The following is a 72,089-nucleotide window of genomic DNA, read 5'->3' as shown; positions in this document are numbered from 1 at the left end:
AACAATTCAGGCATGAGATTAACATGGTTTTTGACAGAATACTAACAGAACTGCATACAAGACTTGAAAACACCAAAAGACTAAACACAGGTTTTTCTTTTCTTGGTGGTGCAAAATTGATGAAAATGGGTAGCTCAGACTTAACGGTGGCTGCAGAACATTTGGCAAAAAAATATTCAGAGGACTTAAATGTTGACGGATTTAAATGTGAACTTGAAACATTCAGAGATCAAACTCATAATTTTTCTAAAAATACAGAACAAATGAGCTGCCTAGATCTATTATCTGTGATTTACACAAATGATTTACAGGATGCATTTCCTAATTTGTGTATAGTGTTAAGAATGTAAGCCACTCTACTAACAACATCAGCATCCTGTAAGAGAAGTTTTAGCAAAATGAAGCTTATAAAAACCTATCTCAGGTCAGCAATGTATCAGGAGCGTTTATCAAGCCCGGCTATATTGTCTGTTGAAAGAGATGTGGCAAATACCATAAATTATGATGATACAGTGAGAAGTTTTGCAGGAAAAAAAGCCAGAAAAGTTCACTTTTAGGTGAAGTGAACTAGTTATCTGCCTTTTCTCCTAAGGACATGATGCTCTAGCAAGAGAATTTACTTTTCATATATCTCTGCTTTGCATCTGCTGAGGATTCTTTTGGGTGTCAGAAACTTGCCTTGGCTAACCAATAAATGTTATTTTTCGAGAATAAAGAATTTGAATCTATTTTCTTTATTTTGGTAGTGGGCTTCCATTGTTGGAGTTTAAATTTCCTCCATCATTGTGAGTTCCCTACCATATTTGTCTTACCGGAATATTGACAGCTTGAGCTTGCAATAGCTCTTGTTTTAGGAGAGCCCACCCTTCACTTGCTCCTCTCCCTTCCAGTATTTTTTTGCTATTAAATGACTCTCATCATGCCTCTGAGTTCCTTAAACTCTGTCTTCCTAATATCTAACATGCATGTCTGCCTATGAACTCCCTTAGCTCCTTACAACAAAAGGAATTCTAGGAGGAATGCTTAGCTAATGATGGATAAGATAATGTAAAAGTGTTATTATTAACAATTCATAGAAGTCAACACAATTTATTCTGTTAAAAGAGTTGTTTATTATATATCTATATTAAAAACATTGATCATATATGTATATATAAAGAAAAAATATAAGGGGTGCCATTTTTCACTTCCCCCCCCCTCAAAAAATATGTAGATCCGGCCCTGCCATCACCTCACGTGATCTGGGCACTATACTTCTGTTGACACAGCTTAAAATTGCATTTGCCTTCTTAGCTACAGCATCATGTTGCTGACTCATGTTCAGCATATGATTTACTAAGACCCCTAGATCCTTTTCACATGTACTACTGCCAAGACAAGTCTCCCTCATCCTGTAAGTGTGCCTTTGATTTTTCCTACCTAACTGCAGAACTTTAGATTTATCTCTGCTGAAACTCATTTTGTTATAGACCAGTTTTCCAGCCTGTCAAGATCATCTTGAATCTTGATTCTGTCTTATACTGTTTTTGCAACCCCTCTCAATTTAGTATCAACTGCAAATTTATTCTTTCACCGAAGTCATTTATAAAGATGTTGAACAACACAGGGCCCAGGACAGATTCCTGAGGCACTTCACTTGTCACTCCTTTCCAAGAAGATGAGGAACCATTCATAAGCATTCTTTGGGCGTGATCTGTCAACCAGTTACAAATCCACCTAATAGTAGTAGGATCCAAATCACATTTGATCAACTTGTCAACAAGACAACCCTGACTTCGGTCACCAGCCTCCACGCTGATTCAGCTCCTAAAAAATCTCTGTGGCAAATCATTTTCCTGATCATTCTGTTCTGTACCCAAAATTCTGTTCTGTAACCCAAAATTAAGGAAATCAAAATAATAATTAATTCCAATCTACAAAATGACAATGACAATGATGGTGGTGGTGTGTGGAGGCTATGCATAGTAGTTCCTCTCTTAATAAAAAACAAAGTATCTTTAGTAATTGAACCTGAGTTGTGTTATATCCAACACAAATGAAAGGAAGTTCCGGCAAGAAATTACTTTAAAGAGAGGACAATATTGGTGTCAAAAGAACAATGGCCACAGATTCCTTATTCTGAAAGAAGGCGTCCAGTGGGAGGAATGTAGTTCAAGACATAAATCACTATCTCAGGTCTTGCCAGATATGTAATGAGTTCAGTGCACAAAAGCCTTATACCCCGGCTAAAAGAAAAGGAGCTTTTTAGTCTGGTCAACACAAAAATCCATTTGGCTTGGTACCAGTTCCATCAAGCCATTCAGCTTAGATTAATCATATTTGCCCGTAGACTCAAAGACAAAATGAAAACGAGAATTTTGTGTTGTGATGACATTTGTTTTGCACTGTGGATTCCAGTTGTTTAATGTTGTGCTTTTCAAAATATGAGATGGGGTCTCCCTACAGAAATCTGAATGTTTATCAGGGAGGTACTAGGAGCGTGTGTAGGTTTTTTTCTTCAATTTTAGCTTTCATTAACAACATTAATTCATATTTCATTCTTTTGGATGGAATTGTGTTTTATTTTTTGTGCATATTATTTTAAAGAGAAACACAGCCAGGGTGTAACTTTTTTGTGGGGGAGGGATATAATATTAATAATATTAACAAGAACAACAACAACAATAATAATCTGGCTAGAAAGAACTCCTTCCACATAGCATGTTATTTTCATCAACATTGTGGAAGGTCAGTTTGCTCTCTTCATGTGTCCTTGTGCCAATTACTTCTCTGTCCCTGTGAGTTGTTGGCTCTGAAAACAAAGCCCCAACACACACAGTGAACAGTTCCTTTCAAGATTGTCCATCAGCATGCTCACTGCAAGTCATGCTGATTTGTGAGTTGGTGGAGGGAGGCTGGTGGCAGCATCTGTTCTGACTTACAGCATGTTCTAAAATGCCCAAGAACTGGATGGCTTTAAGTCCTTTGCTTGTCGGCATTAATCAAGCATAAAAGCAAGTGACAAGCAGATTTTGCTGATTTAATGAATAATTCCAGCTCATTTGGTCCATCTAATTCAAACTATTACAATGGAATTGGAACTGACTGCTGACTGTCCCTGCTTATCTTTGTCAATATCTTTAGATACAGGTCAATGCAGGTAATCAGGATGCAGGGAAGTTCAACACCTAGTGGAGTCTTTCATATTCTATCTCTATATCCATTTCACTTACCAAGCACCTTTTGCCCTTGTCATTACCAAGTATGAAGCAATTAGCTGCAAAAAAACAAACCTCTCAACAATGTGGTTCATAAAATTATCCCTTTGGATTTTTTTCCTACCACCTTCTGTAGAAGATGACAACTCCATGGATCTATGGTGGCCAAGCCACTAAGTGTTTGTTGCTGAGAATTAATCTACAATGAACTAGGCCAACAAGCAAAATGAACAAGCTAGAGACATATTGATCTGGTTGGAAATAGCCTTGTGATTGATCCTGATCAATGTGGTTATTTCCTGATAGCTAGAAAATGATTAGCAAATGCCTTCAAAAGCAATAGAGAGATGAGCTGCTAAGCTCCAGGAAGGCTGCATGGAATCGTGGTGTGTGTGTGTTTTAAAACAAACATTAAACTTCAAGGATAGAAGGGTAAATTTATAGACCCAAGGCAAAGCACTTAATTTATCAACTAAAAGGCACTTTGTGGTTATCAGTCTTTCCCTGCATCAAAAGAGAAATACGATTGTCCCTGAAAAATTAAACACTTAGGACAATCCAGCACGGATTGTGACAGGGAAGGAGGAAAGGCTAGAAACTGGTTTTCCAGCTACAGTGAGGGCATTCCTTTTCACTTGATGTGTTCTCCACTACAAGAAACACATTCTATAAGATACAGCCTTGGCTTTTGACACTTATCTGGAGTGGTTACCAATGTTTGTTCATAAAAACAGCTCTCCACTACAAGCATAAATTTGTCTTGATAGAATATACTTCCTACAAGGACAGAACCAGTTGAGATGGAAAGATCATTTGTGTGTCTGCTTCACTCACACATAAAGCATTGAGTAAGTAGGAGGCCTTTAGCAATATAAAAGCCACAGACAGATGTTTGGGGGGAGAGGGCATTCTGTATCTCTACCAGGTTTTCCAATGGAAAAAATGGAAATGTAGGGAGCAGTGAAAAAAACTTCTATGAATGTTTTCTCTTTTTGGACCATGTGAAGTTCTTTTAAAAATAAGTGTGAAAATAGGTAGTAGTAGTAGTAGTAGTAGTAGTAGTAGTAGTAGTAGTAGTAACTGCACTTATATACCACTCTTCTAGACAGATTAGTGCCTCACCCAGAGCAGTTAACAAGTTGGTGTTATTATTATCCCTACAATACAGTCGGGGAGTTGAGGCTGAGAGGACAGGCTTACCCAAGGCCACTTACTGAGTTCATGGCAGTAGAATGCAGATTCACAGACAACCACTTAACCACTGAGCTACAGCAGCACAGCAGGTATTACAAAGGTTTTTATGTCAGACAATCCACAGCAGTAGAGAAGTATAATTCTGTGTATATTGTAGACACATACAATATATCTGGTGGTGGTAGAAAGTGCCATCAAATCATAGCTGATTTATGGCAACCTCTAGAGGGTTTTTCAAGCCAAGAGACTAACAGAGGCAGCTTGCCATTGCCTGCCTCTGCATAGCAACCCTAATCTTTGGAGGTATCCCATCCAATTACTAACGAAAGCCAACCCTGCTTAGCTTCCAAGATCGAGCAAGATTGGGCTACCCTGGACTATCCAGGTCAGGATACAATATTTCTAAGAATATGGTTATTGTTTAAGTGTGATGAATGATTAGACATGTGGGTATGAACAGCATTACGAATGGAAAAAAACGACGAACAGCCTGTTCGTCTGTTCACGAACAAGCCATTTGCGAGGTTCCATTGTAAACGAATAAGTGGTCATTGCAAGCCTTGTTCATTGCCTTCGCCAGCTGTTGGTCAAGCCAGACAGTCTGGGGGCTTTCAGTTAATTCCCCTGGCAACGGCAGGGACTGAACTCTGTCTGAACTCCTTCTGGCTTTCCTTCTGGCTTTAACCCTTCAAAGTACTTCCAGCAGAGAGCCCTGTTTTTGGCACTGTGAAGAGAAAATGACAACAAAGGGAATGACCCATGGATCATGCCTTTCCTGGGGTGCAATCTCTCTGAAACTTGGGGGGTCTTCAGAGGACACTGAGGACTATGTCCCCTGCAAATTTGGTGGGTATTGGACATTGAGAAGTTCAGTTTGTAACCCCTCAAAGTAGCTTCCACCAGAGAGTCCCAGTTTTCCCACTGTGAAGGGAAAATGACAGCAAAGATGGGGGGGACACATGGATCATGCCTTTTCTGGGGTGCAATCTCTCTGAAACTTGGGGACGGGGGTCTTCGGAGGACAGTGAGGACTATGTCTCCTGCAAATTCGGTGGGTATTGGACATTGGGAAGGTCAGTTTGTGGGGTGTTTAAAGGGCCCTGCCCCTTACACGTGGCAGGAAAGTCAATAATAATCTCGCGAGGCAGCTGACGCTTCGTTGCATATTTTGAAGATGTCCGACGGACTTCCAGAATATCGCTTTTTAACTCTTCTTTAGTTGCCTTTGCGAATGACGCCAAAAGTTCCAACACCAGATCCTTTAAATTTTCACTTTCCTCCTCCTCCACATTCTGTAAACACAATACCGTCTGAGCACGATCCACTTGTAGTCCTATCAGTTGATTCTCCAAAAGCTTTACTTCTTTGTTTGTAGCTCTCATGAGTGTTGCATTTTCACGAGTAGATTTCTCTGCCTCGAGCGCTACATCTTTAGTGGTTTTCACTTCATTTTCAACTGAACCAACCCTTTGTCCAATTTCATTTAGCCTATCAACAAAGGGCTTCATAGCTTCAACGACCGACCGTTTAACCACCTCTTCAAGAGTCTCTCCCTTCCCCTGCAACGCAGCCGAAACCGATTTGCCCACAGCAGGGCTCTTTAACTCCCACCAATCCTTCGCATACGCTTAAAGTAACAGAAGGGATCCGCTTAATTACAGGTTTTCACCTTAAATCTGCTTGTTGCCGTTCTCCATGGCCCGGCAGCACGCGATGTGCTGCGCAAGTCTGCTGGCCTCCATAGGAGCAGATGGGCTATTTACCCCCTGGATCAACTTCAGGGGGCTCTTCCCGCAGCGCTCCGGACCCTGACCCCCTCACTGGGAGTCCTGGGGGTTAACCCTCGCAGGTCAACCACCCGGTCAGGCTGCTCGGCCGCTTCCTCCCGGACCTGCGGAGAGGAGCGTCTGACATGGCCGGGAAAACGAAACCGAATCAGTTTATATTACTTTCAATGTTACAAATGTTAACTCTTGTGTCCAAACATGCTGCTTGACCCTCCCCACCGCAATTATGTGTTTTGTTCTGAGGCCAAAAATAGAGAAATCATGGCTTCAAAAAGTCCACAGTTTAAAAAATACTTATTCAACAGTAAAAGGAACATATGGTAGAGGGGTATGAATCTTTCCTTTTCCAGTTCCTATCTTTACCTACTTGCAGTTGATTGCTCCGATATTGTTCTACATTCCCAATTCTGATGCCAGAAATGAAGAAAGGGACAAATGAAACTCCCCTATACTCAGACTATTGGTCTATGAGGATCAGTATTGTCTATTCTTTTTTTAATAATATATTTTTTATTTTTAAAAAAGAACTAATAATAGGAGGGGATACAGAAAGGAAAAAAGGGATTTTATTTTATTTTTATTTACATCATTTATAGTCCACCTTTCTCAGTGAGACTCAAGCATAATTGTGAAAAATCAGAAATAATTATAAATAACAGAATAAGTAAAATACAAAGTTATTTCTCACCAACATTCCCTTCATCAATTTTTAAGACACTATTTATGAGTTACAATTATACTTACTTATATTAGGGTACATTTATATTCAATATTTTAAGTTACAAATTTCATAACTAATCAGTTTTACAACTACATCATTAGTTTCATCATTGCTACATATTCAATATTATATAGTTTCACTTCTACTTAGCCAATATAACTTTTAACAAAAGGATAATATATATACATAAGGATAATATATACTATATATATACATAAGGGAAGTCTATTATAAAAAAAATAATGTTTCTGTTCAAAAACCTACTTTTTACCAACAACAACAACATTTCTATTCAAGATTTTTCATTTGGGACTAATTCTCATTCTGTTTTTACATTGCTGAGATTTGTCTCCTGCTTGCATATGCACATTCCATCTCTCCTCTTCTTATACAAGATCCCGTTTCAGTTCAACAGGATCTTGTATAAGGACCGGTCCACCCGTTAGATGGCTTTGCTCTACCTGGACTCCTCCTTCCCTTCATTACACCCTCAAGCAGATTGCAACAACGGACTGACCATGGACTAAATATTCTTATGAATGATATTCATTGCTTGTATGAGTGAATAGCCTTTGCGCTTGGGCTGCTTATGCACACAGCACTTTAGAGAATCACTGCAATATTGACTAATTGGTAATGTATATCGTCCATGGGAGGTTTGTATTGTTATATGAATTGTATCAGTTATTTATGCTGCTTTGGATGGGTTGTTGCGTGTCTCATTGCAAGAAGAACACACAAAAATTCTTTATAAATTGTATTTAATGGTATACTACAATTTTTGTGAGTAGTAATTTTCTAGACTTTGTAGTTAGTTTTCACGCATTTTTGGTGATAACTCTGCTTTATCGTGATACTCTCGGTTTGGGTATACTATTAAATAACAAGCTGGAGTAGGTTTGAACTCTGTTTGTGTAGTACAGATGGGAAAATATATACTAGTTAGGCTCAATAATTATATTAATTTCTATTTTAATATTGACAAAGGTTATGTTTTTTGCGCTCTGTATTTTAACAACCCTTGTAACACAAAGTTTTATATTTGTCTTGATTTTCCCCCTTCTTCCCCTTTTTTCTTTCTGTACTCCTTTTTTGCTTTAATAAAATAAAAATTATTTTAAAAAAGAGGTGGTTTGCCATTGCCTGCCCTTGCAACCCTGGTCTTTCCTGGAGATCTCCCATCCAATTATTAAGCAAGGCCAACCTTGCTTAGCTTTTGAGATCTGACATGATCAGGCTTGCCTTGAATATACTAATGTGCAGAGTTTTTTTTCTGGGAAAAGAGGTGGTGGAACTCAGTGGGTTGCCAGCACAGAAGGTAACTCTTGGTGGGAGGTAGTGCCCCTGGTACCACATGTGTGTGTGTGCGCACATGTGCGCACGCTCCCAGGGCTGCACAATGACATCACTTTGGGTCAGCTGGAACAAGGGAGGAGTTTTTTAAAGTTTAAATGACCCTCAGTGAAAATGGTCACATGGCTGGTGGCCCCACCACCTGATCTCCAGACAGAGGGGAGTTTAGATTGCCCTCTGCGCCACAGTGGCACAGAGGGCAATCTAAACTCCCCTCTGTCTGGAGATCAGGGGGCGGGGCCACCAGCCATGTGACCATTTTCAAGAGGTGCCGAAACTCCGTTCCACCGCATTCCCCCTGAAAAGAAAGCCCTGCTAATGTGCAAATTACACTGAAAAAATAAATAGATTTTTATGGGGAAAATGCAATGCAAGAAACAGAAAATAGCACCACACGGTTTCCGTTTGTACAAGGGACAAACAAAAAGGGGGGGATGAAACATCAGAAATAAGAAATTCAAAATCCTCCCTAGCTAGGGGGATCTAGCCTACTTAAAGCCTAAGGATTCCCCATTGCTTTCCTCTCCAATCAACTGCCCCAACCCTTGCACTCACAAGTGTCACTTTTCCACTAACGTGCTTCTTGCACATTTTAATAGCCAATTTGAATTCTGCAATCATGGTGTTGTTTAAAATTCCAGTTTCTTCCAGGTATTGAGCTGTAACAATTAATGCCACAAATTGATGGGCATAATCTAGCAACCCCATTCTGAAAGCCTCTGCACCATCAAAGTAAGTGTCAGGGCTGGCACTTATTCTTCTGCCGTTTTATGAGAGTAACCCAAAAATCTTTATCAATAATAGATTCAGTGATGTTTCAACATCAATGGTATATAGATAGGCATAGTTTGCTTCATATTTCTGGAACTCCCTTCCCCTGAAGGTCTGGTAAATTTTTGCTTGAATACATTTTTGAAGTAATATAAGATCTTTCTATATTAACAGGTACTTGGTTATGGTAGTAGTTGGTCATAGGACCGTGCACTTAAAAGCATGGTGGGTTTTTCATTTTTGCTGTTATCATATTGTGGTTCCATATCATGATCCTCTAAAATAAAGCAAGAGTTAAGTTCAAATACTCATGTTTCAATTCAGTTCAACTCAAATAAACACATATATAAATAACAGGGTTGCAACTGATAAGATACCCAGCAGGACCAATTTACACATCTTGTTCTCTCAGCTGGTGCATTTTAGGTAATGGAACTAGGTCAGATAAACATCAGTACTTCTTTTATCTTACACCTTCAGACTCAATTCTAATAACATCTACTGCATGAATATTATATGTTTCCCAATTAGTAAGAGAGTAGAGCCAGTAGGAACCAATCAGTTCCTATGTCCTCTATGATAATATTTTAAATTATTTTGGTGCTATTAGCTGCACTGGGTCAGGGAAATAGCTAAATAGAATAAATGAATGAATGAATAAATAAACAAACAATTAGTGGGCCACCAAGACATATTGGATAGCCATTTCCTGAAAAAAAATTCTTGTTTCTGCTGTTATTAAAATGGTACGTTAAGTGTCTTAGGCAGGAATTGTCCATATCTTCTGCTGGTTACATTTTCTTTGATGAATTATTGTAACCTGAGGACATAGACATGGGCCTGAAAAGGTCATCCAGTCTCTCTTGCATTCAGCTCTTGCCCTTGTAAATCTGATTGAGATAATCCACTGAGTGGAGAATGCCTTCCTTTTGAAGGCAGTGGTTCCCCCCCCCCCCCGCCTTTAAGAAGTAGTTATAAGATCACTGTTGATGAAAGCATCCTTACCCAATTATCATCCAGCCTCATTTCTTCTATTCCTGAGCAAGATGGCAAAGGCAGGACAGCTCCAGGGACCCTTGGCTAAAACTGATTACCTTCATCCTTACCTGTCAAGCTTCAGCTCTGGTTACAGACAAGAAATTAGTTTTTTTCACTGCAACCAGGAGATAACGGGAGAATCACCCTGTTTATTCAGCTGGATCTTTCGGTGATTTTTGATACCATCAGCTATGATAGTTTTGTGAAGGTGGTGGCAGGAAGTATTGTCTTGCAATGATTCCATTCCTACCTCATACAAAGAGTCCACAAGGTGATGTTGGGGACTGATGCTCTGTCTCATGGGACTGAGTTGCCTGTTCAGTGCTTCAAGGCTTGATCATGACCTCTGTGGCTTTAAATATCAATATGAAACTGCTGGGGAAGGTGGGCCAGACGTAGGGGATGGGATGACATTAGTATGCTGGTGATACCCAGCTCTGTTTCTCTATTATATTTGTACCAGGTAAAGCGAAGGAACTGGTATCAGGGCAGAACTGGACAGTAAACAAACTACAGTTATTCCAGCATAGAGATGCTGATAGAGGATGGTTGGCTTGCTGGCTCTGGTTGGGACTGCATTTGCCTGAAGTTGGATCATACATGTAGCCTAAGGGTATCCCTGGATCTAACCTGCTTCTGGAAATTCAGTGCAGTAGCAGCCCTTGCCAAAAGTACTTTTTGTCAATGTCAATTTATATATCAGCAGCAGACACTCCTAGGAAAGATGACTTGCCTATTATTCTACAAGCCTTGGCTACTGCAACATGCTCTATGTAAAATGGATTTTAAAGACAGTGCCTTCTCAGAAGTGGCCCCCATTTTATGGAACTGTCCAAAGATCCTCCATTGATCCACTCAATTATAGTCTTTATGGGGTTAATGAAATACTCTATTCCAGAAATCCGATGGAAATTAAATCTAGCCTGGACCATTTTGTGACTTTATTGTAATTTTAAGAGGAATTATACTACATTTTTAAAAGCCCTTGCTGATATTTATTTTGGGTTTTTATCATATCATTAAATTTGACCAATGAAATTCATTTTTCTTTTCTTTTTTAAAGGTAGCTTTCCTAAGGGCTTTTTATAACCATGCTGATAGGATATAAGTTTTAAAAATAAAAAAAGCAAACGCGACACATAACAACAGCCTTAGGCATGCACTAGTTAACCAGAAAGCAGGCTGAACAGATGCTAGTTGAAAGAGCACCAGCTGAAAGCTTTATTTCTTTGGAGGGAGGAGAGGGTTTAACTAAACAAACAGGTTATGCAAGGCTAAGCTGATTGGCAAGTAACTCTGCTACAATCGCTGCTTCTTTTTCTCTCTCTCTCTCTCCCTTTAGCACACCAAATTGTCCTGCTTCACACTACCCTGTAAGTGTTCCTTTCAAGAGATGATATCATGATGATTGAAACCACCCAGAATTTACACTGGGAAGCTATCAAGACGCAAGCTGCCCTCCTTTGCCAGATCTCCATGTGCATGTTCACAATGGACAGGGCCACCTGAAAAATCATACGCCCCATGAATATGTTTTGCCACATAAATCTGATTAAGGCACTAGCGGAGAGAGACAGATGGCAGGCTTAAAGTTAGGTGAAAAACAGCTTAATCTCCATCTGCACTGACATTTCCTAATATCTCTCTGTAACTCCAACACCCTGATGATCTCGAATGGGCATTTGTGTTCACACATGACTCCAAGGTTCTGACATTTGGGAGAGACTTTGTAAACTATGATATATACTTGGGTAATGTACTGGAATACTTTGGAATCAAGGAGTATGCTGAGAAGTTCAACAACCTTGGCTCTTGCCTAGCTCGTTATTCAGCCCCTATATTTTACAGTTGGATCCTTATTAATATCCATAGAATGCCTCAGACCCTCCTGAACTCCAGATTCCTTTTAAAAATGATGTGTGGACCATGAAAAGATAATTATGTGAGTATCGGGGCAATAGACAGAAAGAAACAGGCCTTCAAAGTCAGATTTTAGTTCCAGGCAATGTTAAATACAGACATTAGAAAAGCACAGCAGGATCTATCATTAGGGAGGGTGGAGCAGACCATCTCAAGCACTAGTTTTTGGGATATCATGCAAAGACAGAAAACTGTCACTTTCACAGATGTTTGCCTCAGGAATAAAAATATGTTGGGCTATCTCTGAGGCAATTGCAGATTTAGCATACTGCTGCACTTCTGTTAAACAGATATAATTTGGGTTGCTCTTGGACAGAGAATTCTGTACTCTGGCTTAATCTCTTGTCATTTCTCAGTACCACGCAGAGCCAATAGTAGGAGATGCCAGCTGGATCCAGAAAACCAGTAGTGGAAGATGCTGGCAGATGAAGATTTTTTTCCCATGTTCCTCTCCTCTCAGCAATCCCTTTTGACTCCAGGAAAGATTACTCCTAGAATGGTAGAACCTACATGGGCTAACAATTACATGAACTGGGGGTTACATGGAGGAGGAGGAAGAGGGTGAAATTGCCCTTCTTCCCTCAGCAGAGTTGCATTTTCAGGAGAGAGAAAGAAGAAAGCAATTTCACGTCTTCCCCCTCCTCATGAGAGCCACATGGTTGTTTCTTTACAGAGATCCTGCAACTCAGAGCCAAACTACAAGTGACGTCTTACACAGGTTGGACACTAGTCGGCTTCCCTCAAGTTTTGATGGGAAATGTAGGCGCCCTGGTTTTACAGCTTGGCTCTCCATTACAGCTGCAAGACCAGGATGCCTACATTTCCCATCAAAACTTGAGGGAAGCCGACTAGTGTCCAACCTGTGTAAGATGTCACTTGTAGTTTGGCTCTCAGAGAATCAAAAGAGATTGCTTTGAATATGGGGAAAATGCATATTCTGCTGATCCAAGCCACTGCCTTTATTAACATGGTATACCCATTAATGTAAGATGGAGCATTTAATATTTTTAGCATGGGAACCTCTTTCTACAGAGTGTATCTACCGCTACTTAATATCTGATGGCTGTGATCTGGATTTTATGTTTCTTTGTTTCCGTGGGCAAGGAAAGGGCAAATTAAGACAGAAAAATAAATTGGGTTTAATTCAAAACAAAGTTATATCCTGGCTCTTCAGACGCTGATGGTTAAGGAAATAAAATATAGAAATAAACAAACAAATAAAATAAGTAGGATGGACATAAAATACATAATAAGCAAAGCAGGAAAGACATTCGTTCATAACTTTTCAAATCCAGCCAATTAAATCATGGATGAAACAATTTAATTTCTATGCAGTTTTTATTCTTTAGAAGACAAACATTTTGCGTAGATTTGTACCTGTAAAAAGAGCTTGGATATCAGGGATGAGAGCCATTAGAAGAAAGGAGGAGCCCTTTGGGGGAGGGGCTGTGGCATACTGAAGGTCCCAGGTTCAATCTCCAGCATCTCCAGTTGGTTCTTAGGTAGGTTCAATCCCTGGCCGCCGCCTCCCACCATCCACTGGGCTACGTGGAGGTAGAAAGTTTACTCTGGATTGTGGGGAGGCAAGAAACTGTTGCCCACTGTCCTAATCTCTTATGGGCAAGGCATGACACAGCAGCACCCACTCTCCTGACCAGGGCCGGTGCATCCATGGAGGTGGGTCCAGCAGCTGTCTCGAGTGCTGAGGTACCGGAGGGGGCACTAGGGGCAGGGGCTCATGCTGTGGAGCTGGCAGTAGTAGCACTGGTGGCTGAGCAGGAGCGCTGGGAAGCCGCCCGTACACTGCCCCGGCCGCCTGCCGCACCTGGCCCGCAGCTGCTGCACCTGGCCAGGAGCACATGCTGGTGGTGGCAGCACGGGGTAGTCTGAGCAGGCAGCCTTCCAGCCCTCCTGCTCAGTTGCCCCATGCTGCTGCCGCTGCTGCCTGCACACAGCTGCGGGCCAGGCACAGCACGCGGCTGGGGCAGCATGGGAGGGCTGGGAGGCCACCTGCATCCCATCCCAGCTGCCTGCTGCACCAATGGGGCCAGCTTGCAGCACATGCTGCATGATGACATCACACACAGTGATGTCATCACGCAGTCCAGGTGCACAGCCACAGCCCTGAAGCTGCCCTCGGCCTCAGGTGCCAGAAATTCTGGCACCGGCCCTGCTCCTGACTCTCACTCCACTGGGCCACAGGGAAGCAAGAAACCACCACCACCCTCCTTGTGACCCAGAGGATGGGCAAGGGTGGCTTTTCTGCATGACACATTTATGAGAAGAAAATCAAAGAAAGGAAACAGAATTAAATCTTTGGATCACTTCACCGGTTAAGTCATCACCAGACATTCCAGCCTTGTTCTAACTAATGCAGTCTTTTTCAGAACAGCCTTCAATCGAGGAGGGATACCATTTTATTTTTGAGACTGTAGGGTTAATACTGTTTGGCATGCAGACCACACTTTGGAAGCTTCTGAGTTTCTGTTGAGGAGAAGTGCCTGGGGTCTTTTGAAAAGGCAAACTGGTTTATCTGATCTCGCACCTGTATGCCAGCTGGAATCTCTTTGAAAGCTGTATTGAGCTACCATCTAAAAAGGAGAAGGAAATGGGGGGGTCTGGAAACTGCTCAGGCTCCTCTTTTTGATCTCTCATTCCTTGAAGAAGACTCTTTATGTAAAATATTAAGCATGAATTAGAGAAATGAAAGTGGACAAAGGCAGTTTCCATCTCCCCTTAGAAGCAAGTGACCAGCATGCCACGGACAAAATGGAGATGAATTAAAATTGAAATTGGAACTGCACTGTAAATCTAGGAAAAAAACATGGCAGGCATTTTAAAAGTCCATTCTCATAAAAAATATGGGACCTGATTCCCCAGCTGCCAGCTACCTTCTGCATAGAATTTTGCTATGTTCTATAGAACCATGCCAATAAAAGTGAAGCTACATCTACACAGAATAAAGTAAGAATATACCACTTCACATTGTAGGTGGGGCGGGACATTATTTGAGAACTTCCCACATAAAAAAAAATAGTCTAGCACAATAGAGCCCAACATTCCCAATATTATGGTAGTTTTACTCACTGGATAGTGTTTTACATAGCAGAACAATTTTTAAATTGACTCTGCTGCTGTATGAAATGTGACACTGACCCTTATAAGACCTCAAGAGTCCACCGCCTCATTTCCATCTCATTCTACTGTCTCTGTTGAAGTACTCTTTATAGGTGAGGAAGATATGAGAGAACATTTCATAGCTACAGACATGCCTCAAGTTGTCTATTTTTTTTTCCAAAAAGTGTGGTTTCTGAGGGAAAACATGTTTTTTTTTAAAAAAATTATTATATTAGACAGGTTACAGATATAGACAAAAGATATAAAATACATTATCAATCTAAGTCCCCTCATCTTGCCTCCAAAGACATATAAAACCCTTCACCATCAACTGACAACATTTTCAGTGTAATTCATCTAATTCTGAACCTGGTCCCCTTACAGATAAAAGAGAGAGAGAGAGAGAGAGAGAGAGAATGGGGCCAGGTATACAGAGAAGACATTTTTTCTATGATCCTGTGGAAACTCCAAGGCTTACAAAAGAGAGAAAGAGAAACAATAAAAACATAAACATCTTGAATAAAACATAACTTCTTAAAGATATTTGAGGATGTTTATGTACTTTTAAACTATTTGCCTGTTTTTTGGAGCCTAACCAATGGTCCCAACTAGACATGGGCACGAACTGCAAAAAACCAAACCATGCAGTTTGTGGTTCATGGCATTTTCATGAACCAGGAACTTCCACAAACTGGGGCAAGTTCACGAACCAATTTGTGGTTCGTTGGGTTTAAATGCCCCTTTCTGGATGCTTAGCAGCAGCAAGGAAAGGAGCATTTAAACCTGCGGATCAGCTGTGTGTCGGAGAGATCCCTGACAGGCAGCTGATCCGCGGGTTTAAATGCTCCTTTCCCTGCCACTTTGCAATGGCACAGAAAGGGGCATTGCTGTTTTAAAACAAATGAAATGAACCAGTAGACCAGTTCATGGAAGTTCGTGGAAACGAGCTTCTATGAACCACTGGTTCGCAAACCACGAACCAAGCTAGTTCATGGGGTTTTTTTGGTTTGTATTCAGGTTCGTGCTCATCTCTAGTCCCAACATCCCCCCATGGGTCAGTAATGACTTGGTGCTTGCACAGGGGACTACCTTTATCTTTTACCCTAACCAATGGTCAACAAAAATGCACTTACTGTAGCTAGAAGACTTACATTACAACATTGGAAATGCTCATCTCCCATAATTCAATGGATGGAGTACCTTACAACTTTTATCAATATTCAGATGTATGACATATAGACAACAATTGTGGATGGACTTATTTTTTAGATATTTGGAAATCTTTTTCTGGATATTTATGTGTTGATTTCTCACTACTGTTGTCATATATTATTTCTAGTATGCATGAGGCTTGTTTTTTTATTTTCAAATAAAATAAGAATTGGGGAGAAAATTAAAAATTGCAGGACCTCAGCTGCCATTTTGCAAAAGGATGGGGCAGACACCCTTTGTTGCATGAGTCGGGTGGCTGGGCAAGGGTGGAAATGCAAGAACTACTACTACTACCTCATATGAGTGAGCCAGTCAGGCAGGCAAGTGGGTGGGTAGACAAGGACCGGGAGCTGCTGCCACCCCTCCCCTCTGCCACCTCCACATGAGTGAAATGGGCTGGTAGGCTGGTAGGCCACTGGGGGAGCCACCACTGCCCCCTTCCTCTGACGGTGGTCCTAGATCCACACGTTATTATATACTGTGCTACTGTAATCATTCACCTCCTATATTTTCCGGTGCATGCAAGAAATCCAGGCAGTGAATGATTATAATAGCATGATATTTGATGATGTGTGGAGCCTTCCTCTGCCTAAACAGGCCTTGTACTATTTTTCCTCCAACAAAGCTTTACCTGCTGTCATTCCAGTTCTACCACTGCTCCTGTCATCTTCATTCTTTTTGCTACTGAGTCCTTGTCTTCTACTAGTCAAATGTCACCACAGATCGCATGTGAGCTTAAGCCAGTTCCCCGTACAAGGGACCACTTGGGGCACCAGGGCAAAAGAAGTGCTGCACAGCTGTTGTTTTGATAACTGCCCCTGTGATGGCACAGCATCCATATTGATAAAATGCTAAGGCACAGTGTTAGATATCACAACATAGAATGAGCATTTTACCACAGGGATGTTAATACCTGACAGGAAACCCATCTCTCACTAACATGGGTTTAGGGGTATCCAGTACTTGGTACCACTTCCCCCAAGGGCCAAGAATAGCTTGTTTCCACTAACTGAGGAACTGGGACCATGGGACCATGGAGGCCTGCAGCCTCCCCACTGCCTCGTTTGCCCACTGGTGTCAGGGCTGAGGAATTCCTCAACCTCGACATCAGCAAGGCGAATGGAGCGCCCGCCGGGGAGGTTGCAGGCTTAAGCTTGCAGCCTCCCTGCTGCCTCATTTACCCGCCGGCTCCCCCCTCCCCCTCCCCCTCGTTCCTCAACCCCAACATCAGCAAGGCGAACGGAGCACCTGGCAGGAGGAGGTGCAGATTTAAGCCTGCAGCTTCCCCACTGCCTCATTTGCCCACTGGTGTCGGGGCCGAGGAGTTCCTCGACCCTGACATCAGTGGGTGAATGGAGCACCCAGCGGGGGGAGGCGCAGGCTTAAGCCTCCAGCCTCCCCACCACCTCGTTTGCCCGCCAGTGTCAGGACTGAAGAGTTCTTCGACCCTGACATCGGTGGGCGAATGGAGCGCCCAGCAGGGAGGTTGCAGGCTTAAGCCTGCAGCCTCCCTGCTGCCTCGTTTGCCTGCTGGTGTTGAGGCCGAGGAGCTCCTCAACCCCAACATCGGCGGGCGAACGGAGCACCCAGTGGGGGAAGGTGCAGGCTTAAGCCTGCAGCCTCCTCACTACCTCATTCGCCCACCACTGATGGGGCCAAGGAGTTTACTGGCCCCAAAAGTGGTGCCCACACTCAGCCGCTCATTGGGGAAGCCCATAACGAGCAGCTGATTCAGGGCTTTAAATGCTCCTTTCCCTGCTGCTCACAGCAGTATTTTACCTGAATCAGATTCCCAAAGCACACACCCCTAATCAGGCACCTTTTTTCGTATTGTGAGTGCAACTAAATGTGATCTCTCATATCTATTTCTTTTTGGAGTTGGACAGTCTTCCATCACCTAACTTCCCAAGATCCATCTGCTTGCCCTGTCCCTTTCTAGGATGGATGCAGCTCAGCCAATAGTAGCCAGGAACCTTTCAACCCCCTTCTTTCCACAGTGTTAGGCTAGTTCTGCCAGTCATTATTTATACCCTTATCAGACTTCCTATAATAGAAACATGCAATATCCTATGTTGTAATTTGTTGTTGGAGTCAATAAAAAGATGGTACAATAAAGTTCTTAGTGCATCTACAATATAGATGTGTGCGCTTTAAAAATGTAAAACGAACTCTCCCTTGTTTAATTCATAGAGAGGCCACCAGAATGAAGAAAAATACACACTTTTTAAATGAAGCTGTTAGCAGTCAGACCCCTTCTCCTATTGAGGGGCAGGTTATGGATAAGAAATCCTAAACACCCTTCCTCATATAGCATAAATGTGAGATACTGCCTGAGTTAAAGTGAAACAAAATGAATGCCATCTGGGTAAGAACCTAGAGATATATTTCACAAGGGGAGTAAGAATGGCTGACTGACTAATGGCCCCCTCCCAGAGAGACACATAATTTAGGACAGGGGGTCTTTTACGAGACTCCTGACTAATCTCATACACACTGTGCCTCACTTCCCCTCACCCATGTACTCTGATTGAGCACTACCTAACATTATTCATCAAGCCTGGTAGGTTTTCCTATCCAGTATTGAAAGAGTCATCAAGCACCATGTACACCTATAGTCCACATCAGCTAGACCCATTAAGCCTCTTCCAACTAGATATGGGCACGAACCAGAAAAAATGAACCATGGGGTTCGTGGTTCATGGGGTTTCCACGAACCACGAACTGGCACAGAACTGGCCCAGTTACGAACCAGTTCGTGCTTCATGGTTCGTGGGGTTTAAATGCCCCTTTCTGGCAGGAAAAGCATTTAATAGTTTAAAGGGCTCTTTCCTGCAGCTTGCAAGGGGCAAGAAACATTAAACTATCGGCTGGCAGGCGGGGAAATCCCCCCCTGCCCCCTGCCAGCTGATTGTTTAAAGGGACCTGCCACTTGCAAGGCAGGGCCCTTTAAATGGCCCAAACCTGAGCCTCCAGCCCCTAGCCCCCAGCCCCTCACCCCCAAGCCCCAGCCCCCCACTTACCTTCCCTCTGATGCTGGGGTGGTGGAGCGGAGGAGGCAGCGGAGGAGGAGGAAAAGGGCCCTCCTGCCCCTCAAATGAGCCAAATGAACCAGTAGTCCAGTTTGTAGAAGTTTGTGGCAACAAGCTTCCACGAACCCTGGTTCGTGAACCCCAAACCAGGCTGCTTCATGGGGTTTTTTGGTTCATATTTAGGTTCATGCCCATCTCTACTCCCAACCCATCATCTACCTCAGGAAAACCCATTAAGTCATTGTTTTTGAGGTGAAGATGTTAGCTTGTCCCAGGGCACAATTTGCCCTGTATCTGGACTCCTTAGCCACCAGTGACTGTGTGTGTATATCTTTGGATCTGAACACACACACACCCAAATCTATTTAGGCTTTCTCTTCTTCTCCATGAAATGCTGGCTATTTTGCTGCTGCCTCCGCAGACCTCTGTCTTCAAGACTGGTAACTATAGCCTTCCCCAAAACTGCTTCATCCTCCTTTTCCTCCCTGATTTTCTCTTAGTTATTTGTGCTATGTGCAATTTTCGTATGTTTGCCCTTTTCTTTCTCTTTTACTAAAACCCTTTCTGGTTGAACATATGACTGGTTCATTTTGAGAGTTTTCTTAAGGGAATGATCCCTAACATAGGTGGAGAATCCCAATTACCCCCTCTTGTTTGTCTCCTTTAAGCTAATTCTCCCAACTAATTAGGAGACTGCCTATTTGGGTAACAAATCCAGCAATATAAAAATGAGATAAAAGGCCACACATTTTGTTGTCATATACAGGATTTCTTTTGTAAAAATTACCTGGATTTTTTTATACCCACTGTTGTTGGCTGTTATTGTTCAATAAAATCCAATGCAAATAAATCATGTTTTACAAATGGATCAATACCATGTATAAGGAGCATTAAACACTTAACATCATGAATAGGAAAGCTTACCAGATCTCAAGGGGAAGAAGGGGGATTATAAAGTAAACACTGGAAATATCTCGTAATACTGTTGGACTCGTTTCAGCCTGTAATGCTTGATCAATGACATCTAGGAAAGTGCCTTTATCACAGCATCTCTCTATTGACTCCAACAACCAATTACAATACAACCATTTCCAATATGTAAGATACAGCCTGCTCCTACATATAGAAAGTCTGATGCAAAGCAATGTTCAATTGATTTGACAGGAATGTTGTGCAATAGGCATATCAACAGATATATGTCAGAATCTATTCACAAATATTTATCAGAAATTCAAGGGAGTTTAAGGCTCTCTAGACTAGTGAGCACCATGATATCGCTGGCCTGAGCAGTTAACAGCAGAGAGCAAGCTACACAATCATCTGCTGCTATGGAATAAAAGTGAACATTTTGAGTAAGAACCGAAAGCCTGAATTTGCTTGAGAAGCAAGTGCAGACAGTTAGAAATTGTAATTTTTCTTAGACAGACCATAAAGCTAGTAAGGCTGGTGGGAATGGTGGAATTCACTGCTGAATGCTCCCCCTTCAACCACCCCTCCCCAACAAAGTAGTATCATGGTAAGGCCACAATACTTTTAAAAAGATTAGACAAAGATGGAAGTGAGTGAGTGAGTGAGTGAGTGAGTGAGTGAGTGAGTGAGTGAGTGAGTGAGTGAGTGAGTGAGTGAGTGAGTGAGTTGTACTCTGTCTTTCTCCTCAATGGGAACCCAAAGCAGCTCACATTGTTCTCTTCTCCTCCATTTTATCCTTGCAACAATCTTGTTTTGTTTTATTTTTATTGACAGTTTTAAACAAATAAAAAGAATAGAGAAAAAGCATATAAGAGAGGAAAAGGTATGAATAAATACCAATTTTCTCTGTGAAAGATATATAAGTATTGCATATTATACACCAACTCCAAAACTACCATGAGTAAATACTTCCCTTTTCCCTCTAAACTTTGGCAATTTTCACACACCAACTCATGGCATGAAGCATCTTCCTAGCACGATTTCCCAGCATGATCCCATTTAATGGCGCCTTTTCTGACATCATCATGCCAATAAAGAGGATCATGCCAAAAAAACTGCACTAGGAAGATGCTTCATGCCGTGAGTTTTGTACAATTTTCTGGAGGGTTACGCGCGTGAGTGTGAAAACGGCCATTTGTTCTACCTTCTAATCATCAAAAGCACAAACCATCAGTTCATTTCTTTCTGTTTCTCACAAAAAGTTTATAAGGGGTTTCCAGGTAACAATATATTTGTCTAATGTCTTTTCTCTGATCAAAGATGTACGTTTGGCCATCTATACAAACTCCATCATTTTCACTGCCAATCCTGTGTAGCAGGTAATATCATAGCATATAACAGTAGCTTCTAGCTGTTTATCCATTAATCCCAACAAAAAATCCTCTGGTTTCATTTGTATATTAGTCTTTAAAATCTTCTGGATAATTAAATGTACATGTCCACCATAGGTGATAAATTGTCCCCTCCTGCAGTTCATATTTCCAACATCTATTCTAAACATTGCTAATTTTTCTAGTGACATATGCCACCAATATATCATTTTGTAAACATTTTTTTCAGGCTAGAACTTGATGTAAATTTAAGACCATTCAGCCATATATTCTCTCATAATTCAAGTTGTGTTATGTGTGTGTTCTGTGCTGTCAAGTCACTTCTGACCTATGGCAATCCTATGAATGAGAGACCTCCAAAATGTCCTATCATTAACAGACTTGCTCAGATTCTGCAAACTGGAGGACGTGGCTTCTTTTACTGAGTCAAGCCATCTCATAGTCAAAGTTTTTTGCCCATTTTATCATACATTTATCACAACAATCTTGTGAAGTAGATTATGCTGAAAAGGTGTGACTGGCCTCAGGTCGCCAAGTGAACTTCCATGAGAGAGTGGGATTCAAACCTGAGCCTCTCAGATCCTAGTCTGATATTCAAACCAGTATGCCATGCTGGCTCCACATCCGTAGAACCTCCATATTCAGAGACAGTGTAACTCCTAGTACCAAAGGACAGGTAACTGCATACCTCCCATAATGAAAAGGTCTGTGATGAAAGAAACCTAAATTGTCCCTCTAAAATGAAAGATCAGAAATGATGATCTCAGTCTCAATATCTCTCTTCATGTGAAACCAAAGAAGTCTACAGCTATACCATTTTCCAAAGAAATATCTCTCAAAAACACACACTCTTAATTTTACTGTTATTAGGGGTCATGTTGAGATTTTTGATTCAGGTAACTAATTTCAGTCTTTAGTCTCTTGTGGGAAGTTATTTGGTGAAACACAAATACAAATTATCAACCACTGTTAACAAATTGTAAGAGAATCAAAGAAAGGGCTGGGAAAAGTGAGCTAAAACTTCATTCTTTTAAAATATTTGTTTAGGGATTCATTTTAAAGATTAGTTTCCTTTGCTTGCAGTCTTTATCAGAATTCACTGTCCTAATGTCTGCTGAATGGAACGTGTTGATGTTGTTAATTAGAATCCAGGGTCACAGTCCAAAGTAGGACATGGTTACTAATTTGACTCACTGAATTCTATGGTCTTGTCTTCTTATTGAAATTTGCACACTTGTCAGCGACACCCAGCAAGCTTAGCAGCACTGCTGGGATCATGTGATTTTTCTTGATCACCGTTACAAGGCAGAAAAGATGGAACAAGTCACACCAATTACTCTTCCTGACTTTAAAGTATCCAAATTTATGAGCAGCTGTCAGATACTATGGTTTAATTTTTCCTACTGAAAAGGGATAAACTACTCTATTTTTATATATGCAATGCACATCAATCACATGTCTATCTCCGAAAACCTATACTAGCCCATATTTTAATTTCAAATGTTGCCTCCACAACCAAGCAAACACAATTTGCTTTGTCTATATTTTTTAATATATAGTGTGCTCCACCCACCAGTTGGAATGCAGAACTCTTTACATACTAATAATGTAATAAAATGCACCAAAATTATGTGGAGAGTTGCTAGGCTACCACCTTGTATGCATCACTTTTTTAAAAAGGTTGTATGAAACCTGTTTTCAGAAACATCAAGAAGAGGGTAAAGGAAAAGCTACACAATTTTATTTATTTAGGTTTAAGTTAGATACACTGCCTTTCTTTTTAAAAGACATGTAAGCCTGAACATGCTATTACAGCAATTAAAATATTAATTAAAGCAGCAGTATACATAAAACTTCTAGAAGCATCAAACAACACCAGTAACACAATATACAGAAAACCTAAGGAAGTCACTATAGTATGAGTGGACTGGGAGAGACCTGAGTTCATATCTCAGGTAGCCATGAAACTTGCTAGATTTTTTTTCTAACCTACCTAACTGGGCTGTTGTGAGAATAAAATGGAGGAGCTGAAAACCTTATATGCCACCCTGAGCAATTTGGAGAAAGGTGGGATAAAAATGCATGAAAGGGAGGAGGAAAGAAAAATAACAGAAACTCCATTAACTGCCTGAGGATGATATAGTACCAGATAAAGCTCTATCTGGTTTAAAAGCCAGTGAGGTATCATGTTTAGAATCTGGGAGACTCCTGTTTGAATCCACAATATGCCATGGAAGTGCATTGTGTGACCTTGGGCCAACCATCCACTCTCACTGTAACCTAATTTGCAGGGTCATTGAAAGGAGAGGGGAACTATGCAAGCAACTTGGGGTTCCCATTGGGAAGAAAGTTGGGATATAAATGAAGTAAATAAATAACGATAGACATCCCCCACCCCCAACTTCAGAGGAGAATGTGGAGAAGGGCCTCTGATGATGATCTCCATTTCCAGGAAGGGCCAAATGGGCCAAGGCAGCCCGTTATATGCTTTAATCCTGAAACATTCAGGGTTTTAAAGGTGTATGCCACCACTTTGTCTTGCACCTGGCAGTAATCTGGAAGACAATGTAGATCTTTAAGCATTGGTAGCAAGATGTATTCATTAAGACATGTCCCAGATAAATGCTTGGCTGATGTGTATTTGTGAAGACTTTTTAAAGAGAGATATAGAGAGAGCACTTTACAGTAACCTAGTCTGGACATTATGAAGGATTGACTTACTGTGACAGGGTCATCTTTCTTAGGGAGGGGTTCAAGATGGTAGAAGGCCTTCTGAGCTACGGCTACTAGTTTTGTAATGCAAGGAAACTAGGGGAAAATCTGCTGAAGCTCTATTAAATAACAAAACCCTCTAGAAATTTTAAAGGCGAAAAGGAAGGAATGAACATGGATCCATGCCATGGTAACATTGAGACTAGAGTATTGTAACACACTCTACACATGTCTCCTGTTTAAATCAACTCAGAGACTCGAGTTGGTGCAAAATACCACAGCTTCAGGAGCTAGTTGGAACGTGCATATTAACCCATTCTGCAGTCACTTCATTGCCTTCCCATCAGTTACAAGGCTCAATTCAAAGTATTGACTATCACATACCAAGCCCTTGGTGACATTGGTCCTTCATCTGCAGGACCACCTCTCTCCCAATGTTTCGCCATGGCAGCTTCACTCATCTGAGCAGGGCCTTCTGTAGGAGCCACTCTTCAAATGGGCAAAATCAAGAGCTGCCTCCCCCCCCCACACACACACATTCTGTGCTGTGGCCCCCACCGTATGGAATGGCCTGCCTGCTGAGGTCAGGAGGGCTCCCACTGTTCTGGCTTTCCACAAACTGTGAAAAACTAGATAATTAATGAGGGCTTTTTTCATGAGTAGGGGGGCTATGTGGTAAGGAAATAAGTCAAAGAGATGCATTGGTAAAGACATAGGAACTGTAGATTATACTATTGTATAATGTCTGTTCATTGCTGTACATTTATTATTTATTTATTTTACTTCATTTATATCCTGCCTTTCTCCCCAATGGGGAGCTCAAGCTTACATCATTTTCCTCTGCTCCATTTTTCCTTACAACAAACCCTGTAAGGTAGGTTAGTGACTGGTCCAAGCCCCAACAAGCTTCTGTGGCAGAGCAGGGAATCAAACCTGGATCACTCAGATCTTAGTCTGCCACTCTAGCCACTATACCACACTGTCTCTCAAGAAGATATGTCCCTGGTGGGTGGTTTCTGCACAGCTTAATGCAACATGTCTAATTACCTATGCTTTGTTTCAGCATTGTTTCAGCTCTGAATTAGATTTCTGCTTATTTTCAGATTTCTGCAAATTTTGCATTCGCATATCCTATTGCATTGTGTATTGAATGTCCCAGCTGTTGATCCCATTGACTTACACTGTGCAATCTGCCTTGGGTCTCAGTGAGAAAGGTGGATTATAAATAATGTAAATAAATAAATAAAATATATGGAAAGCGGAGGTGTCTCACTGCGAGACCTAGTACAACAAAATCTTCATCTCCAGCTGACTTCAAATGTGAGATTGCAGCCAACAGAGTAAAATTGCAGATGCAAATCTGAAATATTTCCAATTTCTATACCATTAAAGGTCCTAAACGTTAGCAGTCCTATATGAAACCCTTGAATTAAACACATCTATTTTAGTCTTTGTAACCTTGCATTAAGTAGAGTGCATGCTGTTAAACTCTTCAATTTCAATCAATTTCAGTCTTTCTCACTAGGCTCTTTAAGCTGGTTTTGTAATTTTAAAAACATGCTTTAGCTATGATAGTGTACATGGATGCCGGATTCAATATTGCAAGATCCTGACCCTGCAAGTAAGAACAAACCTTCTAGCACTGTCCTCCGTTGATGGATGCTCTCTTCCCATTTATTACAGGAGTGTCACATGCAAAACCCTGAGAGATGATGTTGAAGGTTAAGGATGTGTACTATTATCCCTGATTTCAATTCTTCTTTAACCATGAACTCACAAGGTGGCCTCAGGCAAGGCACTAATCACTCAGCCTTATTCCTTCCCCATATGTAATACAAGAATAACAACACAAGGCTGTTGTGAGCATTACTGTAATAGTGGCTGTGAAATACTTGGAATGTCTGAAATAGACTACAGAATAATGGTGTGAGTATTGTTAGGCTAGGGCTGCAGTGACTTTCCTAAGTCTTTGCCTTGCATCTAATACAGCAGATCAACCTCATTGCAGTTTTCAAAAGCAATAGGAGAACAGAGTGACTGTCTAGCGGCTGCTACACGTAAGTTTCCCTTGTGACATGCATGGAATCCTTTGGTGGATTTTCCTCTCTTTATTCTGGTGCTGCAGAGTAAACCAGCAGAAAGAACAATGCTGGGGCAGGCGGTGACTCAAAGAAACAGAGGGGGTTTGGTGAAGGAATCTGGGTGGACGGGAGATTAGGAAAAGGTTTGATATTCAAGACTCGATGTTGTTGGATGATTCTTCCCTAGAAAGAGCACACTCAGGGGTGTTTGTTTGCTGCTCCATTTTATTATGAATAAAATTTATGAATCTGTTTGCCCCAATCTGTATTCCATTTGGATTCATGCTGCAAGGGTTTGAATACTCTCCCTAAAGAAAAAATGTGCATAGCAGGGCCAGGACACTGGCTTAAATTAATATAGTTAATCCAGCTTCACCACTGAGAATAAATTCAGACTCTAAACCACAGCCAGGGATTTCTGTTGTTGGTGTGCCATCTCGCTCAGTATAAGCCCTTGAGAATGTCGTGCTGCTCAAAACAGGGACTGTTTATAGTCCCAATAGTGATGAAGTTTAGGAAGGTCTCAGCTTGTATTGGGGATTTTTCTGGGGCAGCCACGATCCTTTGAAGTGGGCTGCGTAAAGAAGCACAGAAAGTGTCATATCTGGCAATCTGGAGAAAAATGTAAGGCTGAAATACTTAAAAGGGCTTTTGGACAATTGACCTACTATTGTACCAATTGTTTGAATCTATTGCTGCTGGTTTTAACATTTATCGATAAATCTAGAAATGAATGTGTGTCAGAAAAGTGGTATATAAATATTTTAAACAAATGAATTTAGCATCATAACCACCAGCAGAATTTAGAGGGCCTTTAACCTATTTTTTTTAACAGATCTTCCTAAGTGACTGAGTTATGATTCTGCTAGCTTCCAGTTGCTAACCACTATATACGCACAATATGAATGATTGCATTTTCTTAGTAGTTTGGCTGGAAAGGCCAAAAGTAATAAAACAGAATTCCATAAACCTCTTAGAATCCCTGCTAATCAGAATATAAAGGTCTATTTAAGCAAGAGGTTAGGTTTATTGTTTAAGAAATATACAACAGAGGACATTACATAATCTGCCATCAAAGATATACCCCATTGTTTCTAAACTTACAATATACTTACCCAAAATAGCGTAGGCAGTTGGTAACAAGAGATCCATAGCAAGAAGCAGCAGTTCCTGACATTACAAATCAAAGTCCCTCTTTGCCTTTGGCAAAAGATGCAACATGGATTGCAGTAAACGCACAGCTGATATTAACTCTGGGCTAAAGACCCTCTGCACAGCTTTGGCTGATTTCTTTTTGTAGTTGTTTTAACAAGGAAAAAATGTATCTAGACTTAACTATCCTTATTCCTTACAGTGAAAATAGAAAAATAGGCTACTGGACCTGAGATGTTCTTTCATTGAAAGCTTTTGCATATGAGTTACTCTAATAACATTATTTGGAGAGGAGTTAGCCGTGTTAGTCTGTAGTAGCAAAATCAAAAAGAGTCCAGTAGCACCTTTAAGACTAACCAACTTTATTGTAGCATAAGCTTTCGAGAATCGAGTTCTCTTCGTCAGATGCATAGTACAGAAACTGGTCAAATATAGAAGAGGAGGGGAGGAGAGAGAAGATGCAGTTAGGGGAAGAGGGGGAGGGTGCAACCAAAACATTCCTTTGCTAGTAAATGTAAACTGCATCTTCTCTCTCCTCCCCTCCTCTTCTATATTTGACCAGTTTCTGTACTATGCATCTGACGAAGAGAACTTGATTCTCGAAAGCTTATGCTACAATAAAGCTGGTTAGTCTTAAAGGTGCTACTGGACTCTTTTTGATTTAACATTATTTGGAACATACAGAAAGACTTGTTCTAGCACCACCACTCTGCCTCAGCCCAAAAAACTACATTTGGGATGACTTGCAAATATCAAATGAGGCCAAGCAACAGTAATTAGGAGTGGAAAACTGTTTGCACAAACTACTGACCATTTAGAAATGAACACAATCTATCCTGAGCTAATAAAACAAATATTTAAACAAAGTCCTACACAGATTTCATATAGAAAAAGGAAGTGGTTTGCATCTGCTGTACCCGCTAACCTCCTTGACTTCAAATACCAATTTGTACAGGAGCATGTACTCATAAAAATGTAGGAAACCTACCTATCATCTTTGCAGATTACAGATTATGCACAGGGAATCTGCACACACTGGTGCACTCTTTTTGCCATGACCTCGAGGGGTCAAAAGCATGGTTGCCAACCTCAAGGTGGGATCTGGAATTCCACTGGAATGACAACGGATCTCCAGACAACAGCAATCAGTTCTTCTGGAGAGAATGGCAGCTTTGGAGAGCAGACTGTGTGGCATCTTGTCCCTGCTGTGCTCCCTCTCCTCCCCAAACCCCAAATCACTGAATTATTTTAAAGAATTCACTTTTGCCTTACCCATGAACAAAAATTCTAATCAGAAGAGGAAAATATTGAATCAGTAATTATAATTTACAGATACCACGCAAAGGAATAAATACATCCCATTATCCCTAAATCTTAGCACATTTTTCAGATGGAAAGAGAATGAGTAGGTACTGATTTGTAACATCTTTCCTATTTTCATTCATATCTATGAGATGGAGAAACCCTTTTTCTTCTTCCTTCTCATTGAGGTAAATCCAGTGCAGCTTTTCTGCAGGCACAAAGACTTCTGCCCACAGAGTGTGACTGGGGGTTGTGGGGAGACAATCATGTTCTGTGGAGAGAAATCCTTACACCTGTAGAAGTCCACCTGTGCCAAATCCAACTAATTATCTCTTGGTTTCTTTTTCCATCCAGCAATCCCTTAATTAGTCACCTCTCTCTAAACAAAGGGATAAAACTGAATGTTTGTGTCCTGTTTTGACTCCTTCCCCTAATGTACTCTCATTTTCTAGGAGATTCCAGTAAATTCCAGTGTTCAGACAGTGTTCAGACAGGAAAAAAAACCTGAACAGGCTGTTCAGTGTAAGTTCCCATCGATGAACACGAACAGATGAACGGAACCAAACATCTCGTTAACGAACATGTTCAGTGTACGGTGTTCGTTGGTGCCAGAGTGGCCCCTTTGACACTTAGAGAGCCCATATTCACAGGGAATGTGCAGCAGGCTCTTCTCCAGCCATCACCCAAGTTTGGTCAAGATTGCAATATGGATCTTGGAGTTATACATTCCCAAATTCAACTCCCCCAGAAAACTCCCATTCAACACAAATGGAGCAACCCTCCCCAGTTCACTTTGGCCCCATGCGCTGATCCTGAAGGTGGGCCACCTCCCCTCTCATGGGCGGGGGGTCTGGTGGCTTGCCAGTGGCACCCCCCATGTGCCTGCCCGCCAGGCCTCCAGGTCGGAGGTGGACAGATTATCCACTTACTCAGCAAGGTAGTTGATGACTGCATCTGCTGGGCCTGGTGGGCTTGGGGAGGTGGTGGCAGGCCGCCTTCCCTCTTGGGGGCAGGGGGTCTGGCCTCATGCTGGCAGCACCTCCCATGTGCTCACCCACCAGGCCTCCGGGTCGGAGGCAGACAGATTATCCACTTATGCAGCAAGGTGGGTGAGGACTGTGGCTGCCAGGCCTGGCACACTTGGGGAGGCGGTAGCGGGATGCCTTCCCTCTCAGGAGTGGGGGTCTGGATGCTTGCCTGTGGCACCCCGCCCCCCATGTGCCCGCCTGGGTTGGAGGTGAACAGATTATCCACTTACGCAGCAAGGTGGTTGATGACTGTGTCCACTGGGCCTAGTGGGCTCAGGAAAGTGGTGTCAGGCCACCTCCCCTCTCAGGGGTGAGGGGGTCTAGCCACTCACTGTCGTCACCCCCTATGTGCCTGGCCACCAGGCCTCTGGGTAAGAGGCGAACACTTGTCCACCTACGCAGCAAGGTGGTTGATGACCACAGCCGTTGGGTGGTTAGGGAGAGGAAGACCAAGAGGTTCTGCCCACGGTGATGAGCCGTACCTGGAAGATCCTGTGAGGGGGATGGTAAGACCCTAAATCAGCAGCTGCTGGCATCAACCACCTCTCTGCTGTCACGGAAAGGAGGGGATGGGTCAGTGCAAGTGGTGGGGAAGGGGCATGGCAGTACCCGAGAGGGAGAGGAGGAAAGAAGGAAGATGAAGTGGTCAGGGTGGGAGAGGGGGACCAAGGGCTTCTGGCCACAGCGATGAGCCATACCTGGAGGATCCTGCAACAGGGCCTGGAAGACTTCGATCTGTCAGCAGCTGCTAGCATCAACCACCTCCCTATCTTCACAGAAAGGAGGGGATGGGGCAGTGCAAGTGGTGGGGAAGGGTCGTGGCAGTGCCTGAGAGGGAGAGGAGGAAAGAGGGAAGATGCAGTGGTCTGGGTGGGAGAGAGGGACCAAGGGCTTCCAGCCACAGCAATGAGCCGTACCTGGAAGATCCTGTGACAGGGCCTAGAATACCCAGATCCATCGGCGGTGGCTGGCATCAACTACCTCCCTGTCATCAACAAAAGGAGGGGACGGGCAGTGCAAGTCATTGGGAAGGCTCGTGTTAGTACCTGAGAGGGAGATGAATGGACCGGGACCTGGAAAGCTCCCAAACATTGGGAATCCTCATCTGCGGAACCCACAGAGGTACTCTGTGGCGGCAGCAACCATCACCCACCTTCCTGCATGAGCGGAAATGATGGGATGGATGGGACAGGAGTGGTAGTTGGGAGGGGTGGAAGTGGTCCCAGAGAGGAAGAGGAAGAAACAGGGCAGCAGCAGCAGCTGCCATCGCCCAACTTCCTGCATTTGCGGAAAGGACGGGAGTCGCGGGACACATTCCCACCCGGCTCAAAGGGGTCCAGTCAGTCCCATTGACAGGGGAGCCACCATGCTGTGCAACCATGCTGAATCCCTATATGGTACAATCGAAGGTGCAATTGCAGCTGAGCTGTCCCTCATGACAAAGGAGGGAGCAGTAACATGATAGTCCCTCATAAAGTGGCGGCTGACATGACCTGCCATCCTGCCTTCGCTGAAAGAAGTGGATGGGCAGGACAGGAGAGGTCATTTGTAAGGGTCGGAGTGGTTCCACAGAGGGAGAGGTAGAAAGAGGGACCAGCAGCCCCGAGAAATTGGGGGGGGGGGGCAGAGCAGTTCCACACCACTCCAAGACACCTCACCTGAGCAGGCAGTACAGGCAGTACTCATAACAGTTTGGGCACACCACCAGACACCAGACACCTTCCTGCCTTCGTGGAAAGCATGGGATGGAATGGACAGCAGAGGTCTCCAAAAGGTTTGTAGAAAGAGAAATGGGGACCATGTGAGTGATGATGAAATGTGCAGACATGAGCCACCTTCCTGCCTTCGCGGAAAGGACAGGAGAGGTCGCTAGGAACTGTCAGAGTGGAAGCAGCCCTGAGAACTCAGGGGGGCTAGTGTGGTTACTTACCACTCAGACACCTAACCTGAGCAGGCACAACTCACTACTGAGAGCCTTTCTTGCTTTTGCAGAAAGGACAGTAGTTGAGGGACCCATTCCCCCCTGCTCAGACGGCACAATATTTGCAATGGATAGGGGCACTGTGTGGCTCAACTACATGGGCAACAGCTCCTGAGCTGTTGCACAAGTGGCCAAAGGAGGCTGCTGCCAGGATCATCCATCTTCCTGCCTTCACAGAAAGGAGGGGATGGATGGGACAGGAGAGGTCACTTGGACAGGTCAAAGTGGTTCCAGAGAGGGAGAGGAAGAAACGGGGCAGCAGCAGCAGCTGACATCAGCCACCTTCCTGCCTTTGTGGAAAGGACAGGAGTCGAGGGACCCATTCCCCCCTGCTCAGAGTGCACAGCTCCTGAGCTGCTGCACAAGTGCCCAAAGGAGGCTGCCACCAGCATCACCCACTTTCCTGCCTTTGCAAAAAGGAGGTGTTATGATGATCTGGCTGTGCCAGGAAGGCCTAGCAAGGTCTCAGAAGCCTGTTAGCAGTGGGAGCCGGCCTGGCTAAACCTGACCCAAACGTGCCAGCTCTCATTCGAGATACCTACCGGATTCAACGGGCAAGGGTGCATGGCGATGGCATGGAGAACCAAGGGGCAAGATGCTTTAGTAGCCTGTGGAAGCCCACGTACTCCATGATGGACATGGGCAAGCCATGTAGGGCAATCGTCTCTGCCAAAACGTGAAGGGCTGCCTTCTAAGCCCTCAACCTTGCTGTTCTAAGCAGTGCTGTCCCAGACCCCAAGGGGACAACCTCCATAAGTGCAGCCTGCCTGAGCGCTATGCTCCCACCAGCATCACCCTCAGGGCAAGGATTCTTGCTTGGGGTGGATTCCGGTGACCTTCCCACTGATACCCGCTCAGAAGAGCTGGTCGCCCACTTTCTCCCCACAATGGATGTTTTGCTGGGTGAGGATGGAGACCACAGGCTCGAGTGGTGCATCTTCAGGTGCCTAGTCAGGGCCGTCGACAACAGGTGCTTTCTGTTTTTGCCCCTGCAAACCAGGACATCAAAGGCACAGCACTGCACCACACAGGGGTCATTAGGAAGGGCCTGAAAGTGCCTCCATACTGAGGTGTTGAAATGTGGAACACTAACTGTCCCAGGGGAAGGAGGACAAATGGTTACAGACTGCGCTGCGGAGCTGGCCACAGACGACAGAGTGAGGGGTGGACTGCAGGCAGGGACACCACCAAGAGTTTGGGATGGGGACGGGACAGAAGTTTCATAAAACACAAACCATTCCTCCAGGGATGCGTCACCCACCTCCTCCTCAAAATGTTGAGAGAGATCTTCTCCCCCCACCAGAAAGACCTCTTTGGCCTCCTCCACAGCCCCCACAGGAGAATCAGGGAGTGGGAGTACTCTCTGCTGCCCCCAAGCCACATCCAGTACTGCTTTCCACAAGTAAACCAGGAGGACTTCCTTTGCACTTCATGCCATGACCAACCGTGGCGGCCACCACAACATGAAGACACATTGTGCCACCAAATTAGAATTAAGGAGGACAGAAAAGGAGAGAACACTGTGAGCCCTCAGCCAAGGTGCCCACAGAGCTTGGCCCCAGAGCCTGGCAGCAGCCCTTGAACCACAGGCTGGGGCTAGAGCCCTAGCCCAGCACAACCAAAAGCCTGACCACCACATCAGGCTCTGATAATAACAATAGTGATAGCGATAGCAATGATGATGACAATGACAATGACAATGACAGTCAGTGTGAGCCCTCAGCCAAGGTGCCCACAGAGCTTGACCCCAGAGCATGGTAGCAGCCCTGGAACCGGAGGCTGAGGCTAGAGCCCTAGCCCAGCACACCCAGAAGCCTGACCACCAGACCAGGCACTGATATTGATACTAATAATAATCAGTGTGAACCCTCAGCTGAGGTGCCCACAGAGCTTGGCCTCAGAGCCTGGCAGCAGCCCTGGAACCAGAGGCTGGGGCTAGAGCCCTAACCCAGCACACCCAGAAGCCTGACCAGATCAGGCACTGATACTAATAATAGTAATAGGGTGAGCCCTCAGCCAAGGTGCCTACTGAGCTTGGCCCCAGGGCCTGGCAGCAGCCCTGGAATCAGAGGGAGGGACTAGAGTCCTAGCCCAGCACTCCCAGATACCTGACAAGATCAGGCACTAATAATAATGTCAGTCCTCAGCCGAGGTGCCCACTGAGCTTGGCCCCAGGGCCAGGCAGCAGCCCTGGAACCAGAGGGGATAGTTTCCTATCCCACCCACCATACTCAGAAAAAAGCCCAGCTACAATGCACTCTCCCTCTCTCTCTCCCAAAAGGCTATCAACAGCTCTGTCCCACTCCACTGCTTGCTGATAGTGAAAGCCAGAACTGGGAGCGCAGTGCCCTTTTATAAGCTGAGGACTCGTTGAGAAACGCAGGAGGTCTGTGGTTGACAGTCAGAACTGCCTAACAGGGTTTGCAGGGATGAGACTGGAGTTCCCATGGCCACAGAACACCCCCCTCCTCCCTCCCCACCCTGGTGTCTGCTCCCACTTTACTGATTGTAACCAATTTGCAGCTCCACGCTTGGAAGGAAGACCTGCCCATGAAGCTAATTTGTGCTTTGATTGGGGTGTCCGGGGCAACAGAGGGAGTGCAGTCAGAGTTCAGGCAGTCCCTCCCTCCATTGCCAAGGCAATTGATTGAAGGTGCCTGAGTGTCTAGCTTCCCGAACGGCGGCCCGGCACAATGAACAAGGATTGCAACGACCACCTGTTCGGCTGGAATGACGCCTCATGAACTGCCCGTTCGTGAGCAGCCGAGCGGCCTCTTCGTTGTTTTTTTCCATTCGTAATGCTGTTCATGCCCATGTCTACTTATGTGGAAGAAACTTTTAAATAACAAAATCCAGTGCGATCTACTCATTAAGTGGTCTTATTTAACCTGCTAGTTTATAACAGCTGGTCATTCCTGGAAATTCAATTCTTCACTAAACTCTGATAATAGTGTATGGATTGGGAACCTCTCAGACTAGTAGATGGCTTTTTTTTAATTGCCAGGCACAAGAAGTGGCCCTTCTGGGCACAGGCCTTTTTTAAACGGGCAATTTTTGCCACATTTGGGTTTTCTTCCAAATTCCATATGATTAACTCCCCCTTCAGATTTCACTGCAGCGTTTTAAGGGTTTTAAGGGTTCACTTATGAGTTTTCTCCCCGCGCCAAAAAAAAAAAAGGCAGAAAACTCTGAAGAGAACCCTTGAAATGTTGCATTCAGAAAACTCAAAGCGGTATGGAGTCAAACACACACAAAAAAAATTGAGCTTTAAAAAGAAGCATGGAAAAGCTCTCTCTTTTTAAAAAAACACTGAGTCATTAAGCCTGATCAGGTGATCAAGTACCTCAGTGTGAATACTCTCACCCTGGGATAGCATGATCATCTGTCTCTTTCTACCGAGTTCTAAGCAGAATTTTCAGCAATTTCAGATTAGTGGTAAATAAATGGTAAAATGGCCTTCTGTACACGCTTGTTGTGCCTCTGTGATTGAAAAGTTCAGGCTTTCTGCAGCACATCATAATATTAGAAATAATTTCCATTTCATTGGAAATGTATTTATGTATTTATTCCTGGTGTTAGTATGCTGCTTTTCTCCCCGAAGTAACCCTAAGAACACTACCAGAATACAATCTACCAGTTTAAACAAATGGAATTAAATAAACAAAACAAACACATCCTGGGCTGTTCTCAATCAATGAGACTGCTTAACACAGGACTCCAACTTGCAAGCCATGGACCAAGAGCCCATTGGTTCTTGCTTTTCACCTCATGCCCAAGGTTTGTGCCTCTTACCCCACCCAGGCTTTTAATACCTGCATGGAGGCCAAAAGAAATTTAGCCCAGATATTACACAGCTGCCGCTAGCTTGCAAGTCAGCAAGATCGTCTTCATTTCTCTCCCCCCATTAGCTGTCCTAAGCACATCGCATGGCTTGGCCGGGCAAGGCAGATGCCAACCCCATCTGGAGTTGGAAAATGACTAGAAGCTGTGTCAAGCTGACTAGCTATCCCTCCACATCCCGGAGAAACACTTAAGTAAAACAAAAGAGCTCTTCTGGAATTTCCTGCTTATCTCATCAACACCCTCCCATACTTTCCTCACCTCTCCCCAATTTGGACTGTTCAGGGACCTGATAAGCCCTTCCCATTTGGCAGTCATGGAACATCAAGCACTTTTCCTCCCAAGTATGCTCAATTAAGCCTTTCCCAGTTTATGGTTTCACCTCCAGATAAGCAATCAAGCTATTGTTTCATGGGCAGAAGACATAATTCTGCCCCAGGGTATGTTTCACAATATAATTGGGCTGGTGGTGGAGAATGCCCTCAAGTCAGAGTTGATTTATGGCAACCCCTGGTGGGGTTTTCATGGCAAGAGACTAACAGAGACAGTTTGTCATTGCCTGCCTCTGCAACCCTGGTCCTCATTGGAGGTCTCCCATCCAAATACTAACCAAGGCCAACCTTGCTTAGCTTCTGAGATCTGACGAGATCAGGCTCACCTGGGCTATTCAAGTCAGGGCTACCCCAAGCCATATGATGTGTGTGTGTTCTCTGGATCCACTCACACACCCTCAGATATGTGTCTGAGCCTTCTTCCTGCCACAAAGCACAGGTTACTCAAGCTGCTGCTCCCAATGGATGTCCTTTCTCCCTCCTAAACTGGTAAATATCACCCTACCCTGAACCTCTCTCCCTCTTCCTTCCTAATTTTCTAGTTAACCCTATATGTGTGCATTGTGTGTATTCTGTATGTTTGCTTTTACTGCTTCCTTAACAAAAACCATTCCTGTTGAACACCCACCTGGTTCTTTAAGAGAGATCTCTAAGAGAACAATCCTGGTATACATTGTTGGAGACATCCTGGTTATCCCCTCTTACTGCTTCTCCGTGTATGCTAATTACCCAAGTTACAAGGAGATCCTCACATTTAGGATAACACCCCCACCTCCAGTCACCAGAAACGTAAAGTGTCCCTAACTACCAATATCTAATTCATCTCAGAACAACTATTTATCGTATACTAGAACAGAAGCTAAGTAACTTGCCAAAGTGTTAACTTATTGCTGAACCCAGGTTTTCCTGTTCTTTGCCCACCACAGTATACTTTAGGCCACTAGGGTAACCATCATCAAGGTGGGTCCTGGAGTTCTCCCATAATTACCAGGCTATAGAGATCAATTCCCATGGAGGAAATGGCCACTTTGGATGGTGGACAGTACAGTATCACATCCCTGCTAAGTTTCCTCCTGTTTTCCTCCCCAACCATTGCCCCCATATTTCCAGGAGTTTCCTAAACCAATGTTGGCCATCACCTACCCTGGTTCTGTTCATCTTCTGGAAGTTGCAGCAAGTAAGTCTTGCCTCAGATTGCCGATTTGGTTTCCTCTGCAGACTGCTTTCAACTGTGTGTCAGAGATGCTGATTTGATATGGTGCCGCTGTATAAAAGTCCCCGTTAATATTCATGCACCGTGCTGAATATCAATTGCACCCACCTCTCCTGCACAGCATCAGAAGTGCCTTGACAGTTAATGAGCTAAGCACAGGCTCTAAACTGGCAAGTTGCAACTGAATAAATATGATAAACAACCTGTTTCCAGATGGCTTTTTATGTAAAACAGTTTATACAGCATTGATAGATGGCAAATTTTGTGCCAATAAATCCTTGTATTTTTAAAACATTTGCCTTCTTAATTGGCCAGTTTACACATAAAATATGTTTATGTGCATTGCTTTAAGTTGAAACGTGACACGGAAATGTCTTTGGAGTGAGCTGGCATCACATATATCATGGGCCATCTGTTAGAGTTAACAGAGACCGTTAACTGGAGAATGCAAAATGGAACCAGCTCCTATGGAATGTGCTTTATGGAAAAGGATCTGGGATAAAATATTGAGTAACAAGTTTGCATTTTTTTTTCCTTACATGTGTGTGGCTACTATGTATTATGGGCATATAGGAAGCTGGTGCCTGGGGAACTCAACAGCGCTCCTTGTCTAATGGAAGTTTAACAATGCTTTCTGCAAGGAAATAAGCGCACATATGAAATTACCTTAGACAGAATCAGACTGCTGTTCTATTAAACTCACCATTGTCTACTCTGAAAGGCCATGCCTCTGTGGGCTCTCAGGCAGAGAAAAATCTCTTCCAGCGCCTGCCACTGAGATACTGAGCTATGACTGTCCAGATGAAAAGTGCTCTACTAGTGAGTAGAGATGGGCATGAACCGAAATACAAACCAAAATTAAACATGAACCAGGCCGGTTCATGGTTCGCGAACCACGGTTCATCAGATCCCATTTCTGATGAACCGCCACGAACTTTTAGGCTGGTTTGTTTGGTTCATTTTTGGGTTCATCACTGCAGGCAGCCTAGTGCCAATCAATCAGTTTCCTAGGCAACAGGGGATGGACTTCCTGCAGACCTTCTGCTGGCCTGGAAGTGACCTTCTGCTGGCCTGGAAGTGACCTTCTGCTGACCCGGAAGAGATGATTTTCTGACCCGGATGTGACGTTTTCACGAGCCAAATGAACCGGTTCACGAACCAGAGGCAGGTTCATGAAAGTTCGTGGTTCGTGAAATTTGATGAACCATGAACCACATGGTTCAGTTTTTTTCCAGTTCATACCCATCTCTACTAGTGAGCCACAGTCCCTCCCCAATTGTAAAAAGTACTGATCAGGGTTTGAAAGCTTACACATACTCCACTAACACAGTGTGAAACACTGGCCCTGCAAGGGGTGGGGAAGTGCCTCTGTGCCATTAATGGCCCACTTGGAAGCAAGAATGGCCAGGAAGTGATCTCATGTCATCACCAACAGAGGCAACCACAGCAGTGAAGGCAGCAGAAAAAGAGGGTCCTACTCCCATTGCCTTCTTGCTTGCCCATCTCCAGAACAAGGACAAACGTGATCAAAGTGGTGCTGTGACAACTTTCTTCCTTGCCTCACAGCACAGAGATGTCCCAGAGGACACAAGAGAAGATTTCTAAAAAGGGGCACCCAACAGAGACAAAAGACATCATGACTTGGCAAATGCAGCTAACTGGTGAATAAAGGACATCTGTTGCCACATTTTGGGCGGACAGCTAGCAAATAAATGTTTTAAATATCAAGCAATATATCTATTTATCAAGAGTTACTTACCTGACACAAGCTGGCCCATGTGGATCAGAAGAAAAAGTGGGAAGTGAACTGGGATTCTGCAGCAGCTGCAGAAAATTGGCAAAAAAATTCCTTCTCCTTCTAAGCAGACAGAACAGCTGCTAATCAGAAAAGCTGCTGTTGCATTGATAAAATGTCAACTTGGGATGCACATCATAGGATAACCTTTCCACAGTACAAATGATCACAGTCACCAAAAAGTACAATATGAAATTAGAGTGGGGTCCCCAATCTTGTTGAACTTGTATGCTGAACTACTGCCCATAAAAATTTTTAGGGAAAAGACAGGGGATTTGGAGGCACAAAATTATCCTACCTTAAAATCTTTTATTTTTGTTTTCCATGGTTGATACGGCCTTGCTGTCAACCCACCCCGCTGCTCCTCTCATGCTGTTTTCTCTGTTCCCTCACTACATGATAACAAGGAAGATACCATTTTGTTACAAGCCCAACCATTTTTGACTATGGGATGCAACTGCAGCTCAGTGGAGGAGGTCCCAAGGTCAACTCTTCACACCTCCAGTTAAAGAACCTCAAAAGGAAGTGTTGCAAAAGATCTTTGTTTGCCTGAAGCCTTGGAGAGTAGACATAGACAATATGGAGCTAGATGGACAAGAGGTCTGACCACACAAGATTTCATATGCATCATATCTGAGTGCAAGCAATACAATATTATCCTCCTTGCAGGGAATACCTTGTGATGTTTTTGAAATGTTTTCTCCTTTGAAATGTAACATACTGCAGCTCCTTTGAAGCAGCGGCTACAAATCTTGTGTCAGCACTGCACATCATGCTATCATGAAATATACACTAAGCTTCAGCAATAGGAAAGGTGTTCTGCACACCATACCAGCCTAGATCAACAGAGGCTAATTCACAATTAGAGATACAGTGGCCAACTTCAATTGAATCCAGTCAGGGACGGTTAGTAGAAAATGAGAAACACCTACTTAATTGTGGATGCCAGAGAGAAAGAGAGAATTCTATTAAATGCACAGGCTATCACACAATCATAGTTTTATCTCCTTTTCTCACTTTACTGGCTATTTGTTCTAATGGATTCCATCATCTGCAACATTAACATAAATTGATACCATGACAATTTATTCATTTGAGCATGTTTATGCATTTAGGAGTGCGGCTACTCACGGAGTTTGCTGAATAGTATACAGTTTGTTTTATTTAGCCCTGAACTCATTCATCAGCTGTTTATAGAAGAGGGCTGTCCCAAATTACAAAACCAGAGGGCTGCACATACACAGTAAATGTGTCCTTTTGACAGCTTTATTTGGTAATTTTTCTCAGTTAAGTGCAATCCTTATTTCATTTGACTTTCCAAAGGGCAGCACCAATGTTATAAAACAAGGAGAATTGCCAGCAGTCTCTGGACAGAAGGTATGTCTTTAGGGTTCTTTTCATTCCCATTAGGCAGACAGACCCTTTCAGTTACATTGCTTAATTGTCACATTCAGTCATGTTGTCTAGAAACTGTCAGGACCACAGAACTAGAGGTAGATTTCTGCCTCCATCATATTAATGGCCAGAATATCCAAAGGGCGCAACAACCAGTATACAAGTATCCTTCCAGAGCCTTTCAATATTCTGTCTCCTATTTGAACTGGCCACTAAGAATCATCCATAGCTCATTGACATGAGTTTACAAAAACATCACTGCTTTATTTTATTTTATGAGCCAGAGGGTAGCCCTCTTAGCTGAAAGTTTCCATTTTAATTGGATTTTTACTGAACTGAATTTATAAGGAAAAGACAGAAATATATTGATGAGATGGGCAGGAAAACTTGGTGAGCACCTCCAGGCATCTTTTGATGAAGAGTTTGCAAAAGTTCAGCTGTATGGCTGGGGGACATGGAGAGAGGGCTTCCTTGGAGCTAGGCAGCATTCAAGTGAAACCCAGTCTCTGTACAGCATGGGGGAACGTTGGCGGGGCTCAGCAGCACCATTCAGCACAATTCTGTGCAGAAAATGTGATGACCAAAATGTTGCTGGGGTCACTCTTTATTTTTTAAAACTTGATTGAGAAACAGTGCAATCCTAAACAGAGCGACAACCTTCTAAGCACTTTGCGTGGGACAGCACTGAAAGTTTCTCATTTGTGTAAGTTCATCAGTGGGGAAAGACATTATTTGTTTTTGTCAATGATAACTTCATAGGAGATTATCATTCTTTATCTAGTTCATTTTGATCCAGTCACTGGCCTTTGCTTTCAGTCCAGAATGTAACTGGTCATTAGGGGCTCCTCCTTGAAATGAAATAATTCCCCCCACCAAAGAAATAATAAAGGTTTCAAGTAGAATAACCTCACATTGCTTGAATGTACAAGGAACTAGCAGAGGACGGCATCTCAATGTATGTCTGGTTAGGTTGTTGGGGGTTTTCCGGGCTGTATTGCCGTGGTCTTGGCATTGTAGTTCCTGACGTTTCGCCAGCAGCTGTGGCTGGCATCTTCAGAGGTGTAGCACCAAAAGACAGAGATCTCTCAGTGAGAGATCTCAGTGACACTGAGAGATCTCTGTCTTTTGGTGCTACACCTCTGAAGATGCCAGCCACAGCTGCTGGCGAAACGTCAGGAACTACAATGCCAAGACCACGGCAATACAGCCCGGAAAACCCCCAACAACCATCGTTCTCCGGCCGTGAAAGCCTTCGACAATATGTCTGGTTATTTTGAACATATTGAAATAAAGTGAGCCAAAATAAAGGGCTCCTGAAATGGCTGTTCAGTTTATAGTATACTTTGTCTCTTCCCTATTTATCATGGCCAACACAACAACAAACATTCAAGGTCACTATACACATTCATTGCATTACTTTAGGAACTTTCCACCAGCCAAGTTTTTATACAGTGCAGCTTTTATGATTGCAGAGGACTTTCCAAAGGATCAGAAATGTGACTGTTATTCTTGCTGTTCATTTATCATTGTTTGGATAACAGAATTCTTGTCCTTTAAGAATATAAATCACTGATTAACTACAGCAATTCATACATAACTCCAGGGATTCGCAGCTTGTGTGTGTGCTTCTTGTGGAATACAAGGCCACATATGCAGAATCTACTACATAATTGCTAGAATACTTGTCTAAATTCTTTGTTTAGCTAATGGATTACCTACCTAATCAGATAATTCCATTGGATAGGTAGATTTTGAGATTGTGAGCTTGATAGATTCTCTTATAGGCATCATATATTCAGAATGAAAGAGATATTTATAGAAATAGTTACCCTAGAGTTATACTTCATCTCATAATTTCTTCTCAGAGTCACACTAGGAAAGCAACAGAGACAGATCTGCATCTCTTCAGGCTATAGCAATCCCCTTCCTCTTGTAAAATGCAAACTGTGAGTTGCTTCACAGGGGTATTGTAGAGATAAAGATTATCAAGCTGTTTGTATACCCTTCCCAAGTTAATGTGTTTTTTGCTGGATGATGCTCCCAAAGCAATTCTTCAGACAGGTATTTCCATGCGAGCTTTCCTATGAGATCTTGTCTTCATAAGGAAAGGTGTGTTCCAAGCAACTCCCCTTCTGTTTAATATCTTTATCATTCCTGTGTTCACATGGTGTTGGTTGTTTATCTGGCATGCACAGCTACTTATATTGGTTGCTCTTTAAACACAGTTTAAGTCTCTTCCTCAGGGCCTTTAGTTGATTTCCAATATGGAGCGTATAATTCTGAAACTTTTAAAATCCAGTCTAAATCCTATTAGCTCTCATGTTTCTACAGTTCAGGAGACACATCATGGCTTTGCCTATCATTCATTTGCCAGGCTTCTCTAGCAATATGTCCAATTAGGCTCTCCATCTCTTTGCTTTAACGGCATTAATTGTCTCACACTGTATTGTGCTCATTTGGAAAACACCCTAAATTTCTCCAGGGAATTTTTAATAATTTTTGCCTCTCTCTTGTTATTCATTGTCTCCCCTCCCTTGCATGAAGCTTGTCAACACCTATCATTCCCATTATTTTCTTTCCCATCCTATCTGTCATCATGTCGTTGTCATCAAGTAGCAATCCATTCCATGTCGTTACTTATCGGCAATTAATTAGCAGTTGTCTCAAGAAGGTTGTTTGAAGAAAATAGCAAATTATTTTCCCTATAGATGTAACCTTTTCTTTGAGACTCAATGGACCACTACCAGGTTCCTATAATTGTTTGTTCAGAAGTATACATGTAACAAAAACAAAGTACCCCACAGATCAAACATGCAGGCATCTTTGGCAAACTATACTAACTATACTAACATATCCTGAAGTTATGACTACTGGACAAGTATATAATCAGCACTAAATCTCCTTGTGTAGCTTATAGATATGCAGATATCATGAGTTTACAAAAGTGTCATGCCATAGTTGTGCCAGTCTTTCATTATAACAGCATATCTATTATGTAGATGTGATACCACTGGCAAAGGGGGAAGAAGTAGTTGGAAAGTGGGCACGGCATCTGAAGCTGGAATCTTACGCTCACTCAGAGATTGTTCCACCTCTCTGCAGTGGCATAATGTTATATCTGCAAAAACTATATGGTTTAAGTTAAAACTGTCCAGCTGAAGATGAGGGAGAACCAAAGCTGGCTATGTCTCACTATTGGGCTGTGTCCCGGTGTCATTTGGGACAGGGTCAAAGGGAGGTCCAAGGGTTGCCACCATGTGAGTAGAAATCCAGTTCATGCTGAATTGCCAAGCACAAGCCAAAATCACAAGACTACAGATCAGTATAAGTAGAAAGTGAGTCTGTGACAGATCTCTAGATGGCAAACCAAGGTTACAGGGTAAGCCAAGAATGATGCTGCAGAGAAAGAAGCTGAGATGGTGCCGAATGACTAGAAGATGTTGTTAGAGTGTTGACCAGGCAGGAAACAGCAGACTTCATGAGACTAGATGGGACCTGATGCCAGTGAGATCTTGAGAAGCTTGCAGGGTGTTTCCTGTGAGCTTTCTGTTGTACCTTCCACCAACCTTGTCCAAATAAATCCTTCTCTTTCCCTAGGAAGGAATTTCTTCCTCTAATAGACATATATGCAGCAGTATGATCGCTGTGTAGTTCTTTATCTCAAAGCTGGACTTCTTGATTATACAGCAGTGAGGTAATGTCATTTGGATCAAGTGTAGTCAACATGGCACCAGTGCCACTGCCTTATATTGAACAGCAAATTCTATTCACTGCTAATTGAGACTGGTGGATGGCCACTTAGGCTCTATGTGAGCCTGCCCATTGTTGTAGAGTTTTCCATGGTGGCACCCCATTTGTAGAACCTGCTATCTGACCACTCCTTTGCTAACTGCCTTGTCTAACCTCAGATGGCAGGGCCCCCCAAAATGGGGCCTCTGAAAATGACTGTAGTGGATGGGTAGGTTCATATGGGAGATACTATATTATAATCTATAATCTTGTTTGCTATCTTGTCTCTCTGGAGCTGTACATGCTAGGGAAATATTGTACTTGCCCATATTGGCAGTATTACAGAATGGAAGGAGTGTTATGACAAATATTTGGTTGGGGATTTTCTGCCATGCAATGTCTCAGTGTGCATGCTCTGCAATCAGATCATGCAATCAGAAACATTAGAAACAAACCATATGAGATTCAATACACTAATGATTAGCGATGGGCACGAAACGCATTACGAACTTCAAAAACCCACGAAATTGGTGATTGCATGATTGCGATCCGGCAGTTCGTGATTGTCCACGACCAACGAACCAGCTTTTGGGAGAGGCCTGGTTCGGTGCATTCAGCTGCAGTTCGGGAAGCCAGACAGTCAGGCGCCAGCAATCAATTCCCCTGGCAACAGAGCCGGGGGAATGCCTGAACTCTGTCTGCGCTCCTTCTGTCACCCTGGAAACCTGAATGGAAGCCCAGCTTACCTTGATCGGCAGGTCTTCCTTCCAACCACAGAGCTGCAAAGCGGTTACAAGTTGGGAGAAGACACCCAGGGGAGGGAGGGAGAAGGGGGTGTTCTGTAGCCATGGGCACTCCAATCTCATCCCTGCAAACCCTGATAGGCAGCTCTGATGGCCAAACACAGACCACCTGTGTTGCTCAATGGGACCTGTGCTTATAAATAGCCGTGGGCTCCCAGGCTGGGTTTCACTTTCAGCAAGCAGTGGAGTGGGACAGAGCTCTTGCTTGCCACTTGCTAGCCTTTGGGGAGAGGGACTGAGAGTATAATTGAGCTTGGATTTTTGTGGGAGTTTCCTATGGGCCTTGGATTGGAGAGGGTATAACTCCAAGATCCCTTTTGCAATCTTGTCCAAACTTGGGTGATGGCTGTAGGAGAGCTTTCAAAAGACTCCCCGGGAATATGGGCTCTCTAAGTGCCACGGGGGCTGTTCTGTGCCCCACGAACTGTGAACCGGTTCAGCAACGGAAAATGTTTGTTGAGGTTTGCAACCTCGGGTTCGTCGTCGGCACTGAACCACAAACCACTGGTTTGTTAAATCGTTTTGGTTCGTGCCCATGTCTACTAATGATGAAAATCTGTGGCTCAGGTGTAGATCATGTGCCTTGCGTGCAGAAGATCCCAGGTTCAATCCCCAGCATCTTCAGTTAAAAGATCAGATAGTAGGTGATGGGAAAGGCCTCCATCTGAGAACTAGAGAGCTGATACCAGTCAGAGAAGACAATGCTGATCAGCATAGAATGATGTCCTGTCTCAGAATAAGGGGCTTCATAAGTGTTTGCATGGTCTTTTTTCACACCTTAATACACAAAACAGCCATGGAGAGCTTTTGGAGGGTTAGCGTTCCCTTCCCATGCTGCTTAAAATTAAAACTAAAATGAACCCAAAATGACAACAAAGAAACAAAGAAGTGCACTTCTGTAAAAACAGCTATTTCTTCTACTTGTGGAGTTTTATAATAGCTTCCATCTTCATTAACTTCACAGTAAAATGTTATGGAGTATTTTTCAGGCCTTATTCCTTCATTCACTTCATTTATTTTCTCTACATGCAACATTTTTCCTCCTATGTCTTTATATTTCTACTTATGGATTTATTTCTCAGATTATCGATGTTAAATCATATAGTCATTCTCAATTTAGTCTGGAAATTTGTCCTCAGTGTATTTGTTATACAGTTGCTTCTGAAGTGTCTAAAATCCATAACTGCTCATTGGCTGCCACAGGTTGTTCAGTCAGTTTGTGAGGTCAGGATGATCCACCATTCCATGGATTAGGAAGTGATATTCAGTGAAATCCTAAGCGGTCTAAGCCCATTGATTTCAAAATCTTGGACGTGCTGCTAAAGGATGCGTGATCTTCCCACTGTAACAAAATGTTATTAAATGATTAAATAATATTAAATGATCACCATTTTTCTCACACTTGAAATGTTTAGTTAAGCAGTATTTTATCTTTTTACATTGTCTATTTTTTAAATTAAACTTGTGTAATTAAATATAACATGTAGACAGAAATATAATCATCATAAGACATGAGTTAGAACATATTGGATTGAATCCAGTTTCCACCAGCAGAAGGATGATTTTGGCTGATTCTTCTCTCCCATTACAGACTCCCACTACCCCACCCCCCAATGCTACTCCTTGTTCTTCTTGTTATTGAAGCCCTGCTCACATGTTTCAGTGAATGCACATAAATCCCGCCTGTATGTGCGTACATCTCTGTGTGAAAAACAGCAAATGTGTGTTCATTTTACAAATGAAACCAGGGAATAGCACTTGTACATAAGTGCTGCTTCAATGACACATTCAGCTGTACATACATTGAATGTAACATGAGAATTGCTCGACACACATCTAAAGAAAAATCAAGTGTACACTGAAATTTATGAACAGAGCTAGTCATTGGCTTGCACACATGCCTTCAACATCCTGGGTTGAATCCAGTGGAAGAGTTCACAGAAGGAGATAGCAGAGCCGGTCTTTCCACATCTCCTCTGCCATTTGTCCAAAGAACTCTTCTCTATGGATTGAGAAAACCTCGCAAGCAAAAATTGCCCCAAAGAACAAGGTGCTGCAGTAACAAAAGACGATCAGGTAAAATTGCTTCCTTCTCTCTCCTCTGCTGGTGCAAGCTGTGAAGAGAAGAGGGAGAAAGAGGTGACTTTTTTGCTTTGCTTCCTGATTGATTCACCCAGTCTTCTGGTTCATTTTGCTTGCAAGGCTCTCCCAATTGTCGCAGAGGAGTTCCAGGATAAATGGCAGGCTGCCTAGGGTGAACAGGAAGGGAAAGATAGGACCACCTCCAGTGCATTCTGTGAACTCTTTCACCTCCTCCAGACCCAGCTTTTCTTCACATTCCTGCTTTTTCTTCTTTTTAAAAAATCACTTTATGGAAGTAAGCTATCTAAACTCCCTCCATTCCCCCAGTCTGTTGGGTGAAGTTTTGCAGCTCCCTTTATTGCTTATATGACAACACAGGCTGCTTCCACATTGGGGGAGGGGGTGCAAGAGAACATGCCCTGGCAACAGCAAAAAGGAGCAAAACCAGCATCTACACATATCTGATCACACTCCTCTTGTTTCTGTCATGCCCCCAACCCCACTCCTCCCAGTTCCCCCCATTGAGCCTATGCAAAAACCCATGTGTGATGGTGTCCACACCAGGAAAGCATCCCTGACTAGACATGGGCGCGGACCAAAAAAATTTAATGAACCAGCGGTTCGCAGTTCGGTGCCAACAACAATCCCAAGATCGCAAACTGCAATGAACATTTTCTGTTGCCGAACCGGTTCGCGGTTCGTTGGGTGCAGAACGGCCCCCATAGCACTTACAGAGCCCATATTCCCGCAGCCTCTCCTACAGCCATCACCCAAGTTTGGACAAGATTGCAAAAGGGATCTTGGAGTTATACCCCCTCCTGTCCAAAGCCCCCAGGAAACTCCCACTCAACACTGTTGACACAGTGTACAGAAAGAGGGTGTTGACGGCGGCCACCGGGCCTGGCGGCCATGGGGAAGCAACAACAAGCCACCTCCCCTTTAGGGGGTGGGGGGTCAGACTGCTCGCCGGTGGCACCCCCCATGTGCCCACCTGCCAGGCCAAAGAGGAGCGCACTGGTATTCCCGGCGTGGGTGGGAGAGGATATGTCATTCGGATGGGAACCTGATTCCCCAGCAAGTGAGGGTCCTCACCCGAGGGTCCCACTGAGGAACAGTGCGGCAGCAGCTGACAGCACCCACCTTCCTGCCTTGCCGGAAAGGAAGGGACGGAGAGGAGATGTCATTTGGAGGGGAAGTGGGAAGATCCACCAACAGCCACAAGGCATCCTCTGAAGCTCCCACTGAGCTACTCTGTGGCGGCAGCTGACAGTACCCACCTTCCTGCCTTGCTAGAAAGGATGGGAGGGAGAGGACCTGTCATGTGGGGGTAAGTGGGAAGATCACCCTGCAACCACCGGTCCAAAGTGGAGCACGCTGGTATTCCCGGTGCAGGCCAGAAGAAGGGTGCTGACGCCGGCCACCGGGCCTGGTGGCCACGGGGAGACAGCAATGAGCCACTTCCCCTTTAGGGGGCGGGGGTATGGCTGCTCGCCGGCGGCACCCACAATGGAAGGATTGGAGGGAGAGGAGATGTCATTTGGAGGGGTCGGAGTGCTCCAGAGAGGGACAGGTCGAAAGAGGGTCTGTGAAGTCAGAAGATCCTAACAGCCACGAGGCCTCCTCCGAGGATCCCACTGAGGAACTCTGCAACAGCAGACAGCATCAACCACCTTCTTGCCTTTGCAGAAAGGATGGAATAGGACAGGACTAGAAAGGTCATTGGGAGGGGACTCAGTGTTCCGCAGAGGGTGAGGTGAGAAGAGGTGTACTTGTGTGGGAGAAGAGGGCCGAGCCTGAGGCTTCCTGGCCGCATTGCACAGCAGGACCGGGACGGAGGGATCCCACATCCACCCAGAAGGAGTGCGCAGAATGCTGTGGCTTGTCCGCTCCCCCTGTGTCACAGTGGAGGCTGTCGTCAGCATCACTCACCTTCCTGCCTTCATGGAAAGGATGTGACTAGTCGTGGCAGCATTACCCATTCACCCCTGCCCAGAGGGGACCGCAGCTGCTGTTGGCAGGGGCCACCGTGACGTACAATTTTATGCGCGACAGCAGTTGATCTGTCCCTCGTGGCCCAAAGCTGAAGCATCATTCAGCACCCACCATCCAGCCTTCATGGAAAGGGTGTGAGGGCGAGGGGCCCATTCCCCCCTGCTCAGAGGGGGCAGCAGGTGCCCATGGAAAGGGGGGGTACTGTGCAGCACTACACTAACACCAGCAACAGCTCCTGAGCTGCCCCTCATGCACAAAAACAGCAGTGGCAGACCTCAACCACATTCCTGCCTTCGCGGAAAGGACACGTGACTGGTCGTGGGTCCCATTTCCCCCATGCACAGAAAGCACAGCAGGTACACATGGATAGAGGTGCACCGTGCAGCTCAAACCTGTCAAGCTCAGCAAAAGCTTCTGAGCTGCCCCTCGGGGTCGAAAGTGGCAGCAGCAGACAGCACCCAACTTCCTGCCTTCGTGGAAAGGGTGGGAGGGACCGATTCCCCCCTGCTCAGAGGGGACACCAGGTGCCATGGAAGGGTGGGGGTACCATATGGTGCCACTCTCACATCAGCAACAGCAGCAGAGCTGTTCCTCGTGCCCAAAAGCGGCATCAGCTAGAAGCACCACACCTTCCTGCCTTCGCGGAAAGGACGGGATGGGAAAGACAGGAGAGGTTGGGAGGCATCTGAGCAGATCCAGAGAGGGAGAGGTGTGAAGAGGGAATGGGAACTTGTCTGGGAGAGGAGGGCAAAGGGTCACCAGCCATGGAAGCAGCCCCAAGAACTGAGGGAGGCTTGAGCCCGCTGTGGATGAGCTGGGCCGGCTACAACCCCAGGGTGGCTCAGAGCCTGAGTAGGTCCAGGTCTACGGGAGGGTGCCCCCCAGTAGGTTGAGGTTCACCTTGATGAAGGTCAACATGTCCACCAGGTCCGGGTGCAGACGTGCGTGGTGGGGACAAAGGAGGTCTCCCAGGTGGGAGAACACCTGCTCACTCTGCACTCTGGTGGGAGGGCAGGACAGGATGTTTGTTGCCATGATGGACAGGTACGGCCATCGGTCAGATTTCCTCGCCCAGTACTGCAATGGGTTGGCATGGGGAGGGCTCGGTGGGCTTAGAAAGGTACTAGCGCACCATGGCCCCCACCTAGTCCTCCACTGAGAGGAACGTGCCTGCCGTGCAGCGGCCAACCATGCAGCCCACTGATGAGACCCAGAGATCAAATGTGTCCATTGGGGTGGCTCTTCCCTGGTGTAGCTCTCTTCCCACCTCCTCCCCCTCCCCCTCCTCCACCGCCTGCCCCTCACCGCTGCCTGGTTCCTTCTCTCCTGCCCTCTGTCTCTGGAAATGGAGCACCGCTCTGCGGAGCTCCTTTTTCCAGTGCTGCATCTGACCTGCCTGCGTGGCGATGCTGCCCTTGATGCGGGGGTCACAGAGGGAGGCCAGTTGGTATGGCGCTTCGCGGTGGAGAGGATGCAGGTGTTCAGCGACACAGGCCTGGATCCTCCAGACAAAGTCCCAGACCCTGGGGAGCAGCTCTTGCCCTTGTTGGAGCTCCTGGGACAGAAACTGGTCTAGGCCGTGGATCAGAGGGAGGACCTAACCCAGGCTGGCCTGGTAGGAGCACAAGAGCTCAGTGGCATCCTTGAAGGGTTTCAGATCCAGGACATCTGGGCAAGGACTCTCCAGTCCATGGAGCTGAGGCTCAACTCCTCTCCCCTCCTCAGCACATCTGAAGAGGACAGGATGTCTTCCAATGTGCCCTTCTGCTCCACCAGACGACATATCATGTCATAGGTGGAGTTCCAGTGGGTAGGCAGGTCCTGGAAGAGTTGTTGCGTGGGGTCCCCTGCCTCCCCCTGCCTCTGGAACAGCTCACGGGAAGAGTTTATACTGCGGGAGAAGTGGGAAGCAATGCGACGGCAACTGTCCAGCAGATTGTGTGTCCGCAAGGTTCCCTCGTCCCAGTTGTCCCTTGGCTTGCTGCCCAGCCCGAGCACGTCCCACATCACAAGGTGCAGCTTGTGCGCCATGCACACCAGGCCCGGAAGGGATGCCTCTTTCAGGGCTGCCAACATGTTGGCTCCCGCATCCGTGACCATGACGCCACGAACAAACCCTTCCACCAAGGACGTCCACTCCCTCAGCACCGCCATGATGGTGGCAGCAATGTTCTTCCCGGTGTGGACCTCGTCCATCCCCTGGGCCTGAAGAAGAACCACCCTATAGCCCCGTGTCAAGCAGGGCACCTTTTTATGGCTGACAGATCTTGGCCTGGGGAGGCAGAGTTCCTCTGGTTGCCACCAGTGGGTGATGATGGCAAGGCACCCGTGATGGCAGCCGCTCCACTGGTCAGCCGTGAAGTGCACTGTTCTGCCTTGGGTGGCCGACAGGTCTCTGCACACCATGTCTCGCACTGCCTCGTACAGGGCGGGCACGACTCGATGCCCAATGGTGTGCCATAACGGCATGGAGAACCATGGGACCAAGTGCTGGAGAAGCAGTTGGAAGCCCACGCCCTCCACGACTGATAGGGGAAAGCCTTGCAGGGCAATCATCTGAGCCACCACACAAATGCCCGCCTCCTGAGCCCTTGACCTCATCTTTTTCAGCAGAGCCACCCCCGACCCTGATGGAACAACTTCCCCCAGGGCGGCCTGCCTGACCCTTCCACTCCCACCAGCTGCACCCTCGAGGCAAGGCTTCTTGCTCGGGGTACATTCCAGAGACCCTCCCATGGATCCCGGATCAGACGAGCTGGTGGCCCTTGGTCACCCCCCGACGAATGTTACGCTGGCCAAGGACTGAGACCACAGGCTCAAGTGGTGCCTCTTCAGGTGCCGAGTCAGGGCCGTTGATGACAGGTGCTTTGGGTCATTGCCCCTGCGCACCAGGCCCTCACACACACAGCACCGCACCACGCAGGGGTCAGTAGGAAGGGACCGAAAGTGCCTCCAAACATTGAGATTGAACCGTGGCCCAATAATGGTTCCAAGGGAGGGAGGATGAAGGGTTGTTGCTGGATATGCCATGGAGCTGGCAATGGAAGACGGAGTGATGGGTGGACTGCAGGCAGGGACAGCACCACTGGTAGTTTGGGATGGGGACGGGCTGGATGTTTCCTCGAACCCCAACCATTCCTCCAAGGATCCCTCAGCCTCCTCCTCCCCCAAATTTTTCAGGAGTTCCTCTTCTGCTGCCACCAAGACCTCTTTGGCCTCCTCCACAGCCGCAACTGGTGATTTTGTGGCAGTGGGAGTCTCTACTGCTCCAGAGTCCTGCACAGCACTGTTTCCTGTGCTGCAACCGGGACAATCTCTGCACTTCCCCCCACGACCACTCTTGTCCCCCACCCAAAGCCTCATCATGCCAGCAAACAACAATTGAGAAGAAGAACAGAGATGACACTGTGAACACTCAGCCGAGGTGCCCACCGAGTTTGGCCCCAGGGCCTGGCAGCAACCCTGGCACCAGAGGGAGGGAGGGACTAGAGCCCTAGCCCACCAATCCCACAGACCTGAACAGATCAGGCACTTATGTGAGCCCTCAGCCGAGGGGCACACCGAGCTTGGCTCCAGGGCCTGGCAGCAGCCCTGGCACCAGAGGGAAGGAGGGACTAGAGCCCTACCCCAGCACTCCCACAGACCTGACCCGATCAGGCACTGATCAATAATCAATGTTAGCCCTCAGCTGAGGTGCCCACTGAGCTTGGCCCCAGAGCCAGGCAGCAGCGCTGGAACCAGAGGAGATAGATCCCTATCCCCCAAAGCCAAGCTCAATTATACTCTCAGTGTCTCTCCCCAAAGGCTAGCAAGTGGCAAGCAAGAGCTCTGTCCCACTCCACTGCTCGCTGAAAGTGAAACCCAGCCTGGGAGCCCACAGCTATTTATAAGCACAAGTCCCACTGAGCAATGCAGGAGGTCTGTGTTTGGCCATCAGAGCTGCCTGTCAGGGTTTGCAGGGAGGAGGTTGGAGTGCCCATGGCTACAGAACACCCCCTTCCCCCTCCCTCCCCTGGGTGTCTTCTCCCAACTTGTAACCACTTTGCAGCTCTGTGGTTGGAAGGAAGACCTGCCGATCAAGGTAAGCTGGGCTTCCATTCGGGTTTCCAGGGCGACAGAAGGAGCACAGACAGAGTTCAGGCATTCCCCTGGCTCTGTTGCCAGGGGAATTGATTGCTGGCACCTGAGTGTCTGCCTTCCCAAACCGCAGCCGAACGCACCGAACCAGGCTTTTACTGACCACTGGTTCGTTGGCCGTGGCCCATAACGAACCGCCAGATTGCGATCCCGCAATCGCCATTTTCGTGGGGTTTTTGAAGTTCATAATGCGGTTCGTGCCCATCTCTATCCCTGACACACACCTCCAACAGCATTACAGTGTGGCTGAGCAAGGAAAGAGAAAAAGATCTACCCTGCACCACTGAAAAGTGGAGCTTAGTTCCATGCCCCTCTGTAGTACCTATGCAGGGAGTGTCCAGGCGACACTCCCCTGCAGCTGCTTTGGCGATTCCCCTTAAACCAGAGAAAAACCATGTATTTCTCCCATATGGATTAAAAGGGAAATCCCCAGGAAAGCAATAGATTTTGCTCAGACTGAGCGCAACAACATGTGGACATTCCCCTTTAATCCATGAAAACCCTGGTTTAAGCACGGTTCCCTGTTTTGCAATTGGGGAAAATTCTCTGAGTAGAAGCAGCACAGATGCTGTTTCTACTTTAATCCAGCATCACCACCACCCATCCTCATAGTTTTCTGTTTTCCATACCTTCATGTTACTCTTCTTTGACCAGGCATTAATGCTTGTTATCTTATCTAAGGTTGAACTAAATGCCATCTGGTTCATAGGCTGCAAAAGCGCTCCTCCTTTGACAATACTGTGGCGGAATGAAAACATGGGTGACATTTCTCCATGGTGAACAGAAAAAAAGTACGTCCCTGCATTACACAGAGAATTGGGCTACATTGCCTCTCTTTTGACATTGTGTGCAAGGGTCCACAATGAAACCATCACAACTCAGTGCTAGGGGGAATGCATCCCTGTTGCCTAGGCAACTGGCAGTCATCTTTTTATTATGCTTTTTATAAACTTATTTTTATCTTGCATGGAATTTATTCAACCAACTTTCCAAATTGCTAGCTGTTACTTTTCTTCAATGTAGGCTCTGCTGTCAACACTTTTTTTCCTTGTGGAATTTTTTAGTTTGCACTTGCATTCATACCTCATTTCTTTTAAGTTACTTCATTTTTTAAAAAAATAATAATTGCTTCTCTCTAAATCCGGACAGCCTAGCTAAATTTTTATAACTACCCATGAATTGTTTTCTTCCTTTATTTTTACATTTTTTATTCCTTCTTAATTTCTCTCTCCCTTTTATTGTTCATATGATTTTTCATAGTCTTCCCAATGAACTATTTCCCATTATATGTCACTCTGCTATATTTTCCCCCTTAAGACCAGAATTTTGTTTGTGATTTAATCTACAAACTTCCTACCTCTCACAAAATCTACAAGGGCTGTAAAGAGAACTGCATTTTTGTCAGACTATCTCAGGTGTTCCCAACATGATGCCCATGGGTGCCATGGCACCCGCCAACACCTTTCTTGGTACCCATCATATGTTTTTAGAAAGTGGGCAGGCCAGTTGGGGATTTTTCCCAGCATGGCTTCTGACTGGCTAATAGAGATCTGATTGGCCATGCAGATCTTTAAAAAAAAATTGCTTCAGCTGTAGCTGCCACCACAGCACAAGAATCTTCACTGTATAACTAAAAGTATGCTGCGTTTAAGCAAGAAAATAATTTTAAACAATGTGTTCATTTAAAAAGGCATCCTGTTAAGCAGAGCTTCTGCTTGAAATGTTGAAGAATTTCTGTTAGAATTAGCATAATCTCACTACCTGACATTTTGTGGCTGGCTCTGCCTCCTGCAGTGGCCATGTTGCAGTTGAGCCCACCATCCTGAACTATCTGTTTCAACTGGCACTCACTTTTCACATTTTGTATTCAGATTGGGGTATCCTAGTACAATATGTGTAAGTAATGCAAAAATTGGGGAGCTTTCCTGAGTTTTTTGCATATTCCTTTACAATACTGGGAGTTGGTGGCTGGAAGAGGATCATCACATTGGGTCAGGTCACAGTCCTCACTGTTCTTGCTCTTTAGAACAGGAATCGGGAGCACAGAAAGCTTGGAAATTTCTAGGGATTTATCAATTTTCCCCTGCCCCCGCCAAGGGGAAAAAACATGGGAGCATAGATATAGACATAAATGGGTGGGGATAGGAGAAATGAAAGGTGAAAATGGGAGCAGGTTTGGGAGTCTGTTGAGAGCAGTTTTGCAGTGCAATCCTATGGAGAGTTACTCCAGTCTAATCCCATTGACTTCAATAGGCTTAGACTGGAGTAACTCTCCATAGGATTGCACTGCTAGTGTAACATGCCCTTCTTCTCCTGTTAAAATGTAAACTTTGATTTTCATTCTCATAGCCCATCATTTCAACTGCAGTTCCTTTTCTAGAAGTATATTGCAATAAAACAGTAGCACATTTTCTGTTTGCACTTCGCACCACCATAAAATAAATATGCTTCATTTTGCCTTTTTGTTGTCTTTCCCCTACCCTTCCTTTTCTCTTTACTTCTGTTCAGTTCCTTGGTTTTATCTTAGACTTTTAAAAATGGATCCTGCCTATAAAAATTCAGTGTATAGATTATCCATTTTTCAAAAGAGTGCACTTGGCATTATGTGGGGAGAGAATTCAGGAGGAATATATATAACTTTAATCGCACAAACAGCAAAAACGCTTCCTCTAGAGAGTTCCTCACAGTTCACTAAGAAAAAACAAAGCTGATCCCCTGAATCATAAACCCTCAGCTTAATTATAGACATACAGATATGTGGTAGCTCAAAGTGTATATCACCATCATACTGATTCCACAATGAGTATCCTGCACAGACAAGAAAGTATTGGCTTCAGAATAATATGAGAATGTTATTCTTTAAAATAAAATACGGTTTTTCAAAAAGATGCAAGAGGAGTCATTTTCCATTCCAGTATGTCAGCCCCACTGCATCGTGAGAGAAAGGACTTTACATTACACAGGTTAAAAAAAAAAGAAAAGAAGACAGTAACATATAAAAAGAATGAACTCCATTCGCCATTCACCCAACTTAACCATCAGAAAAATAATTAACGCAAATATATGCTTTCCTTGTTCACTGAAAGTTCTAAATGGGATCACAAAAGCTTTGTGCATTCTCACTGCTACCTTGCAGCTGTAGCCCCATCTAATAAATTCTGAGATGCACCAACATGATGGCTGCCACCAATTGATGGATCCAGCTGATGGTGCAAATGCCAAAGCAGCACACACACATTCAACACAGTAGCTGCTGTTAAATGATGTACATGACTTGCCTATGATAACCTTGGGGCACGTGTAATCCAAGCATTTTAGTCCATTGAGAGTGGCTCCCCAGCTCAATGGTTTGCTGAATGCCACCAACTGCACAGATTAAAAAAACAAAACAGACAAAATATTCTTTGTTTTGCTTGTGAATAGTTCATCAAAGTGATCATATGGGATGTTCAACTCAATAGGAAATAAGCACCCTGAGAGCCTCGCTACAAGTGACATCTTACACGCGAACAGCACTTGATCATTTTCGCAAGTCTTTCTGGGAATTGAAGTCCCTCTCCCCCACCCCTTTTCTTTCTGTTCCTTCCCCTCTCTGTTAGAATGCCTGCCTGAAGAGATGGAGAAAGCTTATGATAGCAGCTTTTCCAAATAGTCTTGCTGGGCGGGGGGGATGCTCTGGAGAAAGCTGACTGTCGGTAAGTCCTAGTGTCCTTTCAGTGATCTTTGGGGGTGGGCAGCTGCAACTTTGCTAATCATCTTGCTGGGGGGGGGGGGGAGATGCTCTGGAGAAAGCTGAGAAAGTCGCAGCTGCCCACCCCCAAAGATCATTGAGAGCAGGCTTGTGACTGGAGGAGCGATTTGCAAAAGCAGGCTTTCTCCGTCTCTTCAGGCAGCCATTCTAACAGAGAGGGGAAGGAACAGAAAGAAAAGGGGTGGGGGAGAGGGACTTCAATTCCCAGAAAGACTTGCGAAAATGATCAAGTGCCGTTCGTGTGTAAGATGTCACTTGCAGCGAGGCTCTGAGAAGGGCAACTTCAATTATCTAATGTATCTCTTTGTGCAAACCAAAGCAAAACTACTCAAAATGCCAATGAAACTATAAAAGATGACATAAAGAAACTAGCAACGTCGAAAAAAATTCTGATCCCCTAGGCCAGCACACTATTTAAACTTAACATGAAGTAAGCTTCATAAAAATGCCCAGATCAAAGTAGCTTCAGACATTACAGGAAGTGCTGCAGTTACGATGTGTGAGTGATTCATGAACCTGAGGATCAGTATGCTATTAGAGTATTGGACTAGGATCTGGGAGAGCCAGGTTAAATCACCACTCTTCCATGGAAGCTCACTGGATGACCCTGGGCCAGTCACAGACTCTCAGTCTAACCTACTTCACAGGGTTGTTGTGAGGATAAACTGGAGGAAAGGAGAATGATGTAAGCCACTTTGGGTCCACATTGGGGAGGAAGGAAGAGTATGAATTTAAAATCTTTAAAAATATATAGTGGTGCTTCTTTGTAACACCAAATGGGAAAAATGTAGAACAAAGGCACCATAGTAAGCATTCACATGTGCCCTCTGCAAGTTTCTATTCATTTATTTATTCAGTATATTTTCAGCCCACCATTACTGCAAGGATTTGGGGTAACATGTATGATTCTTCTCTCTTCCATTTTCTCCTCACAAGAAACCTGTGGCGTAGGTCATGTTGAGAAAAGATGCCTGGCCAAGGTCACCCAGTGAATTCATTGCAAGGGGGAACCTGGACTTCTCCAACTCTAATCCATCTGCTACACCAGACTCGATCGATCACCAAAGACATTACAAAGCCTTAAGCGTCCAAGCAGCTGAGGCTTCCTGTGTGACATCTTAATCTGTTCCCACAGTAAATCCTTCCCTTTAGTATCCTATGGAAACTATGCTTGATCTATATTTGCAAGTGAATAGAACTCATCTCCCAGCCATTCTCTATCCTAAGATAATTAAAAGATGTCTGTCTGCCTGCCTGCCCAAATAGGGTCCCCAAGGGGGCAAACATCAATTCATTAAAAAAAATAAAACACTTAAAAACAATTTAAATTTAAAACATTTAAATAGTATAAAATAATTCAATAACAGTTATTAGAAATATGGCAAACAAACAAAAAAGTCTTCACCAGCGATTGAGAGGGACGGACGGATCTCCATGGAGAAGGCTTTCTGAAGTTTTGGTGCCACCACTGAGAAGGCCCTTTCTTGTGTTGCCACCTATCTAACCTCAGATGTTAGGGCACCTGAAGCAGGGTTTCTGAAGATGACCTTAGTGAACAGATAGGTTCATATGAGAGAAGGCGATTCTCAAGGTATACTGACCTCAAGCTGTATAAGGCTTTAAAGGTCAATACCAGCACCTTGAATTGGGCCCTGAAGCAAACTGGGAGCCAGTGCAGATGGAATAAGACTACTAAGAGTGTGCATTTTGCAAATTTTCGTTGTTTTTTCATATCCAAGGCTGCTGAGTGAAATGTTTATCATGACTACTTTCCAGTAGGGTGTTGCTGGGTCGGACTCAAAATTCATTAGTTGTTTTTCATTCTCATGATCTTCATGGCTATTATTTTCAATGATGAACGGGAAGTGGGTCAAATTGGAAGCTGTGGGGCAGCTGTTTTTGCCCTTAGCAACACCAAAATCACACAGAACACACTCTTCCCTCTAATTTAACAAACTCTTAGGTTTCAAGCAGATTGATTTTACCAATCCCCCCAGAGTAGGTCTCTTTCTGTACAGCCTCAGTAGGTTCTCTCTACTAATTCCTAAATGCCTGACAAGCAACAGCCAGCCAGCCAGCAGGAAAGCTTCACCCAATCATTAGCATTTAAAAAAACAAAGCCCTATCAGCATTCATTTCATTTCCCTAATGTTACAGTGACTGACAATTTTAAAAATGTTCTTTTCCACTGAAAACTCTGTATTTGCCTTCCTTCTTTGTTGTGGTTTGTTTTTTCCTTTCAGAAAGGGAGGAAGGCTTCTGTTGCAACACACACACACAGGCCATCATTTACTTCCATTATTTCTTATTGGAGGGGAGGGGGGACTGGTTTCATTGTTTTCCAATGAAATGTCACCAAAATTGCAGCAGAGTGTCTTCTGCTTGTCCTTCAAAGAACCCCCAAGTTTCAAGCAAATTGAAATGTAAGCAGCCAGGAGGGGCAAAGGTCATACAAGCAGGTGGTAGGTCTCAAACTTCCAACAATCCTGTCCACATCCTCAGAGTTATCTTACACAACCGGACAAACTGGCACCCTGGACCATCTGCTGTTAATGTAGAGTCCAAATTGGAATGGATGTGAGAGATTTTATATATAAACTGCCTATCAAAATGATTGCAGCAGGCTGCCGAGCAGTCTACTTTTTCCTGTAGGCCAGAATCCAATAGGCCCCTGACTACTCAGTACAGTTCCGCAGGTCTACACTATGAGGATATGCATTTTCCCTCTATGGATAGCTGAGGGTCAAAACACACAAGACACATGGGCAAGTGTCGGATCTTGCAAGGATCTCTGGGAATTGTAGTTAAAACCCAGCTGCTCAATGTGAATCTCAGCTCAGCCGGGGAGAATCACAAGTGGAGGGTCTTTCTCTCTCATGCACACACAATCTCTCTCTCTTTCTCTTTCAAAATTCCTCCAGGAGCTCAGGATGGGGGTGGGGGAGGTTGGGAATGACATAACAAGAGGCAGGTAAAATGCCATGGTGTTTTGTGTGTGTGAGAGAAACCCAGTTCCTCCCATTTTTCTTCTCCCAGTAGAGTCCTGTTACATCCCCCCCATCTCTGAGCTCCTTAAAGACCAGCCAATTGGATTTTTTATTTCTCCAGTCAAGCAGCTGTTCTTTTCAAGAAAATCCACTTCTCTTGGTTTTCCTCCAGTTGCTTGGAGGAAAACAGTTCTTCCACCTACCACTCCCAGGGATGCTTGTGGGACCAATCAAGTGCTCTTCACATGTAAGTCATCTCATGTGTTTCCACTCTGAGGAGTTTTGTGTAAAACTTTTAACTGTAGAACTTTTGTTCACCATGAGCGTAAAGGAACTGTTCAGCTGGAAACTTCCTGCTATCTTTGTTGGTCTTGAAATTTTGTTTTCATTTTGTTAATATGAATAGCGAGGACCTTTGAATCCCAAACCTGTGACCTATTATTTCTCAGCATCACTTTCATCAGCCCACCTCCCTGTTTTGTTTCTTAATAGAGAAGTAGTTTTTGTGCTGCTTGGAAGAGTTAATAGAAGAGTTCCCTTTGAGTCATCCTCTGAACCATTACTGTTCCCATCTTCTTGCTCGGTATGGCAAATTGGAATGTTTAATTTAAGAAGGTTATCTGTCAGAAATTATATCTCAAGGAAGCAGTAAGCTAGATAAATATGTCAGAAAATAATAGCTCTTGCTGAGAGAAACAAATGTTCACAAAATGCATATTTTTTCTGAACCTGGACTCTGAACAAATCAGGGTAGGCTGACATTCCCCCCCCCCTTCCCCCAATGCATTTAGCAAACCTTCCCTGGGAGTTCTTGACGGCTTCAACATCCCATTGCATGAGCTGAACAGACCTTCTGTTTCTAGATTAATAGAGCAAAACCAGCAAGATGTCTCAAGATAAATCACTTTGGATGGTTAAGCACTAGCTATAGAACAACTGCTCCACTACTAAAGAGTGAAGAATGCTGGTAGAAACAGGAAGCCAGTGATTAGTATCTGGTAGAGCAATAGCTTTCTTGTAAAGCTCAGTACAGAACTATAAAGAAATAGGGTTTTTTCCCCCTTGAAGACCTATGAAGGATCAGAGAGTTCATTCCAATTATGTTATTTTTTTATCACATTTGATTTCTGCCATTGCTCTCTGTGAGGACAGTTAGACTGTGAAGAAATTTACCTAAGGGCATTCAGCAGAACTAGATCAAAGTTTGGGAGGGCCCTGGGCAGACAATGCTAGAGCCCCCCATTCCTATTTCTAGGCTGCCCTTCTTGCCCTCCCACCCATGAGCCCCCACCTGCCCATGTTCCTTCCTTTGCTCACTCCAAATCTCTCCCAGCACCTGCAGTCACAGCTACCCACACTGCCTGCACACCCTTTCCTCTATGGTGCTAGGTGGTAGGTGCATCTAGCAGTGCCGCTGCCATGGCCTCCAGGAATGCTGATGCTTTGTGCACCACCCATATGCCCTTCTCCAACAGCACAAGGCAGCATATGCAGCTGGGAGCAGAGGTAACAAAGCACTCACAAGCAGCCAGTGTACGGGTGTGAGTGTAGGCATCAGAAGAGATGTGTGAGTAGGGAGTCAGCAGCAGTGGATCCCACCAGAAGCTATGGACCCTGGAAGCGGCCCAATCTCACCTTGTGCTAAAACTGATTCTGTCATCCAGTAATAATCATGGTTGAGCAAGGATTTTGGCTTTGGTTTCCCAAATCAGGTTAGTCAGTACACTATACTTTGCTGATGACTTTTTCTCATCTTTGTATACATATACTTTAAAATGCTTGAGGTGAATGGGTCCTTTGAATCATGTCTTGGCCATTATTGCTAATTAACAACCATGTAAATGTACTCATATTTAGGGTCTAAAACCTTTATTTGAGGTATCACTGAGTACTATAATGCAAGTTGCCATTCTAATTTATAATAAGTGGAAGGAGATGGTATTAATTAGGTGGTACTCCAATATTATTGGTCCAACGACTCTATGATGGTATGATTGACTAGATCTAAGTGTGACATGAAAAGAGTACTTGGACTGTGAAAAGGTTGCTATTGTTCTAGCACTCATGTTTACCATCTGTGACCCCATTACAAGAACTAAATCCATAATACCGTGCTTCTATCAAACCAAAGAAATGTGAGAACATTCCTGAAATTATAGCTAGGATATTTGGCTTTGACAGAGAACATTGGACATGTATTTATTTGACTAATACAGGCCAATCCAAACATTAATAATTCTACTGAAAAGCTGGTCTCTTATATTAAGGTTGTCTGCAGAATCAAGCAGCAATTTTCAAAGCACATTTTACAGGAAGGGCTCAGGTTCAGACATGCATTACTTGAGGATTTAGTGAAGGAGAAATTCTCTTCAGCTCATTTTCAGAATTAGGCTTTTATTTATGAGCTTTCTTCCCATGTGTTCTGAAGCAAACAAATCTTTCTGAAAGTTGTCTGTTATGACATAAAGTTAGCATATGTATGCTGATGACACCATGTGCAATTTATCACATTGCCCCCAGGAACTGTAGTTCCCAGCACCAGTGAAAGTCACAAGTGCAGCTGCCCCTGGACCAAAGCAAAATGCACTCTATTTCAGATTTGCCCTGACCTGGATAACTTAGGCAAGACTGATCTTGTTAGATCTTGGAAGCTAAGCAGGGTTGGTCTTGGTTAGTAATAGGATGGGAGACCTGGGCCATTTCCAGACGGCTTACCTTCTGCCGCTCCATGCCGCAACGCCACGGCTTGTGCTGTGGCGAACGCAAAATATCGCATTTTCTCATGTGAGTTTTGCGCAATGTTGCGCAAAACTCGTGCGAGAAAACGCGATATTTCGCGTTTTCTCCGGCACGAGCCGCGACGTTGCGGCATGGAGCGGCAGAAGGTAAGCCGTCTGGAAACGGCCCTTCAATGAAGACCAGGGTTGCAGAGGCAGGCACTGACAAACCACCTGTTAGTCTCTTGCCATGAAAACCCTGCCAGAGATCACCATAAGTCAGCTATAACTTGGCAGTAGTCTCCACCATGCACAGGTTATTTTTTTTAAAAAAAAATTTATTGGGTTAGAATCCATTATTTCCACATTTACATTCAATTTTCCCCAATTTTTTCATCTCTAACCCCCTCCCTTTCCCCCCCCTTTTTGTTGACTTCCAACAGCTTTCCAACCCTTTGTCCCCTTTCCCTTACTTTTATTAGCTTCCTCTATCTAAAATAAATATATATTCTCCATTATTCTAAGCAGTACATCCTTAACTATTTTTAACATTATATGCCCAAACTGTAAGTCTTTGTTTCCATCTTAGATAAACAATTTATCCCAATTTTTCAATTTCAGATATTTCTATATATCATAAACCATATAGATCATACATTCGTTTATATCAAACAATTTGACTTATTCTCTATATATATTACTCATTCTATCTTTTTATAATAGTTCTATATATCTCTCCTCACGTAGTCAATCAATTTGACCCATCTATATCTTCAGACATTCAGTTTGGTACAAAACTTATCAGAAAAAAAGAAAATATTGTTAGTTAATCGCTCCTTATATTTAGTCCTTATAATTAATTATTTTCTCTATGTTCTGTTTGTTAACCTATATATATCTATATATATGTCAATCTATTAATCTGACTGCTTATTAATTCACATTTATCTCTTCTCCCCCCGGTAAAGTCTCCCCCCTCTACTTCAATACTTCAGTAGTTCTCAAACTGCCACAGTTTTCCTCCCACCTCCCATTTCTTCTCCAGGTATTGTTTCAGCTTCTCCCAGTCTGTGTTGAACTGCCCTGAGTCCAGATCTCTCAGTTTTCTTGTCATCTTGTCCATTTCAGCCATATACAGCAATTTGTAAGTCCAATCTTCAATAGTTGGCACTTCTTGTACTTTCCATTTTTGCGCATACAAAAGTCTAGCTGCTGCTGTCATATAAAATATCAACGTCCTGTGTTGGGCTGGAATTCCCTCCATTCCCAAGTTCAGTAGCAGGAGTTCTGGGTTCTTATTAATTTGAAATTGTAAAATTCCACTCATTTCTCTTATTATTTCCCCCCAGTACTGCCTGGCTACCTCACACGACCACCACATATGATAGAGGGAGCCCTCATGCTTCTTACATTTCCAGCATTTATTAGAAGTATTCAAATTCCCTAGCGCAATCTTCTTTGGTGTCATGTACCAACGATAGATCATTTTGTAAATGTTCTCTTTGATATTAATACATGTCGTTGTCTTCATTGTAGTTTTCCACAAGTATTCCCATGCCTCCATTGTTATTTCTTTATTAAAGTTTATAGCCCATTTCACCATTTGTGTTTTAACTATCTCATCCTCGGTATACCACTTCAACAGTACTTGGTATACCTTGGATATTCTTTTCTTATCTTCTTTAAGAAGGGTCTGCTCTAGTTCCGAATTCTCTATTCGTATACCTCCCTTTACAGAGTCCGAATTATATAAGTCTCTGATCTGTCTATACTGGAACCAATCGTAGTTAGGTGATAGTTCCTCTTGTGTCTTTATTCTAAGTTTGGATGCTTCAGTTTTAGTTATTTCTTTATACGTTAAACATTGTTGTTCATTATCAACAGCTCTCGGGTCTATCACCTCATATGGAACCACCCACAAAGGGGTTCCTTCTTGTAGATAAATTCTGTACTTCTTCCAGATTATGTATAGACTTCTCCGAACAAAGTGATGCAGGAACATCGAGTTGACCTTTACTTTGTCATGCCATAAATATGCGTGCCATCCAAATATTTTTTTATATCCCTCTAGGGCTAATAGTTTCTTGTTCTTTAATGTCATCCATTCTTTCAACCAAACTAGGCAGATTGCATCATGATAAAGTCTCAGATTGGGCAGTTGCATTCCGCCTCTTTCCTTTGCATCTTGTAAAACTTTCACTTTCACTCGAGGCTTCTTGCCTGCCCAAACAAAATCTGATATTTTCCTCTGCCATTTTTCAAATTGTTTGGAGTCTCTGATGATTGGTATTGTCTGTAGCAAAAACATTACTCTTGGTAACACATTCATCTTAACTGCTGCAATCCTGCCCAACCATGACAAATTCAATCTATTCCATTTAATCAAGTCTCTCTCTATCTGAGTCCATAGTTTTTCATAATTGTTTTTGAATAGATCTATGTTCTTTGCAGTTAATTCGACTCCCAAATATTTCACTTTACTTGTTACTTCACAATCCATTGTTTCCATTAACAATTGTTGTTTCTGCTTAGTCATATTTTTGCATAATATCTTTGACTTCTTTTTGTTAATGAAGAAACCTGCCAAGTCTCCAAACTCCTTGATCTTATCTATCACTCTTGGCATGTTCTCCAATGGGTCCTCTACAATTAACATTATGTCATCCGCAAATGCTCTGACCTTGTATGAATAGTCCTTTATTTTTATTCCACGAATTTCATCATCTTGACGTATTTGTATCATCAGAATCTCCAATACTAAAATGAACAACAATGGAGATAACGGGCAACCTTGTCTTGTTCCTTTACTTATCGTCAATTTCTTGGTCAATTCATCATTCACCACGATTGCTGCAGTCTGGTCTCTATAAATTTCCTTAATTGCTCTGATGAATCTTTCTCCCAATTGTAGCTTTTCCATAGTGGCAAACATAAAGTCCCAGTTTAAATTGTCAAACGCTTTTTCAGCGTCAACAAAGAAGAAACCAACCTCTTTGTCACAACGCTTGTCATAATATTCAATAGCATTGATCACTGTCCTTAAGTTGTCTCTTATTTGTCTGTCTGGCAAAAAGCCTGCTTGTTCCTCCTCTATGACTTCCGAGAGCCACCCCTTCAATCTCTCCGCCAATATCTTCGCAAAAATTTTATAGTCATTGTTGAGTAGCGATATAGGTCTATAATTTTTCACATTAGTCAGGTCTTGGCCCTCTTTTGGGATCAATGATATATTCGCTTCACTCCAAGTTTCTGGAATCCTTTGATCCCTTAAAACCCCATTCATCACCTCTTTTAGGAATGGTGCCAGTTCATTAGCCATTGTCTTATAGAATTTAGCCGTAAGTCCATCTGGCCCTGGCGCCTTTCCTAGATTTGCAGATTGTATTGCCTTACTTATTTCCTCGTCAGTTACTTCACTATTCAACTTATTTCTCCAAGCTTCCGAGATTTCTGGAAGTTTGGTTTTCTCCAAATATGACGCTATTGATTCTTTGTTTACTTCTTTTTTATTATACAGCTTAGCGTAAAATTTATAAAAGGCTCTACTAATGGTAGCCTGCTCCAAATACGTTTTGTTATCTTCGCAAATTTTATTTATTATCTTCTTTTCCCTTTTCTTCTTCAATTGCCATGCCAGGTACTTCCCAGGTTTATTAGCACCCTCAAACGCTTTTTGATTCAGTCTTTTGAAATTCCACTCCAATTCTTTATTGCTCATTGCTGTTAGCTGTTCTTGAAGTATTTTAATTTCCTGGTATACCTTCTTTTTCCTTGGTCTCTTTTTTAGCTGTATTTCTTTGGCTTTTATTTTCTCCTCAATCTCTTGTCTTTTCTCCTCTTTCTTCTTTCTTGCTCTACCATTTAAGTCCATTAGTATGCCCCTTACAACCGCCTTGTAAGCATCCCAAACTTTATTGGTTGGTACTTCTTTATTCACGTTGTATTGTATAAAAAACTTTGTCTCTCTTCTCAATATTTCCATATTCTCTCTTTCCTGTAACAAGTCCTCATTTATTCTCCATGCTTTCCTTTTTCTCTTTTTTCCAAATTTCCACATAATTGGGTTGTGATCTGAGCCTACCATAGGCATTATTTCTACCTCCTTAGTCCATAATGCTAAATCTTTTGAGGCCCAGATCATATCAATTCTTGATAATGTAGAATGCCTTGCAGAATAAAAAGTAAACTGTCTGCTTTTAGGATATTCTCTCCTCCATACATCTTCAAGAGTCTCTTGTTGAATCAACTCAAAAAAAAGCTTTGGTAATAGTCCTCTTTTCTTTTGTGCCGTTGTAGTCTTTTTGTCTAGTTCCAAGTCTGTCACTCCATTGAAGTCTCCAGCAAGAATTATCTGGTCATATGCAAGATCGTCTAAATGCTTCCTTAAATCCTCAAAGAAGCTTTCTTTTGCACCGTTGGGTGCATAAAGTCCGACTACCAACACTCTCTTTAAATTCCAAATACATTCCACTGCTACAAATCTAGCTTCCACATCTCTCATAACAAATTTTGGCTGTAGCTCCTCTTTTATGTACAACACCACTCCTCTTTTTTTCTTGTTGGAGGCCGCTACAAATTCTTTGCCCAGTTTTCCAGATTTTAAATATTTTACATCCTGCTTTCTGATATGGGTCTCTTGCAAACAAACAATGTCACATTTTTGTTTTAGTAGCCAGTGAAAAGTATTTTTCCTCTTATTCGGTGAGTTTAGTCCATTTACATTCCAAGATAATACTTTACACTCCATACTCATGATCTTGTTGGTAAGTCTTTTTCATTGTCCTTAATAAATCGCTCCATCTCTCGCTCAGATCTGATGCGTTTTTTGGCCCCTCCAAACTCAAAGGACACTCCTTCCGGTAACTCCCATCTGTACCTGATTTTCATGTCCTTCAAAATCTGAATTAGCACTTTATATTTTTTCCGGTCCAGTAACACTGATCTGGGCAGTTCCTTCATTATAATAATCGTCTTGCCATCAATCTCCAATGGATCTTGAAACTGTTTTGTCACAATCCTCTCTTTCCTATTTCGTGTTGTAAACTGCACAATCACATCTCTTGGTAGTTTCCTCTGGGTTGCTATTCTCGAATTCACACGGTATGCCACATCTAGGATAGCCACAACTTCCTCCTCCTCCTTCCCCAGGTACTCAGCCAACACCTCAGTCATCTGTTCTTGCGCTGACTTTCCTTCCACTTCTGGCAAGCCACGAAAACGTAGCTGCTTCTCCATATGTTTAGTTTCTGCAACTGACATTCTCCCCTTCACCAATCTCATCTCTGTTTGTTGCGTGTCTGCTAAATTCTCCATCGCGTCTTCTACTGTTTTAACTCTCTGCTGCGTTCCTTGTAATTCACTTCGTATTGTTTCCATACCTTTTTTCACTTCTGACAGCTCCGATTTTACTGTCTGTGTAACCTCTTTAACCTCTTTTATCAGCTCCAATTTCGTGTCCTTAAGTTCTTTAATCATATCTAAAAGTTTTTTGTCCAGGTTTTTGTCCAGGTTTTCTATTGCCGATTGCCACTCTTTTTTTGACATCGTGGGGCTTGCTTTAGCTCGCTCCCACGAATCCGCTCTCTTCCTTAACTCCGTGGCGTAAAATTTAACGTTTTTCTATTTTAAATGTCCCGGTCTTCTTATAGAAATTAAATTTTAAAGAGTCCAAAATGTCGGGCGTCTTTTCTCTATGGTTTCTCTATGATTTTGTAATCCAAGATGGCCTACTTCCTCTTCCGCTGAAGCCGCGACCCTTCCCCTTTCAAAAATGGTGATTCCCTACTTCCTGCCCTCCAGCAAGGGCCGCTTCTCTCCAGCCACTCTATTGTTATTACGCACTTCCTGTCTCCCGTCTTCCCACAGCAGATCTCGCGATGGTGTCTTTTTCTCACAGCTCCAAAGCCACAGGTATTCAAAACAATAGTCCCATTTCTTTAATAACTTCTTTAAACTTAGTCTCTTTTTAAATTCAATTCCTGCCGAGTCTTCCCCTCCTTTTCACTAGTCTGTTGCAGTTTAAAAATCTACTTTTTTTCCTCTCTGTTTTTATCAATCTGTCCCGTCTCAGAAGATAATGATCTTTACCTTCTCTTCACTTTTCTCGGGTTGTAATCGCTGTTTCGATTTTAAGTTCTCCTCTCAGCTTCTTCCCTCAATCGAAGCTTGGGTATGTAGGTCTTATGCCAGCCGAATTGGCCCCAAAACTGCCGCAGAGATTATAGCCGACCCGTCGCAAGGTGGGACCTCAAGGATCGGGAGGGGACCCGTTGTGTAGAGCCCCCCCTCGTCCGAGATCTAGCTCACCCTAGGGTCTTGAGCGTTCTTTGCCTGCTCCCCGCCTGAGAGCAGTCGGCCGCGGGCTATTTTCACCCCGCCGGCCGGTTAAAACGGCAGTCCGGTCAGCTCCGCAAGTGGAGCTGCGTTAGACCTCCATGGATCCCAAACAGGAAGTCTCCACCATGCACAGGTTTATGGATTGTAACGAAAGACCCAAAACCTCAGGCTGGTTTTGCCCAAATGATATTTGGTTTCATATGTCTACAGATAAGGTTCAACTAACCAGCCTTTATACATCTTGAGGAGAAGTTTTATTATATATAGTTGTTTTAATTTTACTGTAATGTCTTATCTATTTTAAAGTGTATTTATGGAAACTGGAATGTTGTACTCTGCCCTAAACCTGTCTGCGGGGAGGGTGGTCTAAAACTCTAATATAATAATAAATAATAATAAATACTAATTTGACCCCAGTAGCTACTCTGTTTTTAATAACATGATTTGCCAAGAAGGCCAGTCTCACAAACCCTCATCTAACTCAGGCTTGGGCTGTCCTTCCTCTACTCTGAGGTAACGATTCTCCTCACTAAGCATATGAAGCTGAATACTGGGCTGGGAAGCCTTTGGTAGCATTATTGAGGTCTAGCTTCAACTTTCTTTCTTGTCCCACCCTTAAGGAACATATAAATGGTATGGTTACCCAGCCAAGTTTAAGTAGGGGAAAGATCAGGGGTTTGTACTTCCCTTATGCTCTGGAGATGGCTAAAAAGGTGGTCGGCTAGATCATTGTGCCACTGTGTTTATATATATGTATTTTAACTATGGTATTTAAATGTTTCATGGTTTTAAATCGTATAAATTGTGAAATGTAATTTTAAATTTTAGTTGTAATCCGCCCTGAGCCTGCTGATGTGGGGAGGGCAGAATATAAATCAAATATAAATAAAAATAAAAATAAAATAAATATAAAGAAACTGGCACACAAGGCTTATGGAGATTCAAAATGAAACAGGTTTATTTACAAGTAGGTGGAATAAGTAGGCAAGTAGGCAGGTGTTGAAACTGAAATAACTTAGAGGTTTTTGTACTGAATACTTCACTGGTGTGAGACAGAAAACACTTGGTGTGGTTCTTAAGTTGCTGGCTTGTATTAGAAATGTTGGTGTAATCAGACTTAAAGTTGTTAAAGTGAGTTCTTTCTGAGATTGGCACGCCTTCACAAGTTGTGTGCTCCAAGTTTAACACTGACACAGCACGGCTTCCCCTTTTCTGAAGACCTCAGGGTACTCCACTGAGTCAAAACCCTTTTAAGATACTGGGCAGGAGTTATAGTTATGCCCCAGCTATAACCCTGTTCCTGGTGCTGAAGGGGAGTCTCCTTTCTACCCACTTCCTTGGCTCACTATAATTCCCAGATATCTTGTGTCTATGCAGTGCTGTTTGTCTCACTTTAGTCCAAGGACTAAAAGTGCTTCATAAATGTTATGATTTCTCTTGTAAGGTTCACCTTCCCTTTACTTCCTCACACCAAAGACTGGCTGATCCTCTCTGGCCAGAAGCCAGGCTCCAACTCCTCTCATCCTTCAGTTTACTCCCTCTGGTAGCACCAACTGTCACCTCCACATTCCATCACCAACTGCCATTTCAGGCTAGCCACAAAGAGGGGGAAATGTCAATCATCCTCTCCTCTTTACTGCCTAGCAATCCCAGCATTTGAAGCTGAGTCCGTCACAGCCAGATATAATTCCTGTCAGAGTAGGGTCCTGTTAGCTTTGTTTTCACTTGTGTTGAAAAGCATCTCTGTTTTTAAGCCTGTTTTTGAGGACCCTCTCAAAATGTCACCTAATTTTCACTAGAAGCCATGTGCACAGCCCTCAAAGGTTGCATTTTAAGGCTCCAACAACTGTGCTGTCCCTGGTTTAGACCAAAGGGTACAGCTCAGGGACACTCTTGAATCTTGAGAGTGAGGGAGATGAGCAATCCCTAAATTTATGTACCCAAATTCAGGACAATCAACAACTGGACTAAGCTAAAGTTAAGCAGAGTCTGTTTGTGCTTGCTCAGGAACTGCCAGAGAGCCTTCAAAATCCAACATTTGTGGGCTTTTACACAACTCTGTCTGTGATTAACGGTCATGATTTGGACATCAAACAGAGAAACATTTTTTCATTTTTATGTAATGTGCCTAGCTTTTTGATGAAAGAGTCTTCTTTACTGACATGTAAATTTTAACTAAAACACAAAACCTCATCTAAAAATTGGCTGAGCTCCAGCTCCTGCACTAGCAGATTATTCGAGTCGGCTTATTTATTTTTTATAAATCTGCATTTGGACTGTATGCCAGCACACAACTGAACACTCCTCCATATAGAATGTTTCCCTCCACAACAAAAAAATAAATGACAGAAATACTAGCTTTCAATTTTTGGAAATATGGCATGAGGGGGGGGCAGAGTTCCATAAGGAAGCATTTTGTCACGTGCACAGGGTTGCTAACCTTCTGATGGGCCTGTATATCTCCTAAAATTACAGACTGCAGAGATCAGTTCCCCCAGAGAAAAAGGCTGCTCTGTGGTATTAGACTCTGCTGAGGTCTGTCCCCTCCCAAAACCCTGCCCTTACCATCTTCAGCTTTCCCTCCTTTCCTCCCCGGGCAGCCTCTCCCTGAGAAAACTATAGGTCAATTGCATGGTGCCAGACTCCAGCCTGGGCCCAACTGCATAATGGGGAAACTGCAAGGACTTGTGAGAGGTAACTAACTATCCCTTGTATCCCCACCCCTCTGTATTTCCTCTTTCCCCTCTCCTGCTAGCCTCCAAATCCTTATCTTTCCTTGTTCCCTTGTCTCCTTTCCACCCACCTTTTATCTGCCCACCCCCATCGTCAGCTATATTAATTATTTATTTACTTCATTTATATTCTACCTTTCTCCACAACGGAGACACAAAGCAGCTTACGTCATACTCCTCCATTTTATCCTCACAACAACTCTCTGAGGTAGGTTAGTAGGTTAGTGACTGGCCTAAAATTGCCCAGTGAGCTTTCACTGCAGAGTGCCAAATTGAACCTGGTCTCCCAGATCCTAGTTTGAAACTCTAATCAGTATACCACATTGACTTTTGTGGGGTGGCTGCTGGTGAAC

Source organism: Eublepharis macularius, chromosome 5 (genome assembly GCF_028583425.1).
Source record: "Eublepharis macularius isolate TG4126 chromosome 5, MPM_Emac_v1.0, whole genome shotgun sequence".
NCBI classification, from domain to species: Eukaryota; Metazoa; Chordata; class Lepidosauria; order Squamata; family Eublepharidae; genus Eublepharis; species Eublepharis macularius.
The sequence above is the reverse complement of the archived record's forward strand: the minus strand, read 5'-3'. Positions refer to the sequence as shown.